The 63,724-nt window shown below is 35.1% G+C and overlaps 1 protein-coding gene and 2 non-coding genes across 3 annotated transcripts; 2 read left to right on the top strand and 1 right to left on the bottom strand.

Moving 5' to 3' along the window:
* The first annotated feature begins 29,804 nt into the window (after nt 1–29,804).
* On the top strand, nt 29,805–62,254 carry LOC128554748 (NXPE family member 4-like). Its single transcript, XM_053536063.1, has 5 exons — nt 29,805–30,013; nt 36,001–36,278; nt 53,543–53,808; nt 57,069–57,253; nt 60,258–62,254. Exons 2-5 carry the CDS (start codon nt 36,051–36,053, stop codon nt 60,926–60,928), a joined length of 1,350 nt encoding a protein of 449 aa, XP_053392038.1. The 5' UTR covers nt 29,805–30,013; nt 36,001–36,050; the 3' UTR covers nt 60,929–62,254.
* Trnat-ggu (transfer RNA threonine (anticodon GGU)) lies at nt 33,692–33,763 on the bottom strand. The gene has a single exon. It is a non-coding gene; the product is annotated as a tRNA-Thr (tRNA).
* Trnaa-ugc (transfer RNA alanine (anticodon UGC)) lies at nt 61,366–61,437 on the top strand. Its single transcript has one exon. It is a non-coding gene; the product is annotated as a tRNA-Ala (tRNA).
* Nucleotides 62,255–63,724: the final 1,470 nt, after the last annotated feature.

The raw sequence follows: 63,724 nt of genomic DNA, 5'->3' as shown, positions 1-63,724 counted from the left end.
GATCAGGAAAGAAATCAAATCTCGTAATTGTAAATCTGTATCCAGTGACATATTACAAGCAGAATTCGGACAATTAACTAACATTGTAGTGAACTCGTCCAATGTCAATGATCTCGTGTCTGAATTCACAAGAATCACGTAAGACTTTGTTCAGAAACATACCCCTCTAAAGGAAAGAACTATTCTCTGTAGACCGTCAGTTCCTTGGTATTCTGGATACCTAAAACAGCTGAAACAATACAAACGATCAATAGAGGAAAACTTCATGGATGACACATCTGACCTGTCAAAGAAAGTATATAGTGGTGTGAGAATTATATATACTAGCGGAAAAAAGAAACTGTGCATGTGTAAAATGTTCATGTATCACTCAATTTTATAAATTAAAGCTTGAAACTTTACACAGGTAAGCTGTGTATCCCTCCCGGTCATTTACACTGGTCAGTGCATGAGTTGCGCGGGTAGTTTGTCTGTCTGGCCAATGTCTTCGTTTCCACGTTTTTTTGGGCAGCAGTCAATCGGAAACACGTTTGTCGCCTAAAGCTGTGTAAAAGCATAGTGTTGATACCTGTAAGACACAAAACCAGGATAATTTTGAAAAACGTCTTTGATACGCCATGCCAAGGTTGAATGAAACTGACAGATGCCGCGCCGTAGGCATGATTGAAGCTGGTGTACGTCATACTGACGTTGCCAGACAATTTGGTGTGCACCATAATAGTGTAGACGCTTTGTGGAGACGGTACCAACAGTTTGGGACCACCAGAGACCGGCCTCGGTCAGGACGTCCACGCATAACGTCTAAACGCCAGGATACGTACATCCGGGTGGTTCATCTCCGTCAACGACTCAGAACTGCTACTTTGACGGCTAGAAGTATTCCTGGCCTTAGAAAAATTAGTCCCCGAACGGTACGTAATCGATTGCGTGAACGCGGCATACGTCCACGACGTCCAGCCATACGTCCTGTTCTCCAGTAACAACATCGTGTAGCACGTTTTGCCTGGTGTAGACGACACATACACTTCACGCAACAGGACTGGGCACATGTTTTATTCACGGATGAGTCCAGGTTTCATCTCGACAGCAGCGATGGTCGTTCTAGAGTGTACCGTCGAGTAGGTGAACGTTTCCATGACGGTTGTGTGATTCAACGACGTCCATTCGGCGGAGGTAGTGTCATAGTCTTGGGTGGCATCTCATCCCGTGGCAGAACAACTCTTGTGGTTGTGGACGGCACACTTACGGGCATCAGATACCATGACGAAATCATACGGCCTCACGTCCTTCCATTTGTGCAGCAACGTAACGCCACGCTGCAACAGGATAACCTTCGCCCGCACGTCGCGCAGGTCGTCACCGACTTCTTGATCCAGAACAATGTGAATGTGCTGCCCTGGCCTGCAATGTCACCGGAGTTGTCGCCTATAGAACATGTGTGGGATTAGATGCAGCGTCGCTTACGTGGCCTCCAAAATCAGCCGTTGACGTTACCTGACCTGTCACGTGCGCTTGTGAGAATCTGGAATGGTATTCCTCAGGCATTTCTCAGCACACTTGTCGCATCAATGAGGCGTCGTTGCCAAGCATGCATCGATTCCAATGGTGGACACACATGGTATTGATGAGCTGAACTTTGTTTAGAGAACGTCTCTGAAAACTGATTTCTATCCAAGACGCTGCTGATGCAATAACCATATCAACTGAGCTGGTGTTAAAGAAAGGTCAGATAAAACCATGTTGAATTTTTTTTTGCGATTTCTTATATACCTCCTAAGTTATAGCATATTATACCCATGCACAGTTTCTTTTTTCCGCTAGTATATATAGTGCTGAACTTTCTAGGGACAGGGGTAAGTACTACCAGAACAAGATTCGAGAAGCAGAAGGAAACGTCAAAAAGCTATATGGTGTTGCATCAAATTTACTGAGAAGGTCGAAGAAAAATCTGCTCCCATTACACACAAGTCCAGTATCTTTGGCAAATGACTTCCTACGATCCTTTGCTGATAAAATAATCAAGTTGAGAAATAGAGTTGACAATATATCAATTGAAACAACCAGCAATGGTAATTCTTCCTACTCAAATCCACCTGTGATAATAAACACATTTAATGCGTTCAACCCATTTTCCGAAAACGATATTTTGAAACTTGTATATGCATCAAAATCTACAACTTGTAAACTTGATGTGATTTCAACTAAGAAATTAAAGGAGCATTTTACACAACTTGCTCCCGTTGTGACAGAACTTGTAAATCGATCACTGCTATCCGGTGTGTTCGCTGAGGAATTGATAAGTGCTGTAATAAAACCTTTGTTGAAGAAGAACGGGTTTCCACTGCAAAACTATCGCTCTGTGTCAAATTTAACATTTCTCTACAAAATTCTTGAAAAAGCTGCACTAAACCAAATCAATAAATAAATTGAAGCTTACAATTTCCTCACAGCTTACCAAAGTGCCTACAGAAAATATCACGGGGTTGAAAAAGCAATGGTCAAAATGTATAATGAATTTTTGGAAACCATAGATGAAAATCAAGTAACAATCGTGATCATGATCGACTTGCGTGAAGCGTTCGGTACCATCGATATCCCGATACTGATTCCAATCCTTCAAGATGATTTGGTATACACAGCACTCCCTTGAAATGGATAGAATCTTATTTCCCGAACAGAATAATGAAAGTTTCAGTCGAACAGTTAGCATCTGACAGAGAGCCACTGAGGTTTAGTGTCCCGAAGGGTTCTTTTGCCGCACCCGTGATCTTCACCCTGTATATATCGGCTCTCAACCGAGTGGTGAAGAGATATCCAGGCGATCTCTATGGATATGTGGATGACAACAAGATTGTTCTTCAACAACTCGACAGTTGTCTCAATGAAACCATACAATTAATGACAACTTTCAAACTGAAAATGAATCAGTCTAAAACTGAAATAATTATGTATGGAACTAGACAACAGTTAGCGAAATTGAACATCACAAGTGTAAAAGTTGGTGGGTGTGACGTAAAATGCGTCGATCATGTCAGAGACCTGGGTGTAACTATGACCAATACACACAACTTTGACCACCACTTCAAGGAAAAGTGCCAGATAGCTCATGTGCAGTCACGAAATCTTAGGGAAACATCTCATACAAAAGTCAACTGAATCAATAGTGCATGGATTGGTACTTTCTCACATTGACTTCTGCAAAAGTTTATTTACCGAAATTCCAGCCTACCAAATCAAAAAACTACATCGAGTCCAAAATAATGTTGCTAGAGTAGTCATGAATGTTTCCTATGAACAGCCAAGTGCTGAACTTCTGAAAGAATTACACTGGCTTCCGGTTAAGGCTAGAGTCAAAGTCTTAGTAATAGTCTTCCGTGTCATCAATGGTACAGCTCCAGTATATCAGAGGAAAACGTTTGTACCTACTTGACAACGGTACAGACTTCGCTCACAAAGTGACACTAACTTTAGCATCCCTAGATAGCGAACAAAATTAGCAGACAGATCTATGATCGTCGTTGGTCCAAAATGGTGAAACAATCTACATAACTATCTAAAAGATATTCGGTCTGAAGTAAGCTTTAGTTCAAACTGAAAACACATTTGTAAAGTCAGTTTCATGAACAATGAGTGTAGTCTTGTTAAAATACAAAATGTCAGTAGTGGTGTAAAATAGTATTTATACATGTCCAAATCTCTAAATCTAAGTTCTAGAATCCTGTTCATATTTTAAATGTTAAATGTGTGTTATGTAATTGTAAAGTGCAATAGAATATTTTTTTTATAATGTTTGCTCTATATGAATGATATGTGTTTGTATTTGAATTTGTATCTTACATGCATTTTATTTTAACTTCAAGTTTTCAATAAATTTTTCAATTTATAGTTTCTTAACAATTAATCAGATATTTGATATTTTGCAGTGAGAAAAGACTGAAATATATTGGTAACTCACTGAAAAGCATGGAATAAAACTAAATTCCAAACACTCGAAATAAAATAATATTCCAATCACGTGAAATAAAACTAAATTCCAAACACGTGTAATAGTTTCTGCTATTAAATACTTCAAATAGAAGAAATCTAAAATAAATATGAGAGACAGAAAATCATTTCCGAAGTCATCAAGTACATTATTACGGTTGTGCAGTTGTCTGTCTGCCCATCACAAATTTGTGTCAACTCTGACATCTTTTACACCTTTAAAGGACTTTCATGTAACAGTATGATATAAATATTATAACAAATCAAGTATCTAGCTAGGGTCTTACGGTGACCTTAGTCCCGAAACAGACTGTATCTCATTCACTTTTTTCGAAGTTGTTTCTAGCTAATCTTATTTTGGTAAAGGTTAATGATTGTCCTTAAAGGTAAAACAATGTTCATAAATACCGAATATTGTCCATTATAATGAAATTTTGTTATCCTTTATGATCGCGACATATGTGCAACAACAGTCTTTGCAGGTTAATCACAATCAAAGGACGGGATATGATAGGGACCAAAAATCGCCCCCACTAAATATGCATGTAAAACAACACCATTCCATTGGTAATTAACTATATTTTTCAAAATCCACCAAGATATAATGACCAGACGTCGGTAATGAACCAAAAATAATTGATTATTACATCTATCTAAAACTTCCGCTGAAAAGGTATTTGATCATTTAGAGTGGGGGTATAGAAAACTATTTTGCAATATATTTTAGTTTATATTGCTGAACCCTATAAATTGTATGTCGTCACAATACACAGTGATCCAACTTCTTGAAACGAATTTTTATTTTGTATTCTAAGACAGAATGATCGTGCAAAAACAAGGGAGATAACTCTTTCATGTAGTCCTTAAGGTTTACCGAAAAATCTTAAGTTTTAAGAAATAAGATTTTTTTTTATTTTATACATCTACATTGGCTTATTCTCTAACTAACATGTCTGTTTCGTTTTATTTCGTATCAAGAAAATTTCTTAAACTAAAATTCAAAACTTTCATTTCCTATGCGTTACCATAGCAACATAGAAACAGTTTTGCATTTTTTGGATTTATAGTAATTTAGCGAGTTATTTTATATACTTGATGAAATATTAACTTTTTAAAATAACATTTTTTTTCTTTCTTTTCTTTTGTTTCGTATACGGAATGTTCTTCTTGTTGTGTGACATTCGTATAAAACAAAACCTTCGTCGAATAAATCAGGAGGCAGGACTTTGTCTTACAAGTTTCCATTTTTTCATATTTTCGGTGATTTTTTATTTAAATATGTAATGAAGTATCTTCATCAAGTAAGTTGAAAAAAACGACAGTGTTCATTTTACTTGAATAAATAATATACGAGTTGAATATTACTAAATCCTTACCACATAATTAAACACGCATCCGCAGAAATGTCGCCGGAACCGAGTTAGATCGGTATTACAACTATGGAAGCATATCTATGTAGTTTATTCAACTTAATTTAATCAAAAACGTTTCCTTTGACACGAAACTAAAATATCGATATGAGAAGCACGAAATATACATTAGCGTATGTAAGATCATTACGGAAGGAGTGACATGAAAGGCACGTGCAGTTTCCCGCCAAAATGCCCTTATATATGTAATGTAAAATTCTTCCAATTTCTTGCAAAAGAAACATTTGTATGCGCGCATGAAGACATTTGATTTTATTCTAATGGTATTAAACACTGAATTCATTAGAGCGGTAGGTATAAATTGTTTAAAAAATAACAATAGGTCATGGTTGCACAATGAGAAGCAGATGCCTCGACTTTCCTCTGGATTACCGCTTTTCCTTTCCTCAGATAAAAAGACAGACAGATTCGAGACGAAACGTCTGCAGCGATAAAAAACCGGCATAGTTGCTCAGTACGCACGTGTTAGTCTAAGAAACAGCTATGCACGTGCCCACTTAATAGCTAATAAGTGATCTCTATAGTAAGTTTTCAATCATGCCGAGTGATATGTGCGCAGAGGTATTTTTATACTAATACGTGCGCAGATGTTTAATACTATTACGTGCGCACGTAACGTAATTCTTATTACGTGCGCAAGTAATAGATATTACGTGCGCACGAAGTAACTAATACGTGCGCACGTTTTAGTATGACAAAAACATCCATGTCCCCCTCTGTGATAGCTTAACTACATGTATATACATTCCTCCGTTTTTTTAAAAAAAAAAAAATCATTACAGTTATTCTAGAAAAGAGAGAGAGAAAACATAACACCTGCATATGTGTCTTCATTTCAAAAGCGTATTCATTAACAGTGCAGAGAGCCTAGCTAGTCCGGGCCCGCTTCGACTCCGGTGGGGCGGGGGCTGGTATTGGAAATGATCTCCGGCCCCGTCATACCAAAGATGCGAGAAATATTACCAGTAGCTCCCTTGCTTGGATGCTTGTCATTAAAAGGGAAACTGGTTTCTGTGCTACTACCCTGATGATGGATTCATCAGGAATGGAATGTCGAAATTGATTTATATAAGTTGTAGAACTTGCTTCACAAGCTCAATAAGGCCATCGCAGATTTGCGGATCACATGATCGCGAGTGCGATCCCCGGGCGAAGTGTTTCTTCTCCGTGACGATTTGATAAAGGGTATTGTGACTATAATCATTCGTCCTCCTCTCATAATCATGTGGGGAAGTTGACAATTACTTGCGGAGAACAGGTTTTTACTGGTACGGAATCCAGGAACTCTAGTTAAGTTAATTGTTGAAAAACGGCTTTAAAAACGCAAAACAAAACAAATCACAATAACCCTACTATAAATTATTAAAAATAATAAAATGACGCGTCTGTCGATATTTTAGATATTCTTTAAACACAAATATAACTTAGCTATTTTGTTTTCAAAATGGTTATAGCATCTATAGAGATTTTATCTTTTATTCATAAAATAAAATGTTTCACACCGGAAAATGACATGTCAGTGACATTAATTGACTCAACATACATTTATTTATGAAACTTCGTACGGAGTTTTTTAAAATTGATGAAACAATTCTGAGTTGTTGACTTACTATTTTTCATACGTCATAAAAAATAGTATAAAAACACATGTTTATAACTTTATCACAGACATACAGTAAAAGAATAATTGACTAATTACAGAAATAACGCGGTTAAATGGTTTAAAATATTTTAACTCACGGCTAAAAATATAAAATCTAAATATGGTTTGCAATTATCAAAGAATGGTACTTTCTGTCGTTTTTGTCAAAGAAAAAGTTTTACAGGATTTGTTGGGAATCGATCTCGCATACCACTGACACCAGGCATAAAATTTCATTTCAGCCGTCGTGCGTACCGATTGCGTCACAGAGACTTATGTACAAACTACGTCATAATTTTACATAAAAGAACTATCTACATGTGTCTACAAGTTGCGGTGTGCATGAGTTATCTTTCTTGTCTCTATAACATTTATGTAAACAATAACATATTTTGTTTAAACAACTTTAATTACACTTTATTCTTTCTTTAAAAATGCCGCATAAACAAAATCAACTTGAATATAATCCCGAAATGCAGTCCACGTAGATCTAAAAAATGTAACTTATCATTAAAATGTCTAGATCTACATTCAGTTTCACTTTTGTATTAAACTCGGCTCTAAACATTTAATTTTCTTATAAAACTACAACTTTTAGTTATCAGTTTCATGATTAGAACAAAACTCCCGCGTATCTGTTTATGCTCGGTTGCTTAGAGATGAGCACGTTTTCCTGTTTCCTTCAAGAAAGGTGAGGCTAAAAATTACGAAAAATAGTGGAAATTCAATATGAGCCGGAGCGGGTGTCAAGCTGATTTTTTCTGAAAATGTATACTTTAGTAACCTTATTTTCTCAGCAAAACATTAGCTTTCACCAGGTCCGGTTCACAATGAAAATCGAGCATGTAGTGTGTAAATCGCGTCTAAAAAGGTAAAAGTCACGGACCTCGGCTATTTTAAAGGTCTGAGTCGTACAAATTACTTGGTTCTGAAGTTTTTAAAAGTAATAGTTTTAACGGTTATGATCTTCTTTTTTGTTTGAGACAGTTAAAATTTCAATTATGGAGTTTTCATATTCTGAATATTTAGGGGGCCAGTTCGCATATCTTATCATATCCCGTCTTTTATTCATAAAATTAAGACATGCTTTGAAAACAACAGTTTTTTTACTGATTAATATTGAAATATCATTCTTTTATTTTCTAAGCACAGTGTTAAAATGTTATTTGAAAGCCGGCTATCTGTAGAAAATGACATTCTTTTACAAATTCAGTCATGATTGTTAATTTCTTGAGGAAGATGTATCATATCATTTCATGAAAAATAAGTATCTCTTTTCATAAAATATAATTTCTAAGAACAAATGTCGATCATGTGCAAAAATCTCAAAAATCGGCTATGTGATTTGAAATGTTACACAACCGAAATAATTTTTTTTTGGTTTACAAAGAAAATAAACTCGTCAAAATTTGATCTTTGAAATTTGATAAACTTGATGTCGTAAGCCTATTACGATGTAGACATATCAGATGTATTTAATTACCGGAAGGTGAGTGAGATGACAGTTGTGTTACTGAACCACTGGATTCATTACATTATCTGAATGTGTCCAATGGTTGTTAATGTTCGAAAAACGATAACCAGGAAAACAATTTCAAGAATCTTAGCTAGAATCTGCAACCTATCGGCTAGACCAGTGGTGATTAACCACAAGTCTATGCTTTATAGCTTGAAGGAGGCAAAAAAATTTCGTCCATCGGAATATTTGAGCTCTTAAGCTCTCAACCAAAATAAAATGCTGAAGGAATAAGGCATTACTCTTCCTTCCAGTAATCTTACATCTGATGAATATTTTATGCTACAGAATTTCTAAGCAGTTGGAAGCATAGTTTTTCTTCTTATTGAGTTCGAGAAACGGTAGCCATGTTTACGTTACAACCTAAGAAATGACTTGGCGTCTTATAATCTTTGATTTTTCTGCACAAGTATTAGAATCCGAGGATTCAATCGTGCGCATACCATAGACATGCTGATCTCCCTAGTAGCTATAAACTGACTGTGGATTTTCTAAGTCCAACTTTCAAACCTATTGTAAGCCTTCTTGACTCCGCAACAACTCCCTAATTTCGTCTGCTTTTCCTGACCATGGGCATGGGCGTCCTTATCGTGGGCGGTCAGCACAGGATCATTTTTGAAGACGTTGAACCACACATTTATGCTGGTTTTCTTCATTATGTTTTTACAGTAAGTGTCTGTGACCATGAAGAGCGTCTGTGGTTTTGTTTTTCCTATTAAAACACAAAACTTTATGGAATATCGCTGTTCAAGTGTCATATTGACGGCTTCAGCAAGAACAATTGTTCTATTCTTCCGTAGTTTACGGAAATGACGTCAGATTGCAGCCCATTACTTTACGCAGGAATTGACAAATGGGCGTGAAAGATGCAAGTATATTTTGGGCAGATGTTGACGTTGATAATATGTCTATATTTTCTCTTTAAAGACACATAAACACTTGAAATGTTTCGCGATTTGCCGACTTTGCCCCGCTTAAAGTCACCAGACGTTGCTATACTGACAGTAGATTTTGCATTAGTGCTATATGTACCATGTTTTCTGTTGTACAAAATATATCGAAGTATCATTTTTTATTTTTTATTTTAATAACCGTTTAAATATATAAGCTAAAAGCCTTTTTCGGATAATTTTCGAACACCCCTCGTTTAAGACTTTCTAATAGTCTCTTTTCCTCCAATATTGTCTTAGCTAGGAAGATAGATGGCTCGCTTCGTTTTTGCAAAGATTTACAACGTCTGAAAAACGATGCTGTTACAGACGCTTGTTCGCTTCCATGCATTAATGAGACTTTCGACTCTTTTGCTGCATTTCAAGCTAGATCTCCTGTCAGTGTATTGGCAAACTCAGTTTAGGATGTCGGACAAACCCAAGACAGTTTCTTCAGCAGGCCCCTTAGTTTCTTTCAATGTGAAAGGATAGCATATATTTGCATAAAATTCACTGCTTCCTTTCAGAAATTGATTGAGCATTGTATGGGTGAACTTCACTTCAAAAAATGTTTGATTTATTTGGATGACCTCATCATTTTCAGATATACTTTTGAAAACCATTTACAGAGATTTGAAGCAAAAAAGCAAAGCTGAAGTTGCTTTCACTTGAATTGAACAGTTTGGATAGGAACTCAAAGGTTCCAAGTGTGATTTTTATTCCTAAGGCAGATACTCTACCACTTTCCTATAACAGCAGGTTTTATATCTAGGCAGTGTAAGAGTGTGATAGCATCCGCATTCTCTACCTGACCACATTACATGAACAGGAACAATTTAGTGATGATCACATGTGCAGAATACTCTAGATTATAGGTGTATTCGCTTCGTATGCTAATTGCAAGTATCGTATTAAACATATATAATTTAATTTCTCAAATATTTTTAATTGAAAACAAAACTGCAAAAGTTTGTTAGAGGGTATGAACTTAAAAATCGGTTGTGCCAGTGAAATTTTACTTACACTGAATGTTTTATATATTTCCTTTTAACAGCAGGTGATCGACGAATATATCAATCTTTGTCCAAATTGCAGCAATAATTTTACAAAACTCAAGGTTGAATAGCCAACAGTCCAGAACGCAGACTTGCTCATGACCAACACACACAGACACGCAAAGCAACCACAATAGGACAAAATTAATAAACAAAGGAAAACCGTAGGACACAGTCTTAGAATGGTCAGTAATAATCCACCACAGGGAAACTTTAAAAAGGTTTATGGTGCATCTAACCTCACAGTTACCCAAACCATATTCAAGTCAAAAGACAGTGTAAATGAATTTACAGTTATACTCTAACTGCCTTTCTGCATCACAAATATCAGAAGCATTTGCTCTCAGTGAATATTATAACTAAGATTTAGTGTTGTTCATTAATTCCAATGCTTCCTGGAAATAAAATGAAAAGTGGAAACTTCACAGGTCGCTCAACACGACATAAACGAAAACGTTGCAGGCTCGGTTTGAATGAGCCAGTTTATGGATGTTAGTAGAAATGCGAGCTACCATTCACGTACTCTAGTCCCTGGTTGAGCAGAACGCAAAGTTAACACATGTTATGGAATATGATAATTTAGAGACATGAATGAAAAAAAAAAAAGGATCAATCTTAAAAGAGTTTTTAAGAATAGACAAAATAAAGTTGGTGCATGAAATGTTCTAAAATGGTCTGCCATATGTTTTTTGTGTGTGTGATTTATACGATTGTTTTCCCATAATTTCATTAAACAATTGAATCAGAAAATAAGTGATGACTAAACTTTTCTATTTTCGATCTTATATGAATTACATACAAGATTACACGTAGTTTGAAATGGGTTGAAGATCGGAAAGAACCTTTCATATATTTATCATTTGGTATTGTTTAAATATATCTTCATATCTCATTTATTAATAGAAACAATGAAAATATACTTTTTTTTCTGCTTTTTAATTAATAAATTAAAGACAAGATATGAGTCAGGGCTGAAAACGCACAGATCAGATATAGCTGAACATGATTAGAAATGACCTGGTATTTATTACATTTCCTATAATTTATGACAGTCATTATTGCAAATTATTTGATTATACTTATATGAGTCATATATAGAAATACAAAAAGAAAACAAATGCAATTTTAGCCAATCACACCAGTCTAATCTATGCGTCGTATAAAGCACATGCATCCAATTAGTCGTGAGCGAGTTTAATTGGATTATCACACTTTCGATTATAGCCATTAATTGATATAATAGTAAGGACACAAAAATGTCATGCACACAATTTTATTTTACCCTTTGCTTCTCAACAGATAATCGACATTATTTGTTTTTTCTTCGATGAAACTTGCTTGATAGTATGGGTAAATAAGTTTTAAAGAACTTTACCATACATTTATTTTTAAAAAAGGGTTATTCTGATCGTATACAACACTTTATATTTCCCGTATATGTCTGGTGTACGGGAATACATTAATCCGTATATTACAAAAATACGGGACGTATATTTCCCGTATATGTTTCGTATACAACCTCGTATATTTCCCGTATATTCTGGAAATACGGGATATGAATAATTTGTATATATCGAAAATACGGGACTTATATTTCTCGTATATTCTTCGTATACAACTCCGTATATTTCCCATATATGCCGGAAATACGGGATTTACATAATTTGTATATTTCGAAAATATAGGACGTATATTTCCAGTATATGCTTGGTATACAACTCCGTGAATTTGCCGTATGTGTCGGAAATACGGGATTCAGAAATGTGTGTATAATCATACTTGTTTGGCAAAAAAAACAAACGATAATAATCTGGTCATTAAAAGGTTAGAGCAATAATATAAAGGAAATTCTGTTCACCAAGTTTTGTTAGTGGTATATGACACTCTTAGGTTAAAATTGCAGCAAAGATTCATGGGCTAAAGATACATTGCTCTCTTAATATACATTTGTGATAGAGCATTTGAAAATCTATATATACTTTGAAATGAAATGTGCATGTTAGTTGCCTTTATTAAAGCACAAGTGTGACCTTGATCTTGAAGCGAGCAATCCGAAACATGTGCTCTGCACGTCGTCTCGATGTTTTTGACATTTATGCCAAGTTTCTTTAAATCCTTCAAGCAGTTCAAGAGTAGTTACAGAGCGGACACGAAACTGTACCATATAACTGTTGACGTCTATGTATGACCTTGATATTGAAGCGAGCCATTAAACCGTTGTCTCGAAATGGTGAACATTTGTGTCAAGATTTTTTCGAAATCCGGGAAGGGTTTATATACATTATGATAGAGTTTTTGAAAATTTATATATACTTTGAAAAGAAATGTGCATGTTAGTTGCCTTTATTATAGCACAAGTGTGACCTTAATCTTGAACCGAGCAATCCGAAACATGCGCTCTGTACGTCGTCTTGATGTTGTTGACATTTATGCCAAGTTTCTTTAAATCCTTCAAGCAGTTCAAGAATAGTTACAGAGCGGACGCGAAACAATAACTTTTGACCTCGAAATCCTTGAAGGGGTTCAAGTGTTACAGAGCGGTCGTAGAAAAGCTAGCGGACAGACGGACACCGGTTTCATATCATTATACGCAACCTTCGGGCGTATAAAAATCAACGACATTGATTAATTCATCCTTTCTTTTCTACAATGTACAATATATATTCCTTCGTGTTTTCATAATTTCTACATTCAGTGTATACAGACAAAGAATCCAGTCCCGATATTTGCAAAAGAATAAATTGCTCCTTACTAATTTTTTTCATTCATATTCTATATTAGACTTTTCCTTGGCTTAGCATTCTTTTTATAAAAAAGTGTAGACAGAACACCTAGTTCTAATGTTGATAATATGACCAATTTGCATTTTTAAAGAAAGATCATATTAGCCAAAATCTGGAGTCAAAATGCCCTTTAATATTAATAGAAAAAGATGTATTTCTTGTAGTAAAACACATTCAAGTGGAAAATCAAAGGCATGGAATAATTCATTGTTTGTTCTTGCGCGTCCAAAATTGAAAAATGATCATTCGCGGACCATCTCAAATATAAAATCAAAATAAAATCAAAGACCTCGAATAATTCATCCTCTCTTCTCGCTTGTTTTTTTTTTTTTTTTTTTTTTTTTTTTTTTTTTGCTTTTTCAATACAAGCAATTGGGATTGATTAAGCAATCAATTTATATCTTTATAAACGCTAATCCATGCAATCAATATAAGTAGTGAAAATTATTTTCTCCGGCCATTTCAAATGCCAAACGTTTTGCATGTTTTCGAACTTGCACTTGAATGCAAACTGAATGCTTATATTGAAAGAAATAGATGTATAACACTAATATTTTATGAACTGATAAATAACATCCGCGGACTAAAACAGAAACAGGAATAAACTCAAAGACATGAATAAATCCATCACTTCTTCTTGCGCGTTTCCGATTTATTTTTACATTCAGTCTAAATATCCGATTCAGAAACAAAAATCATTCATCCCTATTTATTTGTAGTGATAAACACATTCGTGGATCATCGCCATTGTAAAAATCAAATGCATGTATTAATTACTCTTTTTTCTGCATATTTCCAACGCTCGTGTATACAATGCAAATAATTATAGAATAAATCAACTAATCCATTCCTGTTTTATACAGTAAAAAATATGACACTCCGTAGAATATAAAACCAAACACGTATGTTGATACTTTACTTATGAAATCGATTCTAAAATTTTAACAGACGCAAAATAAATGATATAATAAATCAACTACCCCAAAGGAGCTTTTTTTTAAAGAGAAACGGACAGTTTGAGCAAATTCCACGTTTTTTGAGCATGATCGCGAAAATATTCTAGTGTCATTTCTACTTCCACATCCTAATCGCATTTTTTATTCTTACTCGAATTTCGCGAGTTAGTGACCGCTAAATTCGATCCTGGTCTGCTACCGTCCGGGTGGGTCTTTTTTGTGTTTTTGTTGGGATTAGTGTAACATCGACATAATTATAGGTCCTATAGCGACTTTCCAGCTTTGTTGGATGAGGAACACTCCAGGTGCCCCTCCGTGCATTATTTCATCACGAGCGGGTACCTGCGTAGTCCCACCGACCTTCCGAAAGCCAGCTTGATGGCTTCCTCACATGGAGAATTAAACACCCCGAGTGAGGCTCGAACCCACATCGGTGAGGGGCAAGTGGTTTGAAGTCAGCGATCTAAACCACTCCACCACTGAGGCCCTATCCTGGTAGGTCGAACCTTTAAACCAACGTGTAGATAGCATGTCATTTTGATTATTAAGAAAGCACATAATTAACCGTAGTCATTCTGTTTAGTTAAATTGAGAGAGCTATAAAATGTATTTCATACTGAAACTGAAACTGCTTTATTTGATTAAACGCCTAATTTTACACATAGTATATTCACTGGCGTTGTACATTAAATTTTACCAGATTTATATAGCGCCCAAGGCGCTTTACATAGTTCAAATGCAGCCACATAGGGCGCATAATTCATCCTCTACTAGTACAGACACAGAGCGATCTGACCAGAGGGACAGAGTGAGACAAAGCCCCCACGACAGAGAGATCAGAAATCAGACACAGGCTTATCCGGCTAACATAGCCTAGCTCGTTTCGAATAGACAGCCTGGTTCTTTAACGTGCCCAGTGTATAGCACTGATACACGCAAGGATTGCCTGGGTTCCTGACCAGTACACCTCTAGTTCCATCATACTTCTTTGTTTAATTCTAGCTGTTACTTATGAATTATTAAGTGAAATATGTGTTCATATTTTCAAAGTAATTCCGCAGATGCTTTTAAGTATTCTACGGTTGCATAGCGGGGACATAGGAAATATTTTATTTATGACGTGCGCACGTGTTAGCTACGTTAGCTAACTCAAGCAAACGTGATAGCTAACAAATGCGAACATGATAGTTATCACGTGCGCACGTGTTAATATGTTAATCAACACGTGGTAGCTAACACGTACGCACTTGATACATAATATTTTTCCTATGTCCTCTCTATGCCACCGTGGTATACACTGTTCCAAGTTATTTCTCGTGGTTGTAGTTTCCGTTGCTAGTGACCTGGCACTCATGAATATTTCGTATATTTCCGTAAATTGATTTGATTGTCCTATCATAAATAGTGATATAAATTAGTGATATAAATATAACGTGATTTTTTTTTCCATATAACTCTTAATTGATATACTGTCACATGTGCAGGTAGCTGAGAGGACAAGGCGTATAGCTGCCAATATCAGGGTAGTCGGCTCGAGTCCTACCTCTGACCATACCTTTTCCCCCAAATTTTATATGCAAACATCATATTTACTCGTTGTAAAAAAGTGGAATAATTTATTTAAAGTATCTTAGATAGAAAAGCAAATTACTCGTCATAAGCGTACCAGAATATAAATACTACAAGAGAAAACAATTAAATTTTAAAAAAAAAGTATGATACATAAATTAATGTAAAAATAAAACAGGTATCTTTAACATTACATTAAAAAAATGATACCCGTGGTAACGTGCATGGAGGTCAGACCTACCGTGACATTGATTAGCTGTGTAATATAGATTTTTTCAGGATACAAATATTACGTAAATTAACGAAAACGCCCGAAAATATTGGCAAAGATTAATGAGTGCCAGGTCAATACTTACGGACAATATACGATTATTATGAAAATAAACAAAGTCGTCTAGCATAGACTTTTCATCAAATGCTATATAAGTATTTGCACTGATCCATCCATCTCTTTCGTAAATAAACTGTAGACATAAGATCTGCGGAACAGTTTTACCTCAACATTAATTGATAATAATTGTATGCATATTAACTAAATTTATACGATAATCTGTATGCTCCAATTAACCCTCTGCCGTTGAATTGAATCGACCAATCAGTGGGGAACACGCATCGCGCGCGCGTTCAACCAGCCCGAGGCGATAACATCTGGTTGAAGTGACCGCACGCTGTGTATTGCAAAAAAATGTCTTGACATTTACATAAATTCTGCAGAGAAAGATCAAAGAGCTATAAAAATGTATTTTATACTTCTTTGAGAAAATGAAGGCTCGGGTAAGTACTTATTTGATTTAATTTTTGATAAACTGAATTTGACAGATTTTTCCCTCAATATGAATTCTTTTTGTATCAAAGCAGATCATGAATTATATTTCAATTAATCGGAAACATTTAATGTAGATCGAATGATACACTTCAGACGAAATACTCTTTCAATTGCTAGCGTCAGTAAAAAATGTCAATTTACTATATTATGTTATTATAATACAAAAAAGGAAATTCAGAATAGCCACTAAATAGTTTCATTCATTCATTCATTCATTCAAGCACAATTCATTTAACAGTTATTTCATTCATTCTTCATTTCATTTGTAGACAAGAATTCCAGTCTTGCAAGTGTTTGAAAAAAAAATCGTGCAAAAATATTTTATGAATACCATTGTGATTAAACGAGAAAAAAAGTTGTAAAGACAAAAGCAGGTACTGATAAAAAGTTTTAATTTTATAGAAGCAAAGTAACCAAAGCTAACTTTTATACATTCATTCATTCTATCAAAACTGGAATATCTGGAAAGCATTCATGAAGTTAATATTTACGATCTTTTATCTTTAGAAAATGGATAATCTTACTGACAAAATAACGCTTTTTCTAGACTAAAATGTAAGCGGTTGTGATGCGTATTATTGTTTCATAGTATCATATCCAAAACGTTATGCAGAATTTTATATTAACATGAAGTTGAAGTTGTTAAGAATTTTATTTTAACATAAAAGTATTTAAACCGTAAGAAAATTTAAGTTTGATTCTCTAAATACACACCTACTCTAGATCTTTTGTTTGCCTAGGGTCTATATATATCGAAAACAACTGTAAGAACATTAAACATCTCGCGGGAAGGTCGACCTGTGCATGTAAACGTGTTTTCTGCTACTCCAGCCAGACCTGTTCACGCGCGCAGATAAACCTGCGCACGCACGTGCATGTTCAACCATCCTGAAAACAAGAGATCATTTGTTAGAAAAGAAATCGAGTATGTCTGTAAATTCGATCAAAATGTTACCATTTATTTTATTTTAATTATCACTGATTAGACATGTATACACTGTTAAATAATTATTCATTATCAACTTTTAGTAACATATCTAAACCGATAAAGCGGGACAGGTTTACCTATCATAAAAATCAATAAAACCAATAATGCAATATCATCGCTACCGGACGCAATCGTCGGGGGAAAATCGATAAGTAATTGGTCATTATCTGTTCCATTTACGGGTGGACTGTACTTGAACGAAGTTTTAATTAACATTTGAGAGAAAAGTGGAACAAGTCAATGTGAATATGTTATATAAAATATTTAGAAAGCGTTACAAGTTATATTACATCTAAAACATAAATTTACTTTCTTGTAATACAAACATAATGAAACATAATGCTAAACATATATCCATATACACAACAGAAATATCTACGCACACGAAACTGTCTGAAAATAAAATTAAATCTCTCCATTGATATAAAATTTGTCAAGTTTGTACTGCTTCTTCCTACTGTCATAGGATTAATGAAATAAGTGTAAAAATCATAAAAACTAAATCCCCGAGACAAAGAAAAAAAAGACGATACAAAGACAGAAGAAAGTGATATATAATTACAACGTACAGACCATAAAACCTATCACTAAGTGAATTTACATATGAGCTACGCCATGAGAAAACCAACATAGTGCATTGCGACCAGCATGGATCCAGACCAGCATGAGCATCCGCACAGTCTGGTCAGGATCCATGCTGTTCGCTAACGGTTTCTGTAATTGCAATAAGGTTTGAAAGCGAACAGCATGGATCCTGACCAGACTGCGCGAATCGCAAATGCACTATGTTGGTTTTCTCATGGCGCGGCTCATATTTTTTATGACCTAGCTTGAAACAACACTGGCCGGATATTGCTTATCCCTATGCAATATTGTAATACACTATGAACTTTAAAGGGTGATTAAACATTTGGCACAATTAGATTATTTTATGTTAACTGTAACAGTGTGCAATCTTGGAACTAAAATGAGAAAAAGATAACGCAATTTTAAACGAAACATAAAAAGAATACCAAAAACAGGCATTAAAGGCATTTGCCTCCAGATCATTCGACAAGTGTTTTTCAGATCTCTGGAAATTAATGCTATATTTCTTAAGAATGCTTTGAAACTTAATTACTGACAGACTATATGTTACAGAAACACATGAGAATTATTTGTTTAACTACTTTTTATGAAGCGTTTGTATATTTGACGCGCATTGAACACCAAACCCTCCTCAGCGTTATTGGTAACGACAGCGGAAAAGTTCTTTATTGCCGCGGCGGTCCGGGTTCGATTCCTGACGGTGTCATCTGTTTTTCTTGATATGGTATATTTAAATAGTTGAGAAACAAAGATTCCTATTCTGATGTTCGTTATATGACCAAACTTCAATTTGAAAGATAGCCTTGATGAACTGATAATATCGAATATTCGATAATTCTTATCCGAAATAATGGTTATTATATTGATTTTCTGATATTTTTTTATATTTCAGTTAGGTTAATCTATATGATTTGGATACATGTGTCGTAAATTATACTACTTAGTTTTCTATTTCATACTTGAATACACGACTGCTGAATTAAAAGCATCTTAAAATGAAAAGATAAGACGTTTTTGATGAATATTTTACTTGTCTACAATAAATCTTAGCGAGAATATTATACTGACCGCGAGACTGGAAATTCTGAAAACTCTTCAGATCATTTAACCAAAAAATTAAAACATTTAATGCCAAAAATATTGTTCAGAACTTGTTCAGTCACAAAGTTTTAAGAGATGTTTGAAATAAAATATAAAAAAAGTCTTAGCAACGCGACTCATTATGTCGCTTTCATATATTTAATCAAAATTGTACAAAAGAATTATTGTGCATCTAACAATATTAAAAAAACAACAACAACAAAAAAACAAAAACAAAAAAAAACACACGGGGAATCGCGTAATGGCGGACAGGTTATAGAACACTAATTTAGCATAATGACGGCGAACGGGTTATGGCACCCTATTTTTTCACAATAAATGGCTACGAATGTTTATGTTAAAGCTAGCTTTCGTTTAAATTATGGCTGTATTTTTGACATCATTTTGATAGAAATAAAATGGGAAAGTGTTATTTCGATGACATCACTGCACTTTATATGCTTTTGAAGTAAACAATTGCTGCAGGTAAAACCTCTCTTGAAAAATATCTTCCCTACTTATGTCATTACTTTATGTCAGTTTGAAGACAATCCTTCAAAAATGAGGTAACGATTGGCCTGGCTACGTATGTCGGCACAATAAACACCATGCATTTTATATAAAATATAATGTAGGAGATAGCTTTTAGCCTAATATAACCATTAAATGCAAATGAAACACTTTAAATAACTTGTATATCTATTTTGTTTTCGCGACGAAATGAGTACACTTAAATGATGTCCTCCCTGCCCACACGTCATTTCATTCGTGATATTTTTTTCACATCATTTATAGCTTTATTAGATAATAATTATAATTCTCTATATCTGCTAACTGCAAGAGTCCATTTATATAACTTTTAATGCGTGCAAATTTTATTTCAGGTTGACACAAGAGATTTTTCAATTAACTGCAACTGGAATTAAAAATCTGAGACGACGATTTATTTTCACGACAGAGAATATGCTTATGTGAGAAGTTTGGTCAACAAATGCTACAGACAGCCCGGATGAGCCATTCGTTCTCAGTGACATTAGTACCTCAACAGATAAAAGCTTACATTCATTGAGATCAGAAAACTGAATATTTTCATGGGGTGCATCATTTGTAACCTGCTTACATATCGAATTTCAACACAGAATGCAACATGCGTCTTTTCGAAGCGCTAACTTTGAATACATCTTCGGACATTAGAAGGGATGAACTGCGCTTCTTAGCAGACGGCAAATCGAAAAGCCTATAGCGGTAATCAACATTGGAATAACGAAAACATTTACAAACAGTAATAAAAGAAGTGGTACTAAACTGATTTGTTACGTAAACAGCGCAGAAGTTAATGTGGCGAATTGTTAGTTTTTCAATTAGAAACGAACATCTAAAAATGCATAATGTTAATGATTACTTACACTTTCTGCTTATTTCGTTAGGTTAATAAAAATAACTCATAATCGTACGTACAAAAACTGTTTTAAAAAGGTATTTATGTTGAATACAATGTTAATTTAATCTGACTTGTCTCCATTGATGATATATTTTTTTCTCATACCCCCGTCTTTGTCTTGGTTTTTCCTAAAGTTCCGTATTCTGCTACAGGTTTGTTTAACCTTCATTCTATGTCATCTTTCAGCTTGTGCCCCATATACCAAATCAGTTCACATAAAATAAAAATACAGGATAGTGCATATACGGGAAAAGTCGGGTCACGTACATTTTAAAAATACTGGTCCATGTATTCCACGTATACGAAAAACAAATTTAGTCTGTAAATGACACAAATACGGGATCTGTATACTACGTATATCTTGCATACACGGGAAAAAACCTGGCCCGTATATCAACAAAATACAGTTCCGTATATCCCCGTATATCAGATTCAAATAAATTCCGTATATGCCACATGTACGGGATCCGTATATTACGTATACCATGCATATACGGGACAAGTCCGTAGCCCGTATATAAAAAAATACAGTTCCGTATATTCCCCGTATATGTCAAAATTACGTGATCCGTATACAAAGTATACCATGCTTACGGAAAAAATCCGATGTCCGTATATTAGAAAATACAGGTCCGTATATGTCCCGTATATTAAATGTCATTGCAGTCCGTATATGTCAAAAATACGGGATCCGTATACTACGTATATCCGGAATATACAGGCTCGTATACTTGTTCCGTATATTCTAAAATACGGCAAGTATACGGAAAAATGTCTAAGACCCTTCGAATACATGAAAATAAAGTATATGTTAAAGCAGGACACGAATAAACACCATTTCTGATGGATTCTTTTGAAAACTCGTCTATTTAATATATACGGGAAATATACATGGGATCCCGTATATGCATGACAAATATACGGACTTCCCGTATACTAGATGTTCCGAATACGGGATTGTATACTAGGTCCGTATATTTGTAATATATACCCCGTATACTCCCGTATTTTCGAAATATACGGGACCGTACACTCCCGTATATTGACCCTTTTTTCGCAGTGATATTCTGTTAAATAAGCGCCATTGAATATGTTGTGCAATATAAATACGGCTCGCACTTTCTGACATAACATATCATTTGAAAGTGGAGAAAAACAGGTGAAATTGATAAGATATTATATTTTTACACAAAGAGTTGAAAATGACTATACAATCCCTGCATATTTTGAACATATGTTATAACAGTGCAAGGTTTTATTTCATATTTTTACGTTCATAAATATTACCAGTCATTTCTCAAATCACCCACGCCACTATTTCTTGAATTAATTCATCGGAAAGGAAAATTGCTTCGAAATCTTCATTTTTGTTATTTTCATTTAGATAACGCTTTTTATAAAGTCTTTTCAAGATGAACAATTTCAATGTAGATTCATAATAATCGTGACTGTGACTGCAGCTAAAATTACCAGGTAATTTTTATGTATTTCGTCAGTGTAAGTGTTAGTTACGAGTCATAGTGTCCGAAGTAAAAACAAACGACATCAAAATGATAGCTTATTCTAGATTTGTCATCGTTTTGTTTTTCAGATGATACAGGGAATTTCACACGTGTACTAATTCCTCCAAGCATTTGAGTAATTTCAGATATCAACAGGAAGTTCTTTAAAGTTCAGAACAGTGTAAATTGGTTTCAAACAATAAGAACAGGTGAAAAAATTCAAACATAACGTTAAAATAGGCATACGTAGTTAGAATTTTAGGCGAAGTGAAAAATAAATCGATTATATTGAAGAGCATTAGTGCCAGCTACATGTTATTGATGAAGTATGTAGCTTGAAATTCGTGAAGAATACCTAAGTATGAGGATTGATCCAAAAGTAATGTCACTATAGCTATAAAAACTAGTATAACGAAGTATCTTCTGTATTTTGTTATGCAGCTCTTATGTCTGGTTTCCCATTTATTGAAAGCATCAACATGCCAGTCTTTTGAAAAAAGAGGAAAATACATTTTACATCCTGTTTTCAAATGACTAAGGTCCTGGAAATGGACCCATCGGAGTTTCTTACAGCGTTGGAAATAAGAGAGGCGTCCTTGTCTGAACGTGCCCTTGCATGTCTTTTGGTTCTCTGGCTATCCGCAAGTGACTTATCGCCGTCCCTGAAACACTCATACCACCTGTTTATACATATGCCTCCTGTTCTTTGTTTCTTATTGTCAATATGTGTTATTTATCGTTTGCATGGCCTCTAACGGTAAATTTCCTTAATAAAGAACAAAAATGCAGATCAGCGAGCTACGGTGTTCTGTCAGAAATCGACATATTCACTCTCAGCATAACAAAATTTAACACTACCTAGATTTTTTCAACGAGCGGTGACGTCAATAAAATTTCCACAGTAGACGGCTTAGATCGCGTTGTGAAAATGTCATATGATTTAGAGGGTTATTTTTATAAGGAAAAGTGGCTGTGTACCTTTGACAGTTTTATTAAAGAATTCAATGATATTTTAGCGTGCAGCGACATAGCATAAGAGGTATTATTTGAATTAATGTGCATTTAAAAATAATCACCAGAAGAAAATATTTTGCCATATTATCAAAATAGATTTTCTGTACATATTGATACATTTTTATTATTATACCTAGATGAATAAGCACATCATGGACGAAGTGGCATTACTCGCAGTGACATAACGTTGCATCGACAAGTGTCGTCCCACCAAACCTTGCCCTAAAAACGTTGCCCCGCTTGACTTAAGGGCCCGAGATTTGCATGACAGCATCCGTATCACTGAGGAAAAAAAATCAGATTTCTCTACGAGTGTTAAAGTTGCTGCACGGTAAAGATCTGTCTTGAACTTGCCCAGCCCCATTTGTAGAATTGACCTTTCAGATAGAGATATAGTATTTGGTCGCACGACAATTCATCATAAGGTATATTTCCAATGTTTTTAATCCGGACAAATATAAGACGGACAGACAGGCGGACGGACGGACGCATGCAATACCGCACGCAAACACGCACGCATCCTCTCTATCTATATTCAGTGAAATCATTATATTGTAATTTGAGGTCGTGGTGGGGATGGGGGTGGCGGGAATGTTGTGAAGGGCGATTGCGGAAAGGTGAGCAATATTCACACACTTCATAAGAGCTTTACTAATTGCTCTATATTGAAATCTTACTAAATTTATCCCTACTTAAATTAATACTAACACGTCATTCCAAAAGGCGAGGCGGGGCGACGTTTAGCGGACATTTCAATTCAGTAAGTCTAAGGTCTCGTCTCTTGGAACTTAGAGTAAATGAATCGAGTTATTGAGTTACCTATTGCGAAGGATCACCCATTCCCTGAACAAAGTACATAATGTTTTTCTAAATAGTTATAAAAGATGTCATAGTTTGATTTTATAACCTCTCGTTATCTGGACTGCGCAACTTAAGATTTTGATCGCGGATAGAATAAAACTAATATCTGAAGTCAGAAGCTTTTAAGCTATATTTGAAAATGTGTGTGTTTTTAGGAGCAAAATCACTGGAAAATAGAAGACTAAAACAAACATTATGTGGAAAACGAAAGGAAAAGATTTCGATTTACATAAATATATAAATCTTTGAAGGTCGATAATAACAGGAAAATAAAGTCATTAAGATATCCGGTTGATCTGAACGAACTTGTCGATGCGACGATTGGAGAGGTGACATTTGGTTGGGCACAATAATAACCTTCGGTGGGGCGCCATACCGAGGTTTTTCGTTACACTGTACGTACAAAATTATAAACGAGAGGGCCAAAATGGCCCTAGGTCGCTTACCTGAGAAACACACCATAATACACCATAAAAGTGTAAACATTTTTGACCTAGTGATTTCAGGGAAAAATAATATTCTGACAAATTATCATTAACATTGGAGTATAAACAAGTATTGTCTTTAATTTGACGTAGTGACCTAGTTCTTGACCACAGATGACCCATACTCAAACTTGACCTAAATTATATCAAGGCTATTATTCTGACCAAATTTCATGAAGATCAATTGAAAAATACAGCCTCTATCACATACACAATGTTTTTCTTTGATTTGGCTTAGTGACTCAGTTTTTGACTCCAGATGACCCATACTCAAACTTGACCTATATTTTATCAAGGCAACCATTTTGACCAAATTTCATGAAAATCCAGTGTAAAATGTAGCCCCTATTGCACACAGAATGTTTTTCCTAGTTTTTTAACCCAGATGAGACATATTCAAAATTGACCTAGATTTAATCAAGGCTATCATTCTGACAAAATTTCATGAAGACCAGTTGAAAAATACAGCTTCTCTCGCATACATCAGGTTTTTCTTTGATTTAACCTAGTAATCTACTTTTTCACCCCAGATGACCCATATTCAAATTCTCCATAGAATACATCAAGGTAATCATTCTGACTTAATTTCAGGTAGATTAATTGCAAAATACAGCCTCTATCGCATACACAATGTTTTCCATTGATTTGATCTAGTGACCTACTTTTCGACTCTAGATAACCCATATTCGAACTTGACCTACATTTCATCAAGGCAATCATTCTGACTAAATTTCATGAAGATCATTAATACAGTCTCTATCGCATACACAACATTTTCCTTTGATTTGACCTAGTGACCTACTTTTTGACCCCAGATGACCCATATTCAAATTAGACCTTAATTTTATCAATGCAATCACTCTGACTAAATTTCATGAAGACCAATTGAAAAATACAGACTCTGTCACATACACAAGGTTTTTCTTTGATTTTACCTAGTGACCTAGTTTTTGATCCAAGACACTCCATTTTCAAACTCGGCTTAGATTTCATCAAGGTAATCACTTTGACCAAAATTCATGAAGATTCATTGAAAAATACAGCCTCTACCGCATACACAAATTTGTTCTTTGATTTGACCTAGTGACCTTGTTTTTAACCCCAGATAATCCATTTTCAAACTGAGCCTAGATTTTATCAAAGTAATCATTTTGACTAAATTTCATGAAGATCAGTTGAAAAATACAGCCTCTATCGCATACACAAGCTAAATGTTGACAGACAGACATAGACAGACAGACGACAGACGACGGACGCCGGGCATCGAGCGATCAGAAAAACTCACCTGAGCTTTGTTCAGGTGAGCTAAAAAAATCCATAGAACTTATAACAAATGTGTTGAAACACCATAGAAAATGAACATATGTGTGTATCTTGTTTGCAGACGCAAGTGGTTAGAAGAAGTAAAAATGTACTGTGTTTAACTCCCTTAGGCCGATACCGTATCATACTTGCTGCGGCGAGATAAGAATTATCAGCCGGCGCCGAAGAACATTATCTGTTCTAATCATAACCACACTCGCATGCAGTCAATTGAAATCATGCTGGAAAATATTATTAACTTGGGTCTACATTGAAATAAGCTAACAAAATCTTCGAAGTTTGAACAAATATTTTTAATCTAATTTCGTCCTTAACTTATATCCAAATAGAATAATATTTTTACTTCGAAATATTAACAATTCTAACACACCTTTTGTGTTTAATAAATATTAGAAACTTCCTGATTTTCTTAATTTTTGACATGTAAATACATCAAATTCCAATAAACAGAAATACGTTAGTAAGACAGAATATTTACACACTAATTACTTGAAATTTACACTCGTTTTTGTATGAATATTGTTAATTTTTATGTATAACATATTTCTAAACGTGTAAACAAACGGTGTGTGGCACGCGCTGAGACAGTTAAGTTATAATGAATATTTTACATTCAACTTCGAAGAATTATTTAATTTACAAGCATGCGTTTTTTTTACACACAATTTTTGTATTGTATGAAACTTGTATTGTTTGTTAATCTTTTCCATTACAGGTATCGCATGCAATGTCAATGTACGAATATTTCAGCTTTTAAAATTTTAACATTTTCCGACCATTCATTTCTCTAATATATGGAATTTAATCGTCCGAATCATCATCCGACGGAATTAGTATGTCATATTTATATATCGGCAGACAAAAATTTCCTTTTAAACGCGCATTTTAGTTTTGATCTAAATTTCCATGTCGCTTAATTGAAATTTGTCAAATAACAATTGAAGCATTTTTTTTATAACAAAAACACATCATAGAATTAATCAATTGAGATTCCCTGGACACAATTTTTAGATGATTCTTTTTATGTTTAGTAAAGATTAAAAGAAAATTCATCCATCTTGGTCAGATAAGGGAGGGTTGGAGGTAGTTATGGAGAACTTTCACCCTCAGATAAACCCCCATCCCCCCTACTAACTCCCATGAACAACATATTTTAAGTAATATCTTCAGATAGATAGATAGATAGATAGATAGATAGAAACAAAGACAAATATCAAACAAGGAATGCCACGTACCAAAAAACGGAGCCTCCCCAAAACGAAACCCACAGCACGCAAATGTGCACACCACAAACACATACACATACACGCGCGCACACACAAAGCCAACACATGAGGACAAAAAACTTGTTTGCAAATATGAATTTCACCAAGTTATAAAGTCGAACGCTGACAAAAAAAAAAAACATTTACGCAAAAAGTTTTCGACTGGAATCGCAATCATATATATTTAAAGCCATATAGCATTAACAACACCGATATCGATACGGAACATATGATCGAAACTATGCTTTTAAGAGGACCTTTAATTTTGGTTATAGGTCATACCCACCGCAAAGGAATATTGAACTTTGAACTTCTTTAGGCCCGGATATTGGTCACGTTTCAACCAGTGTTATAATATTGCAATGGCGTCAGCTCAAAATTTAACATATTTGCTAATTGCGAAAAATGTTATGCCCTTTTATATGGATTTGTATTTTTTGCTGTTTTCACTTCTCTCCTTTTGACTTTTAATCAGTGTACTATATATACATTTGTGATTGTCATTTATAAATGAATGTCTGTTCCATTTATTTCCAATGGTAAAACAATTGTTTTAAATTTCGAGACCCTTTGCACACAGGCGGTATTTAAAACTCTTCACATTTGATTTGACTAAGGCGAACAAAAGCCTGCTGGTTCACCTGCATTTAGTTATAAGAAAACTAACAAATATAGAAAATATCATCAAAGTGTTAGCTTATATTTTGGAAAAGACTGAATTTGAAAACATCGTTGAATAATTGACAAATCATTAATAAAGGGTTGGAATATGTGGGAGGACGTAATTGTCATTAAACAAAGGGTAAAATGTGGGGAGGATTTCGGGTGTATCGGCGGGTACTGCATTTCTCGTTGAATTTTATACGAATTCTTGTACGAAAAAAAGTTTTATATCTTCTATCGAAAAATACGTTTTTACATTTCAGGAAAATAGTATGTAAATTCAAAGCATGGTGATACACAATCTATGAAAGTATTTTCTTAAATCATGTGAAGAGAGATTCTAGAAAAATCCAATAATCATAGTTACATTACAATAAATGAAATATAGAACCAGGGCCCGTATTCATAAAGAATCTTAGAATCACCTCTAAGATATTTCTTATCTTAATTTTTTAGACTTAGTTAAAAGATATTCTTAAGTTCTTATTCATAAAACGACATAGAAAAATCTTAGCGAAAAAAGTATAAGAATAATTTTTTCTTAGTTTCATTTCTATGTCTATATTTAATACGAAATTAGGAAAGCCTGTCACAAGTTAAATTAAGCTTAATATTCTAATAAGTCTATACAGTAAATATGCAATTCATGAAAAACTGTCAATTGCGGTCATTGGCGTCCATTCTATTTTTACTTTTCTAAGATAATTCTTAAAAGTTAAGATAAATGTCCACCTGTCTTAAATTTTAAGAGAAAAATCACCTACTTAAGATAATTTCTAAGCCAAATTTTGTTCTTAATACAATTCTTAGGCAAAAGTGTTTCTAAGACACATTTTAAGCCAAAAATGAGAAAAACTTAGAAAATGTTGACTTCTAAGAGATATTTCTATCTAAGATTCTTTACGAATACGGGCCCTGATCTGACTTACATAATTATATACAATCTTGCATTTGCGAGCTTTTTAAAATGATTTTTTTTTTGCGTGAATTGTACACGTTAACAATTTTATTACAGTAATCCACTTCATACCCCCGACGGGGAGGTAAAACTTTCTTCCAATGCAGGTTATTGAACAAGATTGTGTCAGTATGACTGGAAAAACATACTTGTATTTTTTTATTTTGTTAATTCAGCTCGCACGCCACTGATTATTTATGATAGGACATTTTACGCAAAAGCAAAGAAACATAATATTAGTTGTTTTTTTTTTCATTATGTTTAATGCAGATTATTCAACTAATGTACTTTCCCTAGCGAAATATGCATGTACTCCAAAGTAAATCGCAATTCTAAACTTAAACTTTATATTCCTATGAGCTTTTACGGTTTATGATGATTTCATTATTGAATGAAACGATTAATATATCGTCGTTTTCTGGCTGCGCAGGCGCAATTCGAGGTTCTCATTTAACGTTGCGCATGTGTAACTGGATACAAATTTTCATTCACACGCTTATCTTTTTTGTCACGATTATCCTTTCACGATCGATTACCGAATTAATTCTGGCTCGTTTCCCGAAATTGCGGAAATTTATCGCGAGCTCCACTGTAAGGATGGTCCAAAGATCAGCCACTTAACATCTTCTTAATTAATATTTATTATACTACAAATATGGCTAGACGTTTCTTTTTAAAATAAATTTTATCTTATTCGAACATACTTCCTGTGTATTAACCGTATATGATAAATGTATCCTACATTTCTTGCTTATTGTTTTTGTAGCTTGTAACAGTGTTTCGGGATTTAATTGGTGTACTCACGACAGGTGACGAAACATTGCAAATGTTAAACATATTAACAAATTTCAAGATTTCCAGCTATCATCTGTAGAGACCTTCACAGCGGTATATAGTTTATATCCTGATCTTGCTGAAAATCCACGTTTCAAGTAAATCAAAGTTACGGATTAGTGCATCGGACTAACACTATAAACAATCACTAGAAATAGTTAAACTTTATTTCATTTTACAGACCACAAGAGTATGGCATCGAGGATCCCTGTAATCCAAGATTTTACGACATCATACTGGAAGAAGAAGCTCTTACATTTGAACCCTGCCAGGACGTAAATAAGGCAGTTTCTGTACATCACTCAACATTTTCATTGAAAGGTATAAACTCTTTCCTTATAGTTTTATATTATTACCATTAAGAAACCCATATCGTTTAAGCTTGATCAAATGTGTGTGGACGACCTACTCAGCCCACAACAGCTATAAAACTAAGTCTTTGAATAATATAAGTTACTTTGTATTAAGTTTAAACAGTTGTCCCTTTGTATTAACTACATTTTTAAAACTCAATATTCTGACTAATCAATCGTCGTTCAAAATTTATACAATGAACACAACTAAGGACAAAGTCTTCATGTATTTTGATTTCTGAATTTGTAAGAAACTGTTGAAAATGTTTAATCGAAAGCTTGCTTAGTTGTGCCCTGAAAAGTTAGGTTCTTGATGATTTCATTCCAGACAACCTGTTATGTTCATCGGTGTAATTATTATACCTTAGACTGACCATATATTTATCTTTACTTTATTTTATCTGGAATTTTGTCACTAATGTCAGAGTTTACTGAGCACGGAGTGATTTTATCTACATCCGTCTACCTTGTTGAAAATAGTGTTAGTGCGGGGTCGGCATCCCCTAAAAGCATTTGAACCATCAAGTTTCTATAATATAGGTATAGGCCATTTCAAGGCGGTGCCCCTATTTTCAACTTGTTTACCGTGTTTCGTATTTAATGTTGTATTTGTTGCCGTTTCTTTCCTGTTTCTACCACCAACCCATATTCTTCAACCCCTACTCTATTGCATTTACACTCCCTTGCATTTGCACCACCTCTCCTTTTACAATGAGTGAATTCTCGTGGCCACCATAATCTTGACCGTCAACCTTCCTTGCGCGGTGCCCATATAAAAGTACTTAGGACATAAAAGTTGGTATTGAAACAACTACAATATCAAATGCATTTAAAATGCCTATATTTGTAAACATGTAACTCATCTTTTATATGAACAATTTTACACGAGCATTGAGTTTCCACATGTAATTTGTTTTGAAAGTGTCATTTACGTCTGCAAATTAATATACTTTATATCGCGGTTAATTCAGCAGATTGTTTTCTCCCACTTTAAAATGTTATATTATATATACATTTTCATTATTGATTGTTTGCTATTGAATCTTGATCAGTTTAGAAATGCAGAATGTCTCAAAAATTGGGAAAAAGACTTCTCAGTGTGGGATTCGAACCCATGACCCAAGATTACCTGTGTACCTGTGTATAACAAACTTACTGGTAAAGCCTGGTTTTCTAAAAATAAGAAAGTAGGAACAACTTCAAATACCAAAATTCGTTGCTAACCAAATATTTATGGCGGGAAATGTTGTTTGTTTATTTTTTATTTTTTTTTTGTTTATAATGTTTCTAGGGCAAAAATAATGGTTTTCAATAAACATTCGGGAACTGCGTGTCATTGCGGAGTCACAATGAACGCTTGGCCGATATTTATTTATTGTCTCTACATAACAAACTTGAAAGTTTAAATTCGAATTTCCCTTCAAGTTCATCCCGCCCACTACCCCATTTTACCCCTTACCATTTCCTTCCCCTCTATCTATATTTGGCATAAATTAACATGTACTTGATAGATGTTTGAAGCAACCCGTCTTTAATATATTTCCATTACAGCTTTTTCTTGATGTGGGCATACTTTGCAAATGCGTGGCTCTGGGCCGTGGTTTTGGTGCTCTGTTCTTCCGAGAAATCTACCCTTACCTATAATCTTTAATAATATGCACCAATGTCTTTTGTTTTCAGTAGACTATAAAAGAAAAGCCCACTGTCTAGGATTTCCTTTCATTGCCTGTTTGTTTTTCTTTGCATTGTAATTGTGTGTGTGAGTGTGTTTGTCTGTTGCTTGTTTGCGCTGTGTAGGGAGATTTCGTTTTAGGAACGTCGCTTTGACTGTTGTATGTTCATCCTTGCTTTCGTCCAATTTCTCCCAACACCCAACCCTTTATCTACCCCTAAACCCACTCATTTTTTTTATATTTTGCATGTAATTTAAATGTATTTTAAGATATATACAATATTTTTCCTATACAGTTTCTTTTTGGATTGTTGGCCTACTTTGGGATGCAATGGCTCTGTGCCTATGTTTAGGGTACTCTGTGCTTTCGGAAAATTTACCCTTACCTTTTATCTTTCATTTATATAATACTCAAGAATCTTCTATAAAAATGTTTTTCACTAATGAATACAAATTTTTGCTCAACCCTCTTCGGATACAGAAAATATACTACGGAATGACTCTTTGTTTTAGTTGTGACTGTCAAACATGACGTTATAAATTACGTTATGACGTGCCTTTCCCCAAAAGTTTTGCCGCTTCAAACGAGTATATCAGTCTTACTAATCTTAAATCATACTAAGTTTTGACTTATATAACGCTGTGCATAAAGGTCATTCAAACAGTACCTTGATCTGCAATGATGCAATCGTCTCTCGTGGAATTTGCAAGTCCGCAACACACTCGGCGAAAGTTCTTCGTGGTATCCAGTCCTAGCAAAATCCACCGAGGTCGAATGCAACATTTCAGATTAACCCTATCACCTTAAAATCAGTTTTCAAATTGCATCATAATAAAATATTCTGTGTCGACTTGCAACAATTTTCTTTATACATTATATACTTACCGTCTACCTTTTGAAATGTTTATGAGAAATCATCTGACATTTATAAAATATGACATGCAAAATCGGGAAACCTAAGCTACAAATACTAAACAAGCGAATTCGATGAATTGGTATCCCCCGCCGAAAGGGTTTGTGGTCAGGAATGGCAAAAAAATATATATATCCGTCAGAAAATTAAGAAAGTTACTAAGAAGCAAATAATTTCAATAGTCAAAATCAATTTGACAGAAAATAAATGTTTTTTTTTCGGTTTGGGGGAGGGGGTGGGGGCGGTCAGCAGGGGAGGCCGGATGAGAGTACAAACATCACATCTTGATTGTAAATGCTGATGGAAAAATGTGGGTGGTGGTAGAGGGTGGTGCATAATCGGGGTGGTGGGCATGACTCAGCGGGGTGGAGGAGTGAGGTGGGGGAAGAGTACAACTTTGCATGTTGATAAATATTCTTGGAAGGTTTGAAAAAAAAATGATAAAAAAGAATGAATTTTTTTGGGGGTGCGGGATTTCGGAGGGCGAGGGGTTGTGACCAAGGCAAGTTGGTGACCAGGTGTGGGTACACAACTTCACATGTTTATAATAAATGTTAATGGAAAAGAATGAAAGAAGTTTAATGAAATTCTACCAATCGGTGATTCCGTTATGTACTAATCTGTAGATTTTTAAACAATTAAAGGGCAATAACTCTATGGAAAAATGACCAACTAAAAATATGACAGGCATCATCAAAGTATGTTGTTTCATATTCATTTCAAGTTTCTTGAAATTCTACCACTTGTTACTGAGAAATGGCTGCAGACCTGGATTTTTCATTAAATCAAAGGCAATAACTCTAAGGAAAATTGATTAATCCAAGAAAAACTTGACGGGCATCATTGCAATATGTTGGTTATTGTTTTTTTAAAATTTCATAAAATTTTACCCGCTAGTTAATGAGAAATGGCTCCGGACGGACATTTTTGGGCATTTTTCATTAAACCAAGGGCAATAACTCTAAGGGAAATTGACCAACCCAAAAAAGAAAAAGAAAAAAACTTTGACGGGCATCATTGTAGTATGTTGGTACATGTGCCACAGGGTGAGAAAAATGTGCAGCCAGACCGGGACTCGAACCCGGGGCCTCGGAATACCGTTCCGATGCTCTACCGACTGAGCTACCCGGCCGCCTACACATTTTCTCCCCGTTTTAATATTCAAGTCCTGTGCCGTGACATACTCCCCCGCTATATGAAATTCGTCCTCGAATTTCTAATGGGATAGAGAACAAGGTAAACATGATCTCGGAGTATATTCAGTCACGGTCCCTCGTTGGGCGCCAAATGTCACAGGGTGAGAAAAATGTGCAGCCAGACCGGGACTCGAACCCGGGGCCTCGGAATACCGTTCCGATGCTCTACCGACTGAGCTACCAGGCCGCCTACACATTTTCTCCCCGTTTTAATATTCAAGTCCTGTGCCGTGACATACTCCCCCACTATATGAAATTCGTCCTCGAATTTCTAATGGGATAGAGAACAAGGTAAACATGATCTCGGAGTATATTTAGTCACGGTCCCTCGTTGGGCGCCAAATGTCACAGGGTGAGAAAAATGTGCAGCCAGACCGGGACTCGAACCCGGGGCCTCGGAATACCGTTCCGATGCTCTACCGACTGAGCTACCAGGCCGCCTACACATTTTCTCCCCGTTTTAATATTCAAGTCATGTGCCGTGACACATGCTTATTTCAAGTTTCATGAATTTCTACTTGCTAGTTATTGAGAAATGGCTGCAGACAGACGCACGGACGGACGCACGTACATACGAGCGCACCGACGGACGGACAACGAGATTCAATACCCACTCCCGATTTCATCGGCGGGGGATAACTAGTGGATAAGATATGCAAGTGCAAAGTCATTGTTAAAAAAATCTCAGCTGTATACAGAAATCTGTTCGTGAAACTTCAAACTTGAAACTGTTTTATTTGAATAAACGCCTATTTTTACGTAAAACATATTCAAAGGCGTTTAACAAACATATAAAAAATAAGTCTAAAACTTAAGACATTTAAAGATGTATGAAATATATGAGCAATAAATATGATGTGAATAAACTTTTAAGTAAGTATTAAATAAAAGAGCAGACAACAGGTAAGATTAATAATAATATAATTAGAATATTAAGATACAGTTAGATAGCTGTTTTATTAGTAAGTAAGTAAGAGTGAGTTCTTATGGCATGTCCATAAGTTATTACAAACAACTGTATTTTTGTATTTATGATAAAATTGCTCATATTCAAATGTATTTACACAGTAAAAATCATCCTGTCCATTTTACCACAATATCTTCAAAATCACAGTCACATGCTCTAAAAAAGTAATTTCTAAAATGATGAGTTTTCAACATATTTTTGAAAACATCTGATGTGTCTAAGTTCCTTATTTCGAGAGGCTATTCGTGCCAGAGTTTAGGTCCAACAATACTTGAACTTCTGTCGCTGAACGCTTTGCGCTTGTTGACGGGAACAATGAAAAACCCTGTAACGGAATTTGAAGAACTTAAGTTCCTTAACTGAGTTTGTTTTAGGAGAAGTTCTGGAAGATATTCCGGAGAATGAAGACTGAACAATTATACATGTAGGTGAGCATCTTGAATGTGATTCTGACTTTGATGGGTAGCCAGTGAAGATCATAGAGCGCTTGTTTGGAACCGTCATATTTTCTTCGATTTAGTACAAGTTATGCACACGTGTTCTGAATTCGTTGCATTTTGTTTACCTCGCTTTGAGCAACACCATAAAAAATGGCACATCATGGGACAAACTATATACTTTCCAGAATAGGTTATTTCAAATTACAACAAGGATGTAACCGGTAATGCAAATTCCAAAATCTCTATTTAGTACGAGCTAAAAATCCACAGACCTGACAGCACCAGAGTAAAACATAAGATAAGAATAACATACTATAGATGTGTCTAAGACATCATTATAAAAACAATCTTTTAGTATAGCAGTTGCATGGTGTAGAATCGACTTTATAAGCCTTAACTTGAAGAACAAGTAGGAGCAGATTCTTTAGAAGAATAAAATGCAACTTAAATACTTTAAAACGTTCCTGCGTTTAGAGGCGGTGTCCGAAAATCTATTGGTTTGGTTTGGTCTTCTTTTCCATTATTTTTTACACATCCTTACATAAACTGATTAAGGACTGTTGAAGACTTCCTTGTTATAGAGATTGTTCCTATTTGATGGTTGTAGATACACCTCTCATATTACTGATAGTCTGCGAAAACTGGACATACACGTTGGAGGCATATATCGAGCACAAGTTAACCTTGTTTTGTGAGAATTTTTCTTTGAATTGAATATAAAGGCAGTACACTTTAGCTAATAAAATTATCCTTACTTTGTTTTAAGATCGCGTAAATAGGACTTACAATATTGGCGAACAAATTCGAGCTATCGTCATGCTGCATGACGGTTACGGTAAACGTAAATATTCTGGTGGCGATCAGTTGAGAGCGACGATAGGAAACAAAGAACTTCAAGTATCAGCCCCTTGTATAGTGATTGACAATAGAGATGGAACACAAACGGTAGTGTGTGAAGCATTGTGGAGTGGTACTTCAACAATAAGTGTAACTCTAGCGTATCCTAGAGAGACCATTACAGCACATTATCGGATTAAAACACAAGTAGGTGTGCAGTTCTGACTATATGATTGAACAGTTGAGGCCATTGTACGTACGTACTTGTGTCGAGAGGAATTCATGGTAATTATATTTAAATGAGCAAACGTTACGCTGAACGCCTTTAATTTTTGTTTAACGATGTATTATTCATTTAATTTGCCCATAATTAACCGGAGTAACCTCCCTGTCACAAATTGACATACGGGCCTTATTTTATCTGTAGTGTAAATGCAGGTATTGCATCATCTTTTTTGGATTTTTGAGTTATTGAGGTAAATGTCAGATTTCACGCATAAAATACCTCTCATGTTTTTCTGTATTTCATAACTTAAATTTCCATGTAAATTTCATTAAATTCTGTTCAGTAATAAGAAAGTTGATATTTTATAAACTTCAGTAATTCGTGTTTTTATCCCCAAAACCACTATAATGGGCCTCAAATTGTCAATTTCAATTCGCGCCAAAGTAGTTAGATTTCCCGGCTATATCGTGAATCCCGTGAAAATGACAATAGTCATAGCTCACGGCTTAGCCGTGAATCCCATGAAATTTAGTATTTGGCGGGACATTACCCTTTAAATAGACTGGACTAGATATGCCTTGCGCACACCACCTTCCGACATTATAGACGAATCTATGTCTGAATTATTTTCTTGCTAGAAATTTATGCTCGATCGAGGTAAGAAATTTATTTGTTAGATTTTTGTATGATTTTTGCATTACGATTTTTATTTGGTAAATTTTTGTTCATTCTACAGAATTCTGTAACATTTACTTTTCGGCACATGATTTTGGCTAGTCAGGATAATTTATTAAATTTTTCAGACTTTTGTAAATTATTTAGAAAGAGGAGTCTAAACGTTTCGTTTATATAAGATGTTAGATTTATACTGAAATTTGTATCGTGATAATTGTAAAGCACTGTTTCAAAAACTTATGTCAAACATTTTGTTAATTATGGAACGCCATTACTGCATTGTATTGTTATGTTTAAATCTATATGGCAAGTCTAGTACCATGTATGTAATATATTATTGTAATTTGTAATTGTGTGCCAGTCTATAGCACATCTAATTAATGTCCGTTGTAGTGTATGGCATTAGATATTATATGGATGCCAACTATCATATAACGTTTGATTTATATTGAATTTTGTTAATTTGTAGTTGTAAATAATAGCTGCAGTTTATCATGTCCGTATCTATAATGTTTCATCATATACTTTTCATATCATTTCATACTTTAACTTTAGTCTTTTAAGTAAGTAATTTTTGTAATAATGGAAGTAATTAGTGACGTATTTTAATAACGTGACGTATGAACTTAGTAGCACATATATTTTGTATAAGTAGCACGTATTATTTATGGGAGCCTACGGAGGTATGGTGTACCCAAAGGAGCAGTTTTATGCCCTGACTTATTTGTTTTGCTATGGTGCTTACCATATGTTATATATTTTAGCTTCTTCCGCCAGACGATTTTACCTGGTGATGTCATAACCCGGAAGTACAATGCCCGAGGTTCACTTGTCTTCACTCGCCTGGATGTGATTTTCCCAGCGCAGAGCTTTCGTCCCATGGTTGTGCCGTAAACCGCAAAGACGCTGATTTTTGTTATCCTCTGAAGTCAGCTCAGGGATGCAGTCACCTACCACCATAGGGAGCCAATACGGAATCAACGTATTCACGGTTTAAAGGGACTGGATTAGAAGATATGTTGTCATATATTGTTTGTGCTACTTAAAGTTCACAATTGAATTAAAGAACTGTGTCACGTCAGATTAGAATGGAACTATAAGAACTTTTGTATCTAGAGATACTGAACTTTTTTTTTTTCTTTCTTATAATCAGTTTTTTTTTTCATATCATCTATTCATTGTTAATAATCTTTTGTAAATAAATTTGTAAATATTGTAAAGGGTGTTGATTTGTTCTGATGGTTACTGTCGCCGGTACGGCCTTTCCTGTCACACTCCCTAGTGGTGTTTTCGACGCTGAACATTCCAAGGTTGTGCCAAACTGCGTTCCTGTTTATTGCTTTGCACAATGAACTTCCACACCTAATCACTGTAACGCTAGTTGTCTTGAAAGCAAGTGTCCAGTCTTCCCATCGCTATTTTGTTCAAGTTGTTTCAATCTTTGATAGAGACCTTTTGAAATTTGGGATTGATATTGTTTCATTGATCAATTTTCACTTTGATCTATGTTTCCGATTAATCTCTTGTAGATTTTCTGTTTGCAAAATTTCGGCCAGATGAACATAATTTGAGGCAAATTATCAGCAAAAAAGTAAACCGTTTATGATGGGCACCATGACTCTGTGATGAAACATTTCCTGTTGTATGTAATTATGATATGAATATTATATTCTGGGAAGATAAATGAAACGTAAACAGATATATTCAACTACATTTTTTTATTAAAATATTATATAGATTTATTCTGAGATTGCCTTCAAAAAGTGTATATTAAACTGTAAATTGTACCATCCCCAATTATTGTGGAATGGCAAACCAAGAGCATAAAGATTCTTGAAGAACGTTCATAGCAGTTCTATGAAAGGAACTGTTGTCACCATAGCTATTATCAGAATATTTGAAAGCAAAACATTTGCATATATTTGCAAATATTTATATCTCTGTTTTATAATTTCGCATTATAAGTTATTATATGAAAGAAAGAATTTATGCAAACTAAATAACCACAACAGTATACCAGACCAATAACGACAAAGCGCCTAATAGTACTAACGAGCGCACATATGCAACAGCAAGTCCACTAAGCCAACACAATAGTTTCGATTCTGTTTTATATACACACCCGTTACCTAGATCTCGAGGATACACTGAATAGTTTAAAAAGTTTGCATTAAGAGATATAATTAAATTCAGAGCAGTTGACTTTCCCATGCGTGAGATCCGCTAGAATACCTGTTCGCATTATAAATTATTATATGTTAGAGATAATTTATACGACCTCGATGCCGCTTTATATACACAACCGAATTGTACTACACATTTGTACTGGTTTAGCATTTGCAAATAAGCCAAGAAAGGTTCTCATTGTTTCAAACCTCTTACAATAGTGTTTCCGACAAGTCGTGCAATAAGCATTTTTATTGACCGGTTGTCGGGTTACCATTTGTTCAGCTAAACCGTCTTTAGTTCAACACCAAGTCTAAGTGTGCTAATCACAAAACTTAGAGAACATAAATGTGAAAATAGTTTTGACTTCTGCCCAAGAAGCTATTTAATAAAAGTAGACTATTATATGGTTAACTTACATAAATCATTCAATTCTTAATTAGTCAAATAATGTGAACTATGAAAGCAATGTTTTCGTAACATATATAAGATAGAGACCTATACCAGATTGTAGAAGTGAGTTATCGTAATTTCCTATGTATCTTTTTCCAGGGACGCGACTGAAAAAAAGATATGGCGTCATAAATATGGTGGCTAAAGAGATAATAAAAATGGCAGAAAATGTATATATATATATAAATGCTGAATAATTACAGGTGACATTGTCCTTGAAAACAATGTTATAATTGTAAAAATGACATATTTAGTGAAGTTAATGTTTATTTCAGTAGGTAAACACGTTTTTGAAAAAGCAGATGGAATTTATTATACTTAAAATAAATAAAACAAAATAAAATAAAACGGTCCATATATGTCAGAAACTGACTAAATAACGATATTAAGTGAACATATTTCTGTTTAATGGCGCAATATATTCGATGAAATTTAGAAATTGTCTAATTATCTATCTTTTCCATAGTAAAATAACATTATTGTATATATGAGCCATGCCATGAGCAAATCAACATAGTGGGTTTGCGACCAGAATGGATCCAGACCAGCCTGCGCATTCGCGCAGACTGGTCAGGATCCATGCTGTTCGCTTTTAAAGCCTACTGCAATTAGAGAAACCGTTAGCGAACTGCATGGATCCTGACCAGACTGTGCGGATGCAAACCCACTATGTTGGTTTTCTCATGGCACGGCTCATATCTATATATCCTTGTAATCTGTATTAGTGTGTCAGATTAAGTTAATGCTCCCACCACTGCGGTCAGAACGCAAAATCAAAACAATATGTTAGATGGTGCAGCCTTGATAATGCTGTTTCTAATTTATGTTTTAGTCCAGCAAACTAGGTGGTCTATGATGTTTAACAGTGTATTAACGTTTAAAAAAAGGAACTTTAAAGTACTAAAACAAATACACTGAGTCCTTCCAATAAGCAGAATTTGGTCACTTAACTCATCCCGGATGTTTTTTTTTTTTCAAAATTAGCCTAGATGATCATCAAGATTATTTTTGATTCCTTAATTTGCATATACAATCACATTAAGCTCGATTCATAAATAACTTTACTTCTTATACATGTACACAACTAATCTATTTAATGATATAAGTTCATGTCGAACTTTTTTTACCTCACGTAAAAAGTTATTTCGAAGCAGAATAGGCAAACCCTGTCGAAAACATTCGCTAAAACATTCGTGTGTTTATGTATGTGTGTGTGTGCGTGCGTGTGTGAGTGTGTGTGTGTGTGTGTGTGTGTGTGTGTTACACGCCGTTTTTTAGTCATGTAACGCTGGACAGTTAACCTAACCAGTGATCCTGGATTCTGTACCAGTACAAACCTCTTCGCCGCAAGTAACTGCCAACTTCCCTACATGAATCAGAGGTGGGGGACTAATAATTTAAGATAGTCAGTATAAAATCTTACATAATCCTAGAAAAAATATAATCTAATAATTACAATGTTTGCTGCTCAGTCGTTTCATAAATACATACGTTAAATAAATACATTTTCCCGTACTTTTATATATTCGGCAATACATCTTATTAATCAGTGCTATGGCCGTATGCGACAGACGTGTCTCTTTGCTCTTGAATCTTACCATAAAAACTCTGTTATTTGTGTTGAGATTGTGCTGAAAATTAGATATAATGAATATTAATATATTTTGTTCGTGTGTCTGCTTCTATGTTGCTGTGGCTTCAGTGATTTGGTGGTTTGCATCTAGTGAAATGTTTGATAATTTGTTTCATGAACTTACACCAGAAATTACTTGATGTTCGCCTGTAACAAATACCTACACTAGAGATCAGTTATTGGATATTGGATCTACGGCAATGAACAATAGCGGATTAGGAAAAGTAGACCCTGCGCCATATAGGATTATAAACTTACATAATTTATCCTGTAAGAAGAAAACGTATAGAAGTAAACGAGGTGGTAGAATTAAAGTAATTCCTAAACAAAATGGTGTGAATTTTAAAGAAAACTGATATACCCTAAGAAATGCAATCAGTACAAAAATATACGCGAACATGTATTCTACATTACCATGTACTGTAGATCTGTTGTAAACAAAGATGATTGCGTAAGCCAATACCTCAGGGATGAGAGAATATATTTCGCTCTTTTGACTGAAACGTGGTACTCAGACGAGAAACAGCATCAGTTTGAAACGTCTGATTTGAACCATAATGGATATAAAATTAAGCGTAACTAATAGGAAAAATCTAAAATGTGACGTAGTTGCGATCACTTGTAGAAACACGATCAATATGCAGAGGATAACTCACGTTACTGTTCGAGGCTTTAACTATTGTATTTGGAAACTCGTTTTCAACAATTTGACCATACACGTAGTGGATGTGTATTGACCCCCAGCCTTATCGACTTGTAACCAGTTCGTTGGTGAATGTTTTGATTTCATCGAAAATATTTTACCACATTATGACAATTTACTTATAATGGGTGATTTAAACTTGCATACAAACGATAACAACAGTTTTGTCACAAACTGCAAGGACTCTCTAGTAGCAATGGCCTGGAACAACAAGTTAATTTCAGTACTCATAAAGGATCTAGTCATAATTGAGTCACTTAATAGTGTTCATGTAGAGAAATGTGAGCCTAGAACATTTTTATCTGATCACTGTGTTGTTAAGGTTCTCGTAGATGTTACTAGTAAGAGAGTGTCATTTAGAAGCTTCAAAGATTTGAACGAATCAGAATTTTCCAGCAACCTAAGTGTAACAAACGTTGATTCAAAGAATATTAACAAGCTTGAGAAAGGGTTTGAATCGGAATTAGATGATGTTCTGAATAAGCACGCTCCCCTAAAAGAAGAAATATATGATTCAGAGAGCACCCAAACCTCTGTTCAATAAACATTGCAACTTTAAAGCAACAAGTTAGAAAGTCCGGGCGTACTCGGAGGCGTTTTGTTAAAACAGATCAGTTTGAGTCGTATAAACAAATAAGAAACGTGTGCAATTTTGAAATCAAACGTCAAAAGGGAAACACACTCAGTGAAAAGATAGAGCACGCTAAAGGTGATTCCAAGACCCGTATGGATTGGTATCTGAATTAACTGGTATCAAATCTGAAAATCCACTGCCACAAGGAGGGTATTATAATTCATTGGCCGAAAAATTTGCTGACTTTTTAATGGCAAAAGTCTATAAAAATACGTCAGTCCCTCAGTGAAGACCAAAACTTGGAATCTTTAGTAAAGGATATACAAAATATAAACAAATTTATTGAATTGACTCAAGATGAAGTAAAAATGATCACCAATGAATTGATTACTACGTCTTCAAAGTTAGATGTTTTGTCAACATGTTCTCTGAAATCACATGACGAACTCCTGCCTGCATTACCCCACCCGGGCTAGTTTACCGAGACTGGCAGGGATCCCCGTTAAGCGGTCGAAAAAAGAAACAATAAAACTGCAAAGGTGACCACACTCACCCTCGCTACGTGGAACGTACAAACCCTCCGATACAACCCCAATGCAAACAGGCCTTCAAGACGAACAGCACTGGTAGCAATGGAGTTGAGTCGCTACAATGTTGACATAGCAGCACTCTCAGAGACGCGCTTTGCTGAGAAAGGTACGAGTGGCTATACCTTGTTTTGGAATGGACGTAGTTCAAATGTGAGACGCGAAGCAGATATTGGATTTGCCATCAAGACCAAACTGATATGCAATCTAATCAGCCTACAAAAGGGCCTGAACGACCGCCTCATAACAATGCGACTGCCAGTACGGAAGAAGAAGCACGCTACAATCATAAGCGGCTATGCCCCTACAATGACCACCCCAGAAGAAGTTAATGACAAAATCTACCTCGAGTTAAACGACTTGACTACTGCAGTACCCAAGGGAGACAAGCTATTCTTGTTGGACAATTTCAACGCTAGAGTTGAATACCAAACATTGGAAGGAGGCATTGGTAGAAATGGCATAGGCAAGAACAACAGCAATGGGCTACTACTCTTACGTACCTGCATTTCACATGACCCGATCATTACCAACACACTGTTTCGACAAGCCAGTTGCATCAAGGCGACCTGAATGCATCAAAGATCCAAACATTGGCACCTTATCGACTATGTCATAACCATGAAAGCGGACAGAAAAAGATGCAAACATTACCAGGGCTATGTGTGGTGCAGAGTGCTGGGCCGACCACAGACTTGTTGTCTCAAAGCTGAAATTGCATCTTACAGCAAAGCGCCGACCCCAATGGAGGAAGACTCTCAAGCGTATGAACGTCTCGCAATTGAAGAAGGAGGATAAAGCTACCCAACTTGACAATGAACTCGGCAGTAAACTCTCGGAGCTAAGATTTAGCCACACAAATGTTGAAGATAACTTGGCCTTGCTTCGTGACACCATAAATCTTCTTCTTTGGGAGTCCTAGGCCCGACAGTAAAAGCACCAAGATTGGTTTGATGAAAATGATGAGATATTTTCAGCTCTCCTGAAGGAAAAACACCAACTGCATCCTGCCTATCAACAAGACCCAAGCTCCATTTCAAAGAAAGACGCCTTTACAAATAGACGTCAGAAGGTCCAAGCAAGACTACGGCATATGCAAGATGAGTGGCTCAGTGACAAATCATTGGAGATTCAGAAATATGCAGAAACACAACTACAAACGCTTTTACGAGGCACTAAAAGCAGTCTACGGGCTCCTCAGGCACTTCACCGCTGCACAAGTGCAGATGGTTCAACACTCATAACTGACCGGGCAAAGATTTTAGATTGGCAGACTACTTCAACGCAGTTCTCAATAGACCCTCCTCGATTAATGATGAGGCCATATCTGCTTACCACAGGTCGAAACAAACAGCGCCATTGACTGCACACCAACTATACACGAAGTTCAAAAAGCTATCAAGTAGCTGAAAGCACCAGGCTCTGATGCCGTACCAGCTGAAATATATAAAGCTGGAAGACCTCCACTGACAGAGAACCTACTTGAGCTGTTCACGTCATGCTGGAACCAAGACAAACTACCACAATAGTTCAAAGATGCATCCATAGTGCACATTTACAAGAAGAAATAGAACAGGCAGAACTGTGATAACCACAGGGGAATATCACTACTCAGCATCACAGGGATGATTCTTGCCAGAGTTCTGCTCAACCGCCTCATTGTCCATCTTGAAGACGACTTAATGCTAGAGAGCCAGTGCAGTTTTCGCGTCAACCGTGGAAAAGTCGACATGGTTTTTGCAGCACGTCAACTGTAAAAGAAATGCCAGGAGCAATACCAAGACTTGTATACGACTTTTGTAGACCTGACTAAGGCTTCCGACACTGTAATCCGTGAAGGACTTTGGAAGATCATCGTGAAGTGTGGGTGCCCAGATCGCTTTATAACCATTGTGCGCCAGTTTCATGATGGCATAATGGCCCGAGTACTTGACGACGGAGAGGCATCATCTGTTTTCCAGTCAGCAACGGCGTCAAAGAGGGCTGTGTCTTAGCCCAAACACTATTCAGCATGATGTTCACTGCCATGCATGAAGATGCATTCATCAACGATGACCAAAGAGTAGGCATCAGGTACCGGACTAACGGAAAGCTATTCAATCTACGACGCTTGAAAGCTGTAACAAAAGTCAAGAACTGTCATCCGGGATATACTCTTTGCTGATGAGAGCGCGCTGAATGCAAGCTCTGAGCCGAAAATGCAGCAAAACTTTGATCAATTTTCTGCAGCTTGCGACAACTTCGGGCTGACAATCAGCATCAAAAGACAGAAGTATTTCACCAACCAGTGCCTGGAAAGCCTCATAGTGAACCAACATTGAAAGTTCAAGATGCCAAGTTAAATGATGTAGAAAAGTTCACATATTTGGAAAGAACTCTCTCCAGAAAAGTCAACATTGCTGATGAAGTAAATTGCAGGATTGCAAAGACTAGTGCAGTGTTTGGCAGACCCCGTGCCACACACTGGGAACGCAGAGGCATCCGACTACAAACAAAGATAAGTGTCTATAGGGCAGTTGTACTAACAACACTCCTGTATGCTTGCGAGACATGGACTGTCTACGCAAAGAAGCTCAATCACTTTTATATGACCTGTCTACGCCAGCTGCTCAAGATTAAGTGGCAATACATAATACCGATGTCCTTGCTCGAGCCAAACTAACGCCTATTCACGTCATTCTACAACGCTCGCAAGTTAGATAGACATGCCACATATGTAGAATGCCGGATGAAAGGATCCCGAAGCAGTTGCTATATTGAGAGCTACTTAACGGAGCAAGATCGACAGGAGCCCATCAAAAGCGATTCAAAGACACCTTGAAGGCCTCACTGTAGGCTCTTGGCATGTGTACAGACTTCTGGGAGAGCCTTGCGTAAAATCGGTCTGCTAGGCGAAAACACATTACTAAAGGAACTTAAATCTCAGAAACGTTACTCATGAAAGAATGTAGGAGGAAGCGTGCTATTCCCAAAGAGAGAGTAGTGAGCTCGTCTATAGATGAATCCGAACGTACAGACCACAGATGTGAGACGTGCTGGAGGTACCTTCGTGCCCGGATTGGCCTCATCAGTCATCACCGGACACATAGAATCCAGTCAACCACCTAGAAGAAGTCAATCTGCGATGGACGAAAAAGACGAACTCCTCTCTAGTATCACTAATTTGGTGAATCTCCCATTACAACAAGGTGTTTCCCTGTGAAATACAAACGATCAGTTGTTAGACCTTTGCTAAAAAAGGCAGGTCTTGAACTACAGCTTTCCAATCATCGACCTCTGATTAATTTATCATTTCTATCTAACGGAAAAAAATTGGAAACACCACACGTCGCTCAACACAACAAAAACGAAAATTTGGCAGGCTCGGTTTGAGTGAGCCTGTTCATGGACGGTAGTGGAAATGCATGCTGCCGTCCACGCCCTCTAGCCCGGGTTTGAGCAGAGCTTAACATTTACACATGTTAAAAGTACAAAAAAGAATTTAGAGACACCCGCGGATGTGTTCATACGGCGGTGCACATAGAACCTTCAATGCTACACTAGTGTGCAATTCAATATTCCATGAAAAGTGGCGTACGATCCCCAGTTAAAATAATGTGTTTGCGCTAAACGAGAAAACAATAGGCAGAACTAAATAAAATGGAATTTAGAACGGGATCTGAGGTTAAGGAGCCTGCATATCACAGGAACTGCCTAAAGACAAAATTAGAAAGCCGACACCATATCAAAGAGGTGATTATAAAGTACCCAAAGCTATGAAAGCGGGAGTATTGGAACCACCCAGTACGAAATGTTCATGCTGAAAAACCAAACAGTACCAATAGCACAATATAATAGTCGTGCTGAACGATCTGAGAAGATCGAATTATAAAACTTATTGAGAAAGCTGTTCTTTACACATTAAACAAACATGTAAATCAAAACAATATTTTGCCTACGAACCAGTCTGCATATAGAAACTACCACTCCTGTGAATCTGCGCTGCTTCGGTTGATCATTGATCATCTAAGTGTTATGGAGAAAAAGAAAGTCACGGCCCTTATTGCGATTGACTTAAATGCGGAATTTGACACCGTCGACCATGGCATTCTTGCAGTCCTAAAAGCACAATACGGCGTCTTTGATATAACCCTTCAATGGTAGACTCCTATTTATGGCCTGGTACTTGTAGGATTGATATGAAAAATGTATATTTATCAGACCGCCATCTTCAATGCAGTTGCATTGGTCCGTAGCATTATCACACCTATGCTGGTACGCTTTATGATATCATTCGAAAATCCACATTAGTCTGTAGACGCTTTTGTAGATGATCATATTGCAAATAAAAGCTTTCGTCCTACGTCTGTTTCCGTAGAGTGAGTGAGTGAGTTGGGTTTTACGGCGAATCGACACAAAATGGTCATATCTCGCCGAGAAGAAGTCATATTGCAAACGCCAACCGTAAAGCATAAACATTGATGTAAAAATGTAAAGCATACCTAAAATCATCCATGTAAAAATGTAAAGAACACTATGAATAATGTAAAACATATCTAAAAACATCCATGTAAAAACGTAAAGCATATCTAAAATCAGCTATGTAAAAATGTATATGAGTGTGTGCTAAAATATCAGCTGCAAACATACTAATATTGCAAGATGTAAATAAAAATATGAAATGTTAGATTTTTTGATATATTCCTATCTGCTTTAGAAACAATAAAATATTTCCAACTGAAACGTTTTCAAATAACTCTTTCAAAGATTGAACGTCATAAAATGTACTATGTTGTGTAGCAATGTCCACACAGTCGATTAGAATATGTTTAATAGTTAGCGGTGTTTGACATGGTACACATTCGGGTTGATCTTCTTTATTCAAAAGATAAGAATGAGTCAAACGGGTATGACCTATTCGACAGCGAGAAAGAACAACTTCCTCCCTGCGAACAGATCTGTTCCCTTGGTGCCATTCCACTAGAGTAGGTTTGATATCATGAAGTTTATTGAATGAAGCATTGTTTCATGACGATTGCCATTTAGATAAAATGTATTTGTTTATATTGGGCCTAAAATCGGTATGTGGTAATTTCGAATTAGATTGTGATAATAAAAGGGATTTCTTTGCTGCAATATCAGCATTCTCGTTTCCATGAATATCAACATGACTGGGAATCCAACAAAATATGATAGACTTTTTTAAAGATAGTTCATGAAACCTGAGAAGAATATTTTGAATGAATGGATTTTCCATATTTCGGTTATGAATTGACTGTAAAACAGAAAGCGAGTCGGAAAAGATAATAAATTTTTCTTCACTATATTATGATATAAAATTTAGAGCTAAATCAATAGCTTTAGCCTCGGCTGAAAACATTGTTGCATTATTTGGCAAACGTAATTTTGATTGATGAAGGAGGCTGACGGCAGCACAGCCAACCTTTGGTTAATCTTTTAAACCGTCTGTGTAAGTTGCAAAATAGTCCTTGTAAGTTGATTTGATTTCATGATATTTGGACTTGAATATTTCAGGGTTTGTTTTAGACTTTCTAAAGGCAATTTTCAAATCGAAAAGAACTGTAGGGGTATGAAGGGCCCATGGTGGTGTATCTGGAATTTGATTTTCTTTAATTCCATCGAATTCAAAGTCAGTTTCATTCATAGAAGATTTTATGCGAAATCCAAACGGTTTGATTTGTTTTGGTTTTTCCTCATATGAATCGGAGTACTTTGGTTTAAAAATAATTTCATGAGCAGGATTGGATTTGTTGGCAGCCACTCTTAAAGCATATTGCAATGAAAGCTTTTCTCGGCGTGTGTGAAGAGAGGGTTCGTTTGCTTCAGCATATAAACTTTCAACTGGCGATGTTCGGAATGCACCAAGAGAATGACAAGCGATCGGAGACCTTGAAAGGTGCGCAGTTATAATCAATGACTGGATCAATAGAAACGAACTGAAAATGAACACTTTCAAAACTGAATATATTATGTTTGGTTGCAGACCTCAACCAAACAAATGATTTACAAATTCCATCAACATTGCTGCTGATGATGTCAAACGTGAACGCACAATAAGATATCTCGGTGCATTTCTTGACAAAACCTTGAACTTTAAAGATTATGTAAATCGCAAATGTCATACAGTAGTGTTGAATTTGGAATAAACTGCCACTAGAACTAAGCATAAGGAAATTAGTTGACACATTTAAAAAGTCTTTAGACAATGTTTTTCAGAGATTTCGTTGCATTGATTTAAATTATTGATGATTGTTTATCGTGCGAAAACAGCAGTATTTCCTTTTTAAATAGTATATGATGGCACCATAAACGAGGGGGTGGGGGGGGGGGGGGGGGGTTAATCTCTATATGCAGCCCGTCTGAGCATACCATGTGATGCGTTAAGTGTTAAGTACTGGTATTCACACTGGGGTAAAATGACCTCAATATAGAGCCTTTCTCAGCGGGGATTTTATTTACAGTGTGTTGTTCAACTTGTTGAAGATAGGGTAAGTGCGAGGATGGCATGCCCTAAACGCGTTTAAAGCCCCAGTTTCCTTTATTTAGGCTACTGACCGTTCCAAGGCGGTGCCCCTGTTTTCAACTGGCTTCCTGTCTCTTGTATTTTATATCGCGTGTATGGTCTTTGTTGTTGACATTTTATTAATTGTCCATCTCGTATTTTGTGATGCGTATGTAGTCTTGATTTATGTTTACAATTACTAGTATTGTCTTGTCTGACTTGTTGGGAATAGGGTAAGTGTGAGGTTGGCATGCCCCAAAGCGTTTAAACCGCCCCCCCCCCCCCCCCCCCCCCCGTTTCCTTTATTTTGGTTACTAACCGTTCCAAGGCGGTGCCCCTATTTTCAACAGGTTGTTTTGTCTGTTTTGTATTATGTGTTGCGTATGTTTTTTTTGTTTGTTGTAAGCGTTTTTCCTCCGCCCCACTCTCACTTTTGCCCTCTCCTTTCCCTTGCATTTACGCTACTTTTTGCATCCCATCCCCTTTACTTTTAGTAAGTTTTTGTGGCTCCTCTTTATTTGGACAGCCGAATCCCAAGACGGTACTTGATTGTTTTTTCCTACTTGTGTGGGTGCGTTTGTAAGCTTGTGAGTATATAACGATGCCCTACTGTTTTCTTATGTGTTGCTTGTTCGTTTTTCTATGTTATTCAGTTGATCGTCGTTGTGTGTTTGTCTTTGGTACATGAGTGTCTGCGCTATTGTGGTTTACGTTGTAGTGCGACTGTTTTTAAAGAACATGGCATTCCCTTGTATATTTGTCCTTGTTCAACTTTCCCCTTCGGATTCCCCCCCCCCCCACCCCCGACCCCATTTCGACCCTTACCATTTCCTTCTCCTTTATCAATATTTAGCTTATATAAATATGTACTTGTTGGATGTTTGAAGCAACCCGTCTGAAATATTTTTCCATTACAGCTTCTTTTTGTTGTGGGTCTACTATGTAAATGCGTGGCTCTGGGGCTATGTTTTTGGTGCTCTGTGCTTCCGAGAAATCTACCCTTACCTATTATCTTTTGTGTGTTTGTCATTATTTTGTTTAATAGAAATTTAAAAACAACAAAGTGCATTAAAACAATAGTTATTTATCAAATTCATCGGAAATTTCCCTAATGTACTTAGTAAAATTATAGCATGCATTAATTGGGTTCTAGTCCTGTCATTGTGAGATACAGAGTATATTTGATTTTCAGTCCTTTGTCAGCTGGATGCTTCACTTTCCTCTTTTATCGTGTCTAACGAAAGAAATTGACGACGCCATGATAGGTAATTCTTAAAGCCAACTAGTGCTGAGCTGCTTTGATAAATTTCTGCTTTCCTGATTTGTCGGATCTGTATTATGTTCAGCTGTTTTTCTGCACTCTGTAACGGCATAGAGAACATGCGTTTACAGTTTGTTAAAAAAAACCTTTAAGATCCTTTAAAAGTATAGAACTCATCTAATCAAAATTATAAAGGACTAGCTTGGCTGAGTTTTTTCATGAGAGGTTTAGAAAAGTAAAATGTCCCTCTCACCTCTAGCACCTTAAGCGGAATTCTATATTGATAATATTAAATTAACTCCATAATACTAAAGGCCCAGAGGTTTTTCATATAATCAGTTACCCCGTAATTGTTATGTTTCACATAACGTTCCTTTATTTTCCCTTGTGTGAATAAGACATTCAGCTATTGGGGGCTTAATTTTATATATACTGTTCTTTAACATTGGAATATGATGGTATATAGAGAATGTGAGCATTTTTGCCAAATTACTGTTTCAAACACACAAATGTTTTGCAGGCGTTGCCGCACTACGTCCCTATATTTATAAGTTTTGAGCTTGCTGTCTATATGCTTTACTTTGTTCTTGTATTTATTACGTTTTAAACTATACATGAATTGCTGAAGTGTTACAGTTTAAAGAATGAGGCTGTTTTTTTTTTGGAAAATTGCATTACCTTGAATCACTGTATAAAACATTTCGGATTTGTTGAAAGTAAAAAGAAAATATTGCTTTATGCCAGTGGCAACATTACCATCTACTGAAGCCCTGCCCTCTGAAGTTAGCTGATCGTGATTGCGGAAAGACCATGCTAAACTTAGAATGTTTTAAATGCAGGGGTAGTGCTAGCGGGGTTGAAGACAAATTAGATGAAACACTCTTAGTGTTGATGTGAAGTTGGAATAAAAATAATTAACCAGTAATATTGAGTAATTGAAAAGACTATCATGAATTTAAAAGTTGCAGTAAGTTAAAAAAATCTGTATAACTTCCACTGGCATAACTGTCTTAATCATGTTTAAATCTGATCAAGATAAAAATTGTAACCAATACATGTCATTTGCACAAAGAATAGACAACTGCTTGTACCGAAATTGATTTGTACAGAATTTTGGTCAAATTCCTTTTCTTCTAGGTACTTATTTAAGCAGATATTAGTAGCAAATATTTCCTTATGGTATGTTGTATTTCTTGTAACTTTCGGGAATAAACATATTTCAAATTCAGCACCATAAGAATAGTCGAAAATGATTAACATCAAGTGGAAGAAGCGATGTGTAAAAATGGATTTTAAACTAAGTGTATGGGGTAAGAATTGAACTATTAAAATAACTAAAATATTTTTTTTCTGAGAAAGTGTAAATATGAACATTTGAAATTTTACATTGTTTAATGATATCTGATATTATAAGCAATTTTACGGATTTTTAGACATTATTCAACAGTATTATTTTCGTTATCGGTTCCCATATTGATGACGTAATTTCTGGATCCAATCTAGGTCGCCAGAAGAGATACATAATATTGTTTTTGTCTTAGACCAAGGTGTATGTGGCTAGTTTTTCAACTACTTTCGAGCAGAATTACAACTTGCAGTGGACGATATCCTCACCTCTAAAGTTTTTTAGGTTTAGAGGTCGGACACGTGTGTACCACAAATCGGCTAGGGTTAGGGTTATAGATAGGGTTTAGGGTTAAAAAACATGTTCGGGTTTCTAAACACTTCAGCGCACGTCAAATCTATTCACATTCTGATGTTTGTCAGAAAATATTTATGTGCTAATATTAAAAAAAAGTAAACCCTGCTCTACTATTTTTATTTAAATCTTTCTACATTAAGAACTTTTAGGCATGACATGTCAAGTAAAACCTGTATGAAGATTATCCATTGGCATGATTACGGTTAATTTGAATAAAAGTATATTCAGTTTTATTAAGACTGCTCATGTTAGTATTGAAAAGTGCTACACCTCACACCACACATGGCTACCTAATTCAACAAATAATTATGATAAAGATACATTTAATGTACTACATGATGCACAACGACCAGATGATATAATAATACTGTTAGCACAAATAGACTATTCATGGCATTAAAAACTAATATTGTAATATTTGACAGCATAAATAAGAATTTGTTCTGGATACATATAAGTAAACTGAAAATATTAAAATGAAATGTTCTATATTATGCAAAAAGAATCAAATGTGCAATTTTCAAAACTAATTTACTAAATATTTAATTTAAATTAATATCCATTTTCACAGTTTACCGTAAATATCAGCATTGTAATGATTATGTCATTAGGCTGTACTCAGCATTTTCCATTGTTTCGTTTCGGTTGATTTACAGTAGATCATATGATGACGCTTGAATCATTCATGATGTACAAAGACTTATGTCATTGTTTCTGTTAGAGAACATACTGTTATTGGTATTTCTATTAATAACAGATGCAATTTAGCAGAACCGAGACAGCCAATCATGTATTGACATGCCATATTTACCCGGGATAAATACCATTTTTATATTACGTGTACTTTGAACGTTCTGCCATCAATGTTATCACAGCCGGGATTCCCCACTCTAAATGATATATTGACGAGAATTATCAATGTTATAATTTGGGTTAGAATATTTGAAACCGAAATGCGAACATGCCTATATTGATATTACCATTTTAAGGTTTTAGCAACAATACATACATATGGAAGATTCAAGAGCAGAAGCTACAGTGAGGAGTCTATCTGCCATCCAAACCACAGTTATCTTCTGAAGCATACACATAACACCGAGCTTTGTAATATAACTTATATGAACTCAGGAATGCCGTTCTATTGTGGAAAACCAAAGGACAAACATTTGCTGTGTCAGGATTTTCAGTTTACAGGATCATCGAAACCATTTCCTGAACTCAAAGTCTCAAAATGTGAGGAAACATTATTAGAAAGGTACTTGAAAACAATTCAATAAATTAAACTGACTAAATTTTAAGTTAGACTTAGACTTTGAAAAGGTTATTGAAAAGTTATAACCCAATGCATTCCTGAATGTTAAGAATAAAGTACAGAGTATAATGAAATTTAACCATGTTATCTTATTTGATTTGTTGAGTTTATCGGTATAGCTCATGTGGCGACTTTCCAGCTAAGATGCTGGAGGAAGACCCCAGATGTCCCTCCATGCATTATTTCATCACGAGCGGGCACCTGGGTAGAACCACCGACCTTCTGTAAGCCAGCTGGATGGCTTCCTCAGAAAAAGAATTCAAAGCCCCGAGTGAGGCTTGAACCCACATTGATGAGGAGCAAGTGATTTGAATTCAAAAACCATATTTGCGTAAGATAAGTTGAAATATACGAAAAAGAGTTGGTAAATAAAAACCAAGGGTGGTTTTGCTATACTGATCTGAAAAAAAAATTGTGACGCTCAAGCTAGGGTAAGCATTAGACATTTATAGGAAAATCTTTTCTCATTCTTTCGAAAAGAAATTTTTATATGTCAGATTTTAATAAAACCTTTCACATTTAGGACGCAACGTATTGCTTTTTAGACGGCAAAGTCAAATGTATAGCTCTGATTGCCTTTTTATGGGATATTCATCATTTTTTGTCGAAAAGCCATTCATTGGATCGTTTTAGTCCTTTTTGTGGGATTTATTTTCAATTTATTCTTTCCAAGATAAATAGTTTGACACCTTGAACCAGTCATGTAGAACTTTTCTGACAAGATAGAAGAATGAACCAAATGTTCATTATATTTTCATTTTTTTTTCTAGCGGCTTTACAAAATCAGAAACTTGTCAAATAAAAGGAAGATGATCAGTAATCTCAAAAAACTATTGCAGCAAGAAAATAGGCGATCGGTAATACCAATGAATGCTTCTGAACGGGAAATAATTAAAAAAGTGGTACCACAATGAATTATGATTCCTTGTCATTGCACTCTCCTTCAACCTATAAAGTATTATGTCAATACCTTACAAAGATTTAATATCCAAGTTGTGCCCCGGACAAGGTTTCTATTTTTTTTAAAGTAATTCCACCTAGTCATGTTTCCTTGTCATTTTACTTCCTCTAAATGACGGACGGAAAGACGGAGGGACAAGTTGGCTTTTAAGTCGCCTCCGGCCACTTTCGGCATCACATAATGGTATATATCAATAATTATTTTCAAATTAATCAATAGAATTTGCCAATCTTAAATCTAATGTGGATTTTGCTTTACACGCGATGCCTTCTATTGTAAATGCTCTTGTTAGAGCTCACCTCATGGGGAATACGTTTGCTAGCACTGTTCTGCGACATTTGAACGCGCTAGCGGTTATGATTGAGTTGTTGCATACCATAAATCGGTTTAATATGCCCTGGGTTTTTTAGAAACGCGATGCACGACTGTGCTCCTTTAATATTTGTTTGTTTCATCTAAATTTTCTGTGTTAGCTACTTGTTTGTGCGTGCGTTTGTGTGTGAAGGTCCTAGCCGCAGTCAGGCATGCATTGCTATGTATTTTCCTTGAAGAGGCTGCGGTTATAGAGTGTGCCATTCCTGTAACCGTGCCCTTCAATGTACAAGAAACAAACTATCTTATACATACGTCAAGGAAATAAGTGACGAGGAAATTAAATTTAAGTGATATTTCTTGATTTACGAGGACCTAATTTATCAACAATCTAATGGGTTTATAAAACAAATATTTGTAAAACATAATTTCATTAAAACTTGAAACTTATCATCTATATTGTTTCTAATCTCATATATTTTAGTTTCGACAATTATTCATAGTTTCAATGCATTTTTATAAGCATTATGTTAAAGCATTTTGGATCTTCTAAAAGTATTTGATATTGACATATTTTACAAATTAAACATCGGAATCATCTGAAGTTGAAATTCATTATATATTATTTTTATTTCTTAGTAATGGGTTCTCAGTCTTTATTTCACCTGAGACTAAAAAGGACTAGGCAATAGTATTTTTCGTTAAAGTATGAAGTAATGTAGTGATATAATATGAAAGAAAAAAAACTAATTGAAAAAGAATTGCTTAGGATACAAGATTGAGTGCATCTATTCTGATGAGAATCTGGAATTTTCAAATGTTCTTCAATTTTGATATGAACGATGGTTATGACAAATTTTACTACTATTCTAGATGAAAACTTTATTTCTATTTTTTGTGTCCTTTAGAGCCATTAAAGGCTATGTTGTGTATTGGAAACGTTTTTATGTACATACATCAGATAGATGTCGAAACATAAGTACGTGTCGAATAGAATAAAACAGAAAAAGAGGAACTAAAGGCCGCATAATACAACATAAATGAATACCTTGCATCATTAGTTTATCGTGCCTGTCAACTGCGTTTTATGAATAAAATATAATTTCTATAAATGCATATTTATGTACAAAATTTTTCTGACCCGTTTAAATTTTATTAAAAAAGAGTTTCATATTTTGACGAAATATATATGTAAAACAAAGGTTATAATAGCATTGAATGCTTAAGGAAGCCTGACTACCGTTGATGAAGCTAGTATTCGGATTAATTTTATTAGGCTATAGATTGATCCAGTGGTGGTCGTCAGAAAAGAATATCGATTATTCGTTCAAACATCGAGATGAAAAATGACCAGTTCTGTCGTTGATAAAAGGTCAGGTTGATTTTATCGTCACAAATTGCAGATTAGATGACGTAGTTAAAAACATTCACCTTGTTTGATTTTATTTTTAAACAAGGGCCTGTCGTTCCCCCATACCAAAATAACTGATTGATGTTTGATATTGTTCGTTTAAAGGTTTAAATAATAGATGATGCGAAACGCTTAGCTTAGAAAAAGTATCAACCCTTCAATAAGCAGTCTTTAATAAAAGTCTGTAGTTTGACGAATTGTCCATATGTTTGTAATTAACTTTAATGTGTCCTATAGTTTCGCACTGTTAATTCTGTTAATTACAGCATGTGAAGAGGTGACAAAGGTCATGCTTCATTACATCAAATCTAATGAATGATATTAGATGAATTTTGAAATAGCTACGTATATGTTTTAAGAATGAAATAACTGTTACATATGAGAGTTACGTTTTTAAAGGCTTTGAGTGTAGTTTAATGCTTAATTGTTTCAGGACAAAAGGCTTTGAGTGTAGTTTAATGCTTAATTGTTTCAGGACATACGTTAAACTTTACTTGTTAAACAATGTTTTGATTTCAGGGCACAACTTATTTTGAAGAAGACTATAGCTATTGATGTTCAAAAAAGAAAGAAAGACAATAATGTATCATTTATTGACAAACCGTCCATTACTTGTTCAATGTACAATAGTTCATCTCTGTGGAGGTCTAGGAAACCAACTGGATTCTTCATAAATGGAACATGGCATCTTCGACACTGTCTTGGTATTGTAAAAACACTTATCAGCTAACTTTTCAATTAGGCTATTCCGCAAAAAATATATATTGTTTCAATGACTTACTGATGATGTTATAACACAATTCATTGTTACAATCTTAAAGGATTCCTACATTATAGCCCTGCGGTCTCCCTTTGAATAAGGTGTTCGCTTTAGGTATTAAAGTGAACTTATAAAATTGTTTTGAATAACCATTTATAATGTCTTTTAAAGGAAATAATATTTTGACATACAAAACAACACTACAGGCATAAAACAAAAAAATGACATACCGAAAAGATGTTTTCAAATGAATAAATAATAAAGACTTTTCAGTCTTCTTGCGAAACAAATTAGTTGACGATCTCTTTCTGAAGGATACCTCTATAGAGTTAAATATTTTGTTTTATTTATTTGTTCATTAATCATTATTATAAAAATATTCATACACACATTATGTTTAGGGGAAATGGAGATATTTCATGGAACCTTTAATTTCTTAAAGATGTCAATCTTGATAAGCGTGATTCTTCAAAACTTTTACATTTAAGAATGATAATTGTAAACTGCTACGTTCCAATGTTATTCATTTGCAAAGAATATCGTAAATCATTTGCAGACGTTACAACGTTGAAAGAGAAATAAATTGACCAATTCTTCCACAGATCATTCGTTAAGAATATTTTACATTGTAAAACGTCTGTTGAAGTAATGATGACCCAATTTTTAATGCAAGGGAATTTATCTGGTGATATGTCCGGGGATTCCTTCAGACCGCTGGTGTACATACTTTGGGTTGTGTTGATACATGATGCATGAGGATAATGAGAGGGGTAATGTTTTTTACTTTTGAATAATCAAAATTATCAAAATTCCCTTTGAACGTTTGGACACGGTGAATGTGTTTGCATTTAAATTGGAATATTTGAATAGCTCTTTCCTGCGTGCCAGATCATTTATTTCATTATTACAATTTATTGTTGCGTGACTCATGGATGCAGTGGCAAAGAACACTTTCTAAAAGTGGCACGCCAGCCAATACACATATATATATTGTTATACATAATTGATTCATTACATTTTCTATAAAGTACTCTTGATTATTTGAAACATCTCTGAATTGTGAAGATTTAGTAAAAAGAATTAGGTTAACTATTAATAATTGATATCATTTAGATAGAAAATTCAACATGGCAGAACACCTATGCATTTAACAGGAATTCTTACAGGGTATGTTCTGTGTAGGTAGGGTTTGAGATTGTCTGAAAATTCTAAATGCCGTTATGTTGTTCCATACAACAAGAGCAAAACATTTAATGATAGATATGTCTGTATTATTGCTCCATAACTGTGGAATGAACTGACATCAGTATTACGCAATCACTTAATACATTAAAAAAGTTTAGACACTGTATATGATTTATACTTTATAGCATTTTATCTTTTAATTTTTAATCATTTTATATGCGAAAACAGCAGGTGTTAGTTTTTAAGTTTTTGTGAGTTTTAACATTTCGTCATTAATATTTCTTAATTTCATAGATTATATATGTCTTGTGTAGAAATAGGCGTTTAATAAAACTAATCAGTATTTCAGTTTATCAGTTTATAAGATAAAATTAGCCATGTAGTAAAACTTTTCTGCCCGCGTTAATAACTTGGTTACGTTTATTTTGTTCAAGGAAGTCACCAAGGCGAGATAAGTGAAGTCCATATTGTATTATTATTACGTAATATCGCATTCAGTTCCTAATATATAACATTGATAAATGAAATTTTCTTAATCTTCTGTGCATTAAATTAGTAATATGTAGACGTCTGGTGAAATTTTCTGTGCAGCTCATATTCTATGAAGTGTGTGGGCGTTTCATTGCGCTATTATATACTATTAATTCTGAAAAATATTTTTCATTTACTGATAGATAAGATATGGGAAGGCCAATTTTCGGCACCAAATGATATGTCGTCGTTACGTCATACCGTGCAAATGATTAAGAATAAATTCAGATACAAAGTATATAGTATTTGCCATAGAGGAAAATGCAAATGAAAATGAAATTGTTTTAACATTTATGTGTACTGGTTTGACTTTACATTACCTTTTTCTGTTTAAATATATAAATCTTATAAGACCGAGCAAAAATGAAAATCTTAAACATAAAGTGAGCAGATGGTTGTATAGGAGGATTCCACTGAAAGTCGTTGTCTAGTTATGAGTCATCTTCCAAATATACTTTTTTTTGTTTTCTACAAAAGCATTCAAAAAACCATTATCTGCAATAATCAGACTGAAATTATTAGATAAAACGCGTGACAAATGCCTTAATATTATAGTTCTATTTCGAGATATTTGTATTTCTGCCGTTTAAATTTTGATTGTTTAGAGTAAAAAGTTATTGGAAAATTTCATGTTTGTAACTTTTCTTATTTGAAATGAGAAAACAACTTACACTTGATTCCAATTCATGCAGGAATCGTACTTAAACTATAAATACCTAAAACAGCTTAAAACTTAGAAAAGAAACATTTTTATTCTTTAATAAATTAAGTTTAACTACTTCATTGAAAAGTATATAAAATTACAATTAGTTACATACTCTGTTGGTGGCAGTCAACAAAATATGCTATCTCCGGAACGTCCATATGGGGCAAACAACAAACTACGTAACCGATACAATATGTTCAAATCGTTAGTTGTAATCAAGATCTATTCGCCAAAGTCAGCGACTGATAAAGCAGTGTCCTTTTATTTATATTGACCTCCGTTTTGGACACATTACTTTGCCATTTTAGTAAATTACTTTAGCAAGTACGATTTTCATTTTATATCAAGGAACAAACAATATCTAAACTGTAACCAGCCGTTTGTTTTGAACACGTGGTAAATGACAGACTGAAATATTTTTTCTATGAAATTGTATAGTAAAGATTGATCAAATGTTTCAGCATTTGATTAGATTATGTCATACTTGTACCGAAGAGTTAAATTGTGTGATCTCTTTATCTTACAGGTTTCAAAGAGAATCTTTATACAGCGTGCCTAAGGAATGCGCATTTGTATTTGTTTGGCGATTCTACGACCAGAGCCTGGTATAAAACAATCATTGAGCGCTTTAAATGCAAGCCTATTACTGAAGAATGGCACAAGGAAAAATGGCATAAAGAGGCAGAGTGTTATAATAAACACATTAATTTTAAGGCTGGATGGTATCCACACGCACAACCATTTTTGTTCGGAAACATTTTTGAAGATGTTCGTTATACTTTATATTCAACATCTCGACGTATAGATAATATACCACGAGATGAACGTGCAATCATAGTAATACATTTATTCGTACACTTTTTAGTATTTCATCATACCGTTTTTAAACAAAGAATGCAAATCATTCGTAAAAGCGTTGAATCGATTTTAGAAAATAATAAAAAATCAATAGTTATGATAAAAGGACCACATACATTTGACGGCACACGGTTTGGTGGGTACAGATTCTGTGACTATTTTGGATATTTGTATAGCAAGATTTTATTTGAAGTATTTGAAGGTTTACATGAAAGAGTTGTAATTCTTAATAACAGAGACACTACTATAGCTCAGCCCTTAAAAGGGGATCATCATCCGCCAAGAAATATTGTAGATGCTATGGTTGATCAAATGCTAAGTTATGCTTGTGGTCATTAAAAGGCACATTTTAGTGACTATACTTTAACTTGATTGATAAAAACGTATGGGAATGTTAAAAACTAGTCTTTATATTATAGGTTATCCAATATCTTTGGATACCATTGTTTGTACCTTATATTTTTAGACAATGCATAAAAATTTGTTCAGTAAAGTAACTATATATCAGACAATCTGAAACCTTTTGTTGACCCTCCTTTGTAAAACAGCAGCGCTTATGAGACCATGATATATCTTATATAAATACAGTCATTGAACTAATTGTCTCCATCGTGACATGTACCAACGGTTTTAAGAAACGATATATGCATGGCCAACTCAACGGCTTCAAGGATCAGGCAAGACATTGAATATCTTTGACTAATATCATAAACATAAATTGCAGAGTTTAACCTTGTAACCTAGTGTAGTGATTCGAGGCTTCTGGTCAACCAGGAGCCCGGTTAGCTCAGTTGGTAGAGCACCTGACTTGCAAGCAGGGGTCGTAGGTTCAAGTCCTACACCGGGTAGATAATTTTCTCATCAAACTACAACAGTGTTGTGACGGATGTTACATTTAAAAGTCATGTACCTGAGGTGGTTATTATTAGTAGTGTGATACCTACTTCCGGAACGCGATAGAGGGCGGGATTCTCCAACCAGAAGATCAGACTTTACAGTGCTACCACAGAGAAACACGTATTTAATTTCTTCCTAATAATTACATCTCCGTGGGTTAGTCCCCGTCCACTCCCTGGCCAATAAGGTATATCTGACTCTTGCTTAATTAATGATGTTACAATAATGGCGACGAACATTCAGATGGCAATTTAGCGGGAAGATACAGTCATTTGCCGTAAGGGTAGACAGCATTAATTTCGAGTTGTCATTTTTGTCATAGGCCAACACGGCATAAGGGCGAAACTGGTTATACTACATAAGGTTTGGCATTGACTTGAAGGTTTTCATTTTAAGCGCAGTCTGAAGGGTTGAGGAGGCTAGTAAATAAATTCCAGACTTCTAGTTTTATTTATTTATTATATAATTAACAATAAGGTTTCGGTCAAGCAGAAGGCATTTGTAGACTTGGGAGGAGAAATATAGAATTAATTGTAAAGTCTCCAGGTTTCAAGCCAGGTGATTTTTCAACTTCTGCCGGATATTAGCTGATTTATTTTTCGAAACATGTCCAGTTCCGGTGAAGTCTTCTAGACTTACTTGCTCTTCTTACAGGCTCAAACAGATTACAGAATAAAATTATAAAGTAGCAGTCTTCTAGACCTACCTAGCTACAACAGATATACAGACAGAAATAAGGTTGTTTTTTCCATATAAATGGTGGTGTCTACCAAGGGAAAAGGTATTTTAGCGTATTCAATACACTGCTACAATAAACTTGAATATTTATTGTTCGAGGTGACCGGTTTAAATATTTGAGTTATAAGTGTGTTTTAAAAAACAAGTGGCTGTCTGTAGCTTGTAACCTGAAATATTTTGTTTTCGGCGTATTCTATACACGAAACAAATAAGTTCTACCATATTAATCTCTAATATTAATTTATTTCTTCAGTATTCAATACTGGAAATAAATGTAAATAAATTAACAAGAAAATAAATTGTGTCTGAGTATTCTATGCTTAAATCAATTTATAACAAAGAAATATTTCGGTGTATTCTATACCCATAATGTTAAAAATTGTGATTACGCTTTGTCTGACAACTGACATTCAACTACACACAAAATGTCCATATACATTAATATGGCAAGTAAATAGGAATTGCAGAACATTCCTTCAGTAGGATCTAGAGAGGCGGAAAAATAACATCATTTAGACAGACATGGATTTGTAACAAAAGAAGCTTTGGCTATGGTGTTTCCTGATTTAACTACAGACGTACTAGAAAATATAGATTTCACACTTCCCGTTACTCAACCAGATAAAATAAATGTAACAGGGGGAAATGGTGGAAGTCAGTGGTTTACCAAAACATGTTCCAAATCCAGATAGTTTATCTGTGTAAACAAAAACTAGTCTACCTGAGCAAATAACAACATATGCACCTATTACAAGTAGTCAATTAGTGTGACCGACTGCGACAGGTAGTTTTACCACTCCGAAAGGGATGTCACTCTTGGCAGGCGCCATGCGACCATTGACTCCCCATTCCCGACAAGAAATATTAAATCAACAAATTTAAAATTTAAGAATGTCTTGAACAGTTGTTAGCCTTAAGTCAAGGAATGAATAGGACAGATATTGCTTCAATGGTAGCAGGACTGCCAAAAACATCACAGTTTGATGATTGCCAAAACCGAGCAATATCAATTCATACAGGGCCTAGTACTTTTAGTACATGGTCAAGGTCAAGGACTCGTATCAAGAAAGAAACCGTTACACCAAAAAAATCTCTGACCAAAAATATTTTGCATCAAGAGTCAGCAGCATATAAAACATCAAAAAGTCACGAAAGCCTTTTCGGGCCAAGCGACAAAAATACAGATGACAAACATTTACAAGAAGAACTGACCGAATCAAGCGACTGTAATGTAACCGATAAAAATTCCACACGTCACAGGTCAAGGTCACCCACACATCAAAGATCTTATTCAAGCATAGATCTTCTAGATCTCCGTCTAGGTCAGATAGATCTAAATCGCGACAGGAGTCACGTCATGGTTTTTCAACAAATAGTTCTCCGTCTCCACACCGAAGGTCACATTGTCACGGATCAAGGTCACGTGATGTTAGGTCAACAAGAGATAAAACATCATATCCACACCAGTATTCGCCTCAACATTTTGCATCTCCCAGTAAA

The sequence above is a fragment of the Mercenaria mercenaria genome, unplaced genomic scaffold (assembly GCF_021730395.1).
Source record: "Mercenaria mercenaria strain notata unplaced genomic scaffold, MADL_Memer_1 contig_710, whole genome shotgun sequence".
Taxonomy (NCBI): Eukaryota; Metazoa; Mollusca; class Bivalvia; order Venerida; family Veneridae; genus Mercenaria; species Mercenaria mercenaria.
The sequence above is the reverse complement of the archived record's forward strand: the minus strand, read 5'-3'. Positions and strand labels throughout refer to the sequence as shown.

Coding starts and splice junctions, on each gene's coding strand:
- LOC128554748 (XM_053536063.1), top strand. CDS start 36,051: ATGCTGCATGACGGTTACGGTAAACGTAAATATTCTGGTGGCGATCAG. Junction 36,279..53,542: donor ATTATCGGATTAAAACACAA/GTAGGTGTGCAG, acceptor TACCATTTTAAG/GTTTTAGCAACAATACATAC. Junction 53,809..57,068: donor GAGGAAACATTATTAGAAAG/GTACTTGAAAAC, acceptor TTTTGATTTCAG/GGCACAACTTATTTTGAAGA.